Here is a 72089-nt window from a genome sequence, read left to right on the forward strand (position 1 = left end):
TGTCCACATAGCAATCTTCTTGCTGCAAAGAAAAGTCGCTCCACTAAAAACAGCAGTCGTTCCTTGGAATCTAGTCGTCAGAAGGTTTCATGCTTTCAAGAAAAACAACCACTAATGTTATACCAAGTCCACATAGATGACAAGAATTCCGAAATTCAAGTTTTGCCGCTCATGCAGAAGTCAATTGCTCTCCTAGAGGACATTTATATTTCCCAAATTTCGAATGCATTGTCACGGCAATCAACTGGGTGCCCACAACATAGAATTGAGGGGGAATGAAGAAAGACAGGAATTTTCCCTGAAATGTACAATTTGAAAAGAAAACATTGATGTGGCTGATGTGATGTATCACATGAAGCCACAACATCGCTTCGAGGCGCAGATTCCCTCCCTTTTGTCAACACCCTTTTCGCTTCTGTCAAAGCTTTGTGCATAATTTTGACAAACATTTGCCAGATATTCCGAATAAACTGACGTTTTTTCAATCGCATTTAGTTTGCAGTGCTCTTTGGGTTTCGCAAACTCTGTCAATTGCACCTTCTAGTCATCAGGTTTCTAGTGAGCTCCAAGATCCTCAACAAAGCTGGGAGTCTTCTGACAGTAAAATTGATGCCGTGTTAGAACTTCAGAGTCCATCATCCCTTAATAAAAGACAGCTTTCGAAAGTAGCAGTACCTTCGGTATCAGACAAAAGGATCCTAAATGAAATACAAAAAACACTAACTGAAAGAAAAAGTGTCCAGTCTGTGCAGACAAAACAATTGTTTTGTAATCACAAAAAGCTTGCAGCAGTTTTTGATGCAGCTTTCCCCTAGACCACTGTTTTGATAAGAAATTCTTCTGTCTTTTCCGTCCTCGTTTTTTTCCTCGCCTAAGTGCCTTCGAATACATATTGTTCGAAGTCATTCATCAGAAACATCGGCTTATGATGTTGAGGGACAAATGTATCCATATGTTAGTGTCAATAAATAACATCGCTTATTTAAATGCGTGTGACAGTTTTTTTGCTTCTAGGGCCTATTTTTCCAGCCGCCGCTTAAACTTGCAGATGCGATATCAGGTCCTGAATCAGGCATCTTCGGGTAAAATGTACGTAACATGCGCATGAAAGAGAAAGAGAATTTACCTCCTTCCGTTGAATCTAACGATGACATAGGCAATAAACATGTTTTCCTTTGGTTTTACTTGAGAAGTCTCTTACCCCAAAATTCTTGGTTTTTAGTTGCTAAAGACAGCCAGCCAAACGTTCGTAAGAGAAAGCACTCATCGGGCAGTCGGGTAATGAAAACTGCTGACCTTTCAGAACTTAAGAGACTTTTCTCGAAGACCGATCAGTTCAGTGAAAACATACGTGCATTGAACGCAAAAAAGGCCGTCGTTATCACCAAGTACTGCTCGGTCATTGGATTGTCCTTTAATGACATGCTACACGTTGGTTAATTTTCTTTAGAAAATTTTGTGGAGAGAGGGTTCTTTTTGTTTTTTGCTAAGGTTGACCTTGATTATAAACGGTGGACGAAAAAAGAGCTTGAGAAACCATTCGAAATCCTCTTCATGAAGAGCGAGCAAAAAATTTGTTCATGGCAGAGCAAGATGAGGAGTTTCCAACCAAAGCTGAGGACATCTTGCAAGGTGTGAAAATTTGCATTCGATTCTTAAGCAGGGAATGGCTGCTCCAAATTTTTTACTGGAAAGCAATTCAACCGTCAAGGAATTACTTCTTCTGCCTCATTTTGCTCCCCAAGAGAGTCAGTACTAGATCAACTAGATCAACTTATTGAAAACTAGCACATAATACAAAAGTAAGTTCAAACAAGTCTGTTCACTGATAAGGACAGTTTAATTTGGTTCACCGCAAAAATCAGGTCCAATTCATATAATTGAGGTTTCTGGCTCCATCGAAACTAAAGCAAAATGACAATATCTAAGCTTTATTTGCAAGTTCTCGTCATGAAATCTGCAGGTGATTATTATGGCCCTGCTACTAATATCTGAATTACTTTGAAAAACAGAAGCTTTGTTACGACCAGTTTAGGAGGAGAAAAAGAACAGATCAAGCCGAACTGAAAAAATACTGATATACAAGATCCAATTCATAAGTGAAAGAAAACTCAAATAAACTCATCAAAAGAAAACGCAGCGACTATCACAAATTGAATAGATGTCTTGATTAATAAGTGAGAGAAAATATAAGACAGACTAAAGCTTTCGAGTGATAGTTTTTCTTCTTCAGTCCGTGCAAAAACCTGAGTGCCCTTTTCAGTTTTTGATTACAAGTCTAAATCCAGTGTTTTAACGTTAACAAAAATGTTTCGGAGCCGGGTTCATTATTCATCGAAAGAAGCACAGCAGTTTCAGAGTATTCAACGTGAAGGTCAATAATATGGCTGTTCACTTTTAAAGTTGAATTTTGTTGGCCCAAACAAGTCAGAGCTTTCTATTGAAATCCCCCAACGCGGGTACTGTTTTTGGAACCGGCTTCTTCCAAACAAACTTGTACAAAAATGACCAGATAACAGATACTGAATTTGGTTACCTGAGTTTGAGACAAGGGAAGTACTTGTGACTCAACTCAATTGCATCAACTAATGCCGGGAGCTCTTCTAACTCGCGTAAGCCTACAAAGGAGTTTGGTTATATCAAGTAAGATTCAAAAGGGAAAAATTAAACATTGTATAAAATACCTTGATAGATCTTTGCAGAATGGCTCCATTGCAAAGATTCCACTTATCCGCAAACTCATCAATATTGTGTTGGTCCTAAAAACATTCTTTAGCTCTTTTAACCGATATTTAATGAGCTAGAATTATTTTACACTTGTTTGACTGAAAAATTCATTCTGCAACTTCATTCTGCATCTCGACGCAGTACAATTTTTAACTTTTCCCTTTTGAATCTTACTTGATATAACCAAACTCTTTTGTAGGCTTACGCGAGTTAGAAGAGCTCCCGGCATTAGTTGATGCAATTGAGTTGAGTCACAAGTACTTCCCTTGACTCAAACTCAGGTAACCAAATTCAGTATCTGTTATCTGGTCATTTTTGTACAAGTTTGTTTGGAAGAAGCCAGTTCCAAAAACAGTAGCCGCATTGGGGGATTTCAATAGAAAGCTCTACCTTGTTTGGGCCAACAAAATTCAACTTTAAAAGTGAACAGCCATATTATTGACCTTCACGTTGAATACTCTGAAACTGCTGTGCTTCTTTCGGTGAATAAATAACCCGGCTCCGAAACATTTTTGTTAACGTTAAAACGCTGGATTTAGACTTGTAATCAAAAACTGAAAAGGGCACTCAGGTTTTTGCACGGACTGAAGAAGAAAAACTATCACTCGAAAGCTTTAGTCTGTCTTATATTTTCTCTCACTTATTAATCAAGACATCTACTCAATTTGTGATAGTCGCTGCGTTTTCTTTTGATGAGTTCATTTAAGTTTTCTTTCACTTATGAATTTGATCTTGTATATCAGTATTTTTTCAGTTCGGCTTGATCTGTTCTTTTTCTCCTCCTAAACTGGTCGTAACCAAGCTTCTGTTTTTCAAAGTAATTCAGATATTAGTAGCACGGCCATAATAATCACCTGCAGATTTCATGACGAGAACTTGCAATTAAAGCTTAGATATTGTCATTTTGCTTTAGTTTCGATGGAGCCAGAAACCTCAATTATATGAATTGGACCTGATTTTTGCGGTGAACCAAATTAAACTGTCCTTATCAGTGAACAGACTTGTTTGAACTTACTTTTGTATTATGTGCTAGTTTTCAATAAGTTGATCTAGTTTTGAAAAAAGAATGATAAAATGTACATTTCTTCTATGATTACTTTTTTGCTGCTCGGAGACAGGGCTATAATAATGACCAGCAAGTTTTTAAAGTTTTTTCTTCGCCAAGCGTATCGTCTCATGGTTGCATCAAAGATTCTTGGTTCGCTCTGTTTTAGAAGTTTTGATATCTTGAGTGAATTTTGAAACTAGGAGAAAATTTTGGTTTCGGCTCAAAAAGGTCCAAAATAGTGACCTTTAAAGTGTGAAGAAGTTTTCCTTAAAATGTCGGCGGCCGAAATTACAGCCCGAGTTGAGTCAACTGTCCATAATTACAAACTACTGGCGTAAATTGACTTTCATCTGACTGAATGACTAAGTGACAGAGATTGAGTAAGAAGTAACAAAACTAATGCTGCAGAAAATGTCATCAATTTTTCCAACCAAGATAGCCTATATCGTTTTCTTGTGGAAAGTTAAATAACTTCCGTTCAAGCTGTAGACTATAAGTCATCTTTCAATGAGTTCCTGAGTGATTGTGACCGCGATTTTTGCAGTTTCTCAGTAATTGCAAAAAAAGGATTTAAAAAGCTGTAGTTGTTTCTGCATTAGTAGGGGTTGTTGGAAATTTGTCGGAAGCTCTAGACTTTGTGTTTTGTTTTCCAACATTTGTTTGCCAATACGCTCATCAAAGTCGAATAATGCTGGGACCAATCTCTTTTGTTAATCATTCTTGTCGTCCCAATAATGCCTTCAAAATACAAAAATCAAAAATGGGAATAGTGCGTATGGTGACCGTTAGCGACGTAGCTCAAGGAGAACAAATCTGCGTCAGTTACGTTGCAAAATACTTTTTACATTGAGATATCAACACATGCCAGTGTCCACACAGCGATCTTCTTTCTGCAAAGAAAATTCGCTTCAGAACAAACAGCAGTCGTCCCTTGGAATCCAGTCGTCAGAAGGCTTCATGCTCTAAAGAAAAACAACCACTAATGTCAGACCAAGTCCACATAGATGACAAAAATTCAGAAATTGAAGTTTTGCCGCTTGTGGAGAAGTCAATTGCTCTCGTAGAGGACATTTCTTTCTCTCAAAATTCGAATGCATTGTCCCGGCAATCAACTGGGTGCCCACAACATAGAATTGAGGGGGGAATGAACAAAGACAGGAATTTTCCCTAAAATGTACAATTTGAAAAGAAAACATTGATGTGGCTGATGTGATGTATCACATGAAGCCACAACATCGCTTCGCGGCGCAGATTCCCTCCCTTTTGTCAACACCCTTTTCGCTTCTGTCAAAACTTTGTGCGTCATTTTGACAAACATTTGCCAGATATTCCGAATAAACTGATGATTTTTCAATCGCATTTCGTTTGCAGTGCTCTTTTGGATTCGCAAACTCTGTCAATTGCACCTTCTAGTCATCAGGTTTCTAGTGAGCTCCAAGATTTTCAACAAATCTGGGAATCTTGTGACAGTAAAATTGATGCGGTGTTGGAACTTCAGAGTCCATCTTTCCTCAATAAAAGACAGTTTTCGAATTAGCAGTACCTTCGGTATCAAACAAAAGGATCCTAAATGAAATAAAGAAAACACTAACTGAAAAAGGGTCCAGCCTGTTGTTTTTTTCCTCCTCTAAGTGCCTTCGGATAGATATTGTTCGAAGTCATTCATCAGAAACGAAACAATCCGATGAGTTCTTGCAGGAGAACATAATTTACGTTTCAGAGTCAGAAACTCCCAATGAAACAGAAGAAACTTTTGAAAAACATTTTTAAATTTTCTCAAAAATTGCCCGAGGTGAAGCGGGCGATGAACTTCTGTTACGTGTATCATCATCTTCCTCAATAACTTTAAGCAACGCGTTCAACTTCCCTGATCAGATTGGGAGCTACTTCAACCTTTTGTTCGAGTCAATCTTTCAAATTTCTGAAAATTCCTTAGCGATTCCATCTGAACTTTGATTGAAAAACTTCGAGATTCTATGTAGTGTCATTAGCAACAGTAAAATTTGTACTATAAAAAAAAGCACTGCCATCCAAAAAGTTTTGCGGAAACAAGGCAACTACGTATCTGAAGAGGAAGTGATTCTCGGCACGAGGCAGGAAACCAGACTCAAGTTTGGCTGCCCAATGCAAGTCTGTGTAAAACAAGTCTGCTATTTTGTCCACTTTGAAAAAATTTGAAAAATATGCTCCTGAAAAATGACAAAGTCGTGGATCAGATTTTTAATTACAACAAAATTTTGCGAAAATATCTGACCAAGGTCTTTTAATCGACATTCAGCAAGCTAAGTCGTTTGGAAACATTGGAACTCTATTTGATCTGCCTCTACCTGAAGGTGTGGAGATGCCCCTGACTCATTTAAGCTGAGCTTACAATTGTACTCAGATGATTTTGAGCCAGCTAACCAAATTGAGTCACGCAGAACCATACACAAGGTTACTTGTTTTTATTGGATTCTAAAAAATCGTCCTCCGTGGTTAACTCATCAAGCGCATGCAGTAAACGTTGCTGCGGTCTGAAACATCTTTGTTTTGCAACGCTAGGGTTACAAGATGATCCTTTCTAGAATCAATAAAGATTTGGAGAGCTTAAAAGATCCATTCAATGTCGTAACTGATGAGGTTACGAAAAATACAATCAATGGAGCTCAATTGTCGTTTTGTAGCTGATAATGCTGAGTATCATTCGGCGCTAGGTTTTGTAAAGAGCTTCTCAAAAGCATTTTGCTGCGAAGGATATCTGACATTTGTTGACAATTTGAATAAGCAATTTGACCAATCAAAATGTTTGTTGCGTAGTTTCCAAAGTTTTACGAAAATTTGAAAACGTTGAATTAAATCGCTAACCGTCAGAAGGTGTTCGAGCAAAGTCCCACCTAGAAACGAAGTACTTTAGTGCATACCGCAATTTGATAGCTGACATTCAACACGATTTATTTGAAGATGGATTTCAATATACTTTGAACCTAGTGATTTACATCCTGATAGTCAGTCTCAAAGTTATCTCAATTGATGTTCTTAATTACAGGCTAGAGTCTTTTGCCAAAGGTTGAGAGATTAACGGCAAACCAACAGAAATTGACATCAATCGGTAAAAACTTTTTTTTTGATTTTGTCAGGCTATCTAAAGGCTGTAACTCATTTCTTTAAGTTCAGAGAAAAAATGAACTAACAAATCATCTCGAATAAACTGAATTATTTTCTCAAAAAATGTCTCAAATTTTTTACAGAACTAAAAGTGGGGTGGTTGATTTTCGTAAGCTCAGAGATTTGAAATACCACAGTTTACGGGGCAAAACGGAACAAATCTTTACGCAAAAATTCAAAAAGCTGTTTCCTGATCAACCAGTTATCTTCAAACAGCATTGTCTAAATATTACCCAATTGTTTTACAGCAATCTGGATCTTTCATCAACCAGTGTGTGCCAAAATATGAAAGAAAGCACCAGTTTTTTTAATGTGTCGCACATCAAGAGTGCAATTTTAAAAATACTTGCAAGACTATGGTCAACACGGCAAATTTTCTTGCAGAAATCTTTGACCTGGAGGAAAACGTTGTATACGAATGCAAGCGAGAAAAAAAATTGGAATATGGTTTGAACTTTTTGATGTTTTTATTATCAAATACACTCCTAACACTGATATGCCAGTATTAGTGAAAATTGAAAAAAAATTGCGAGTGGCGAACCAATTGGTTTTCTTTGGATATACCCTTGAAATAATCAAATATTCAACTACTTTCAGAAGTTATCTGACAACCGAAACCCCAGTAACCAGTTTTTTGTCATACAATTCTCTGTTCGACTTTTACTGCTATTCCATACATCGATGCTTCGATCAGAAATGCATTAAAGGTCATATCATTTTGCGAAGTAATCTCCTCATCAGTAATTTTGCGAGCTTGCTGACAAATGCATAAAAACTTCCTGTAACGAGCTATTATTCTAGAAACAAATTCTTTGAAGATGCTGATGTATTGTAATTTTGTCTGAAATTATTTTTTCCAAACTATTGTCGTGAAATTGTAATTTTTTCTATTGTTGTTGGTGTCATTTAATTATAAAACTCTCCAAGATATCTTGTCTTTCTAATCAGCGCGCTACGGCTTATAAGAGAAAATAACAAATTTTGAAAACGCTTCAGATAATGCTAAACAACACAAAAGTGAGCAAAACAATCACAATCGTCACTGTTGCTCACTGATGGTAAATTCACATATACAAAGGTATCAAGCAAAAAGTGGAGCTTAATATCAACCCGGAATCCATGATAGCTTCTTGTTTAGCTAAATTCTTTTACCTGGCGTAAAGCTCGAAAACTACTGAAACTTGAGAAATCAGGCTCTAAAACTACAAGTAACTTTCAAGGTTATTTCCCTGTTTGCTTTGGTTTTTTCTTCTTTCCGTGTCTTGGCAGGGGAATGGGCCATAATAATGTTGATTTGAGGCACACTGTTTGTAGTTTCTGGAGAGTTTTCTGCAGTTGGGCAATAATTTTGACCAACCTGAGACATGTTATGCCACTATTTGTTTCTACTCCCAGTTCTACAACTGAAGCTTTAGTACGTATTAAGATTGAAACACTGTCACAATTTTTGGTGTTTTTGACTAACCGTCATTTAATTCCAATGCTTGCTAAGCCTCTGAATCGCGATTAATGAATGCCAATAAAGTCCTCATTTAGATTAGCTAGGGATTTTCCGAGCAACTCGAGGCATTCAGTCCCAAGTTTTTTTAAATCAATTTCTTCTGCTAATGTGTTTAAATCAGCATCAGATTAATGTTCAGTGATCAATTTTCCCAGGAAGTTGCAGTTGAGACAACAGTAACGTAAGATTTTCACGACGTCATTTCTACAGTTCAACCTCGTTTAGTTTCTGCTAAAAGTTACAAATAATTTTCAATTTCCATTGCCTAGACTTTTCTTCTTTCGTGTTTTGGTATGAAAACTGGGCCATATTAACGACCAGTTGAGATAGACTTTTTGTAATTTTTAGAGAATTTTTGTGAGCAGTTGGGCCATAATTTTGACCAACCCGAGGCTTTTCGTGCGAATAATTGTTTCTACTTCCAGTTCTACAACTGAAGCCCTAATTTGTATTTAAAATGAACCACTGTCTCTAATTTCTGGTGATTTCTAAACCAATTTTCGGTTGCTGAACCGAAAAAATAATATTACATGAGAAATCATGTGAAGTTTGCCAAAAAATTTGTGTATTTTTACCCGATTTCTCGCGTAAAAGGAATCACACTATAAAAGGTCGATTTACACGAGATATCGTGTAAGTTTACACGATTCTTTCTTGCTTAACCTCTGCATTTTTCGTGTGATTCACACGATTAATCATGTAATTTTCATGCAATTTTTTGGGTGTTTCCGACCAATGTTTCATGTGTTTTCACACGAAAAATCATGTGGTTTTCACTTGAAAGTTTGGTTGAGAACACACGACAAATCGTTTGAATTTTAAATGATTTATCGTGTGAATCACACGAGAAATCCTGAGATTAACCCCGAGAGAATCGTGTGAATTTACATGATTTCTCGTGTAAATCGACATTTTATCGTGTAATTCCTTTTACGCGAGAAATCGGGTAAAAATACACGATTTTTTGTTGAATTCACACGATAAATTCTTAGAAAGTAACTCAAATAATACGGTAGGAAACAAGTTTTTCTTCAAATATTAGTATTTATTTCAAATAAGAATTATTTATCGGTAAAGCAAATAAAAACATGCAATTGGGGTTCAGAACCAATACCAAAGCATGAATGAGGCGATTTGAACTCGCAAAAGAAAACAAAGGGAAACAAATATTTGGTCAGAACGATATGTTTCCAATTCAGAAGTTGTGTATTGTTCATTTGTTGTATCAATTCATCTCTCCATCTCTGAATACTCCAATTCATCTTCCTCACATTTGAGTACAACTGCAGTTCTCTCTTCTTTATCGCTTCCAGACTATCTATTACCTCATTCATTTTCTTCTTTTCTTCATCTGTTGCTTTTCTTAACTTATTGTGGTAGTGTGACTTGAGTGCCCTCCATATGTACAGAGTACACAGACACTCTCTTCCTGATTGATCTTTTGCCTGGATATTTATCCACGTCCCCTCCTCCTCCCACCCCCTCTCCTCTGCCTCTCTCCCTCCATTACTCATTGCACTGTACAAATCAGCATTTCTACCAAGTCTACGATATTGTTCAAATACAAAAACACTCCACTGACTGTCGGGGTGCTCTCTGTTCAACATATCATAAGTTGCATCGCACTTATGTCCATAATTTCCTTCTGTTTTGTTGAATATCTCAAGAGCCACTTTCCTCCATCCATCTACAACAACAAACAAACAATCCAAGTAAAATTAGCGAAATACTTTAGAAGGTAAATGGAAAATCAAATAAAAAATCATGGATAGTTGGTTTTTAGCATTTTCTCCACATTTAGAATAGAATCTTGCTACTGAGGTTCTCATGTGAATTATCACATTTCTATATAGTTCGAAAGTATTCTTTGATAGTTCTACTAACAATTTTCAGTTTTTGTGTTGCGTTGTAAGTTCTGCATAACATTCAACAATTTTTAACGCATATTCTACTTGACCAAATTAAGGCTCTTTTCTGTTATTGCCCCCCACGTCCATTTGTAACCCCCACTTATACATGTTATAGCATATTGGTCGCATTTCATACACTTGTATATATAATTATATACAAAAGACTTTTTACAATTTAATTATGCAGTGGAGTTTTGAAATTAAGACGTATACGGTAAATGGACTTTGCTTATAATGTAAGCAGACAGAGAATAATTCGAGTTTTTAATATTCTGGCGCTGTTTTAATAGGTGAGGTGGCTGAGCTTACTAACTCAACAAGCAAGTGCAATAGCGTGAAGTTAGAATAGTGAAGTTAAAGCAGTGAAATTAGAATAGCATGACAAGCGAAATTTAAAGCTGCATTCTATTGAAGCCATATTGATTTGTTCACTTTCGCCAATATTTGTATTTAGTAACCTTTATTACTGCGCAATGGTCATATATGAAATAAAACTCAAACTCGAACTATCTCAACACACAGCAAAACAATTTTACGACTTCACACTTTTGCGTCAGATTCTTCGCAAATGGTTTGAGAATCAAACCGGGCTTGATAAAGAATATTCGACATAAATTCTACATAGTTAACAAACTTCTCATGACATCAAGTTTACACTTAAAAAGTGACGTTATGGAAAAGTCGACATTCTGTAGACATTCTTTTTTACAGCCAATCAGAGACGCAATGTTGACACGTAAAATCACGTATTTATTAGCATAAAACGAGATCGAATAACTACCAAAACAGTGAAACTCGTTACATTTGCCTGATTACACTAACATGCAGTTCGTATAGACGCAAATTCTTTGAACGGTAAACTACTTTTTATCGTGTCTTGTTTCTGTAGATCATTTTAGTTATTTCAGAGTTTTAAGTTAACTTTGATTTGTTGAAAAAAGAATTGACTTGATGTTCTCAATCTTTTCTTTCCAAGGAACGAAGTTCCTAAGTAGGAGATACATTGTTGCTTTCTCTTATTAGCTTTAACAAAGCCTATTCTAGTTGAATTTTGATGTTATTGAAACCAATAGAAAGACTTGCTAACATTGAGGTAAGAAAAATATTGTGGTTATGGTTACATATTGTAGTACGGCCTGTTTAACAACTGCTAACTGTAGCAGATTGAAATTTTGCATAGTGTTAAACAAGTTATAGTTGTACAATTTGTAGGAGCGGGAATTCCTATATCTGATTTATGTACTGAGTTGTGAAAAAACTCAACAAAAATTTGATTTTTTCAATTGGATTTGTTTTGTTATTCTGAGCGAAACAAACTAGCTAAACAGCAAAGCTGAACAATACGTTATTCAGACTAACTGAGCATCAAATAATGCAATGGTGAACTATAGCATAGCGGATAATATAATCCAGATAAACTAACGGCAAAACACAACATCCCGACAGATTTGAAGTAGCAGAAACGAACTGGGCGTTGAAAAATTTTCCTCATCTTTGATAGGAGAGCAGTCATTACACTTGGTCCGCCGACCGAACAGTGGAAGGCAAACTGCTGTCAAATTTGATAGAGCGGTTGTCAAAGGCGTCCCAAAATAAAATCAAACGAATCAACAACGCAACGCCAGTGAGGCAGAGCGAAGTGTGCGAGTAAAATTCACAAAAGAGTTCGAAGATCCAACCTCGTTTAAAAGGAATCAGCCAAGCAAACATCATCCAGGCAATTCAATCACAGCCAGAAGAAAACAGCTACAGTTAACAGCTCCCAAGCAATTTCAAGATTAAGTGGATGAAGTTAACACTTAACGAAGGCTTGGCTGCAAAATAATTGAAGATTCAAAACGACCCAAGAAGCTAAAAATCCTCTACCAACAGACTGTTCACCTTCTAGAAGAGTAAATACTCAAGCAACTTCGGCGTGGAAACAAGCTTGTGCCCTATCAGGAGAACTCTGTCGAGGAATATCTAAAAGAAGCAAGGAAGTGCAAAGCAAGTTTTGACTACCATTGGCTTGCATATATAAGCAGAGGCAAGCAACCAGCAATGAAAGCAGAGCAAAGAAACGCAGCTCAAGCAGTGAACGACTATAACGGTAACAAAATCTAGCCATCAAAAAACCCAGTTGCTGAAACGAGGCAAAATGGTGCAACAGCAAGCGGCCAGGATACGGAGAATGTTTCGGAACGATCTTTAGCAAAGCAATGGCGTGAATAACGGATGATGGAAGTCAATGTTGCATTCAAACCCAAGTTGCGACCAGAACATGCGCGGTCCGAACGGAACAAGAGCTGGAGATACAAATGAAAGAACTTGAAAACAAGCATCAACTACTGGATGAAGAGCGTGAGCTAGAGCGCAAAGTGAAGAGAACAGCCTTAGAGAATGTCTATGTTCGTTCCCAAGCAACTAGTGCTCGAGAGAATTCACCCTTCAACTGGACCTCAAAAAAGTGAGATGTCTCAGACTGGGTCAATAGAAACCACAACCTTCTAACACCAAATCACTCATTAGCTCGCTTCGAAGCAGCCCCTGAAGTGAACACGCATAGTCACTTCTCACTATGTCACGCAAGGGTTCATCAAGTGTTGAAGATCGGGATGTTTCCCCCAGAGCTGGTCTACAATACAGCATTGATTGATTTTTCAGGTAGCGGTGATCTGCAAAGTTTGATAAACTACTTCAAGTTTTCAAAGAGAAGTGGTGACTCTACGTTGATGATAAAGATGAAGACTGGCCTGATCTGATTTTGTTTTAAAAATGGCAACCTAGGATGGCGTTCGTGCACGAAGGGTTTTCATATTTCAAGTGACAACCAAGGGAGAAAAACCGAAGAGGGACAAACAGAGACAAACTGTTATCGAAGAAATCGAACTTCAGTTCTAACAGGAACGTTAAAGAAACGAACAACTGCAAAGTGATCACTGCCCGCAAGTTGATGTCACCTATCAGATTTGGAACTGTCCGCCATTCAGGAACGTCATAGTGAATGATCGGTACGCAGCAGTGAGCAAGCAACGCTTATGTTACGGATGTCTAGACAACGGACATGCAATCAAAGATTGTAGAGTCAAAGCGTGCAGTATCAATGGACGCAACAAGAAGCACAACCGATTGCTTCACTCAGAAAACCAAATGGACGATGGCAGTCTTGCAGTCAACGTAAGCGTAGCAACAATCAAAGAGAGTAACGAAGTTACAAACTTTCTTCAGATAGTTCCTGTCTCAATACAGAGTGATGGCAACAGGATGAACACATATGCTTTACTCGATAGTGGGCTGAACGCATATGTTTTTCTCATTGATTTCATTCATCGATAAAAGTGCGCAAGAAAAATTATGGGGCCAACACACCAATGTGACTCTCGACATAGCTGGAACACACAAAACACAGGATCTGCGGACAGAAAACGTGCCTTTCAAAATGAAAAGTCTAAATCTAAATGAGCACTCAATCGCGTTTGCACACTCGTCGATTTCCCTGGGAAAACAACAACTACAGCAAGCTGAAGCAAAGCGTTAATCATTTGCGTGTTCTACCCAACAAAAGCTTCAACTTGATATTAGTTAGCATCATACTTGGTCAAAATGTTTAAGAGCTACAACGCCCATTGGACTACAAGATAAGAACACGAATGAACAAAGTGAAGTCTAACCGAGCTGAGATGGGTAGCCAGTGGACCCACGACGGGCAAAAGAAGACAACATTTTGGTCATTTCGCCTTCACTGAAGATTTGAAAGTGGCTGAGAATATCCGAACCTGATGGTACATAAAAGCTGATGCTTCCATAATCATCGTGCTCAGTCAGTCGAAGAAAGAACTGCAGGCACAAAAGATGCTAGAGAGTATGACGAAAATCACAGGCCACCGGTTCAAAGTGCGCATGCTGTGGAATGAAGGCAAGCCAAACATACGGAACAACTAGAGCTCAGCTTTGATTCAGCTTCACTTATTGGAATGAAGACCCAAAAGAGACCCAAACCTGAAGAGTTTGTATCGACTGTCAATAGATACAGATGTTGAAAACGGATTTGTAAAGATATTGGACGAAAGGCGCGTTCGCAAAATAATGGTATTTGACTCACCATCCAGTACTAAATCCAAACAAACCTGACAAATAAGACCTGTTTCCAATGCTGCATCGAAGTACAAAGAATTATGACTAGGTGACAAGCTACTGGCAGGACCGGATCTGCTACACGAGTTCAGTTGAACTATTTTCAGATTTTGTGAAGGACCAATAGCCCTGACAGCTAACATCGAATCGATTTTTCTACAACAGTGCAGGTTTCCCAACAGGATAGAAGTTGCTTGAGGTTTCTATGACGTTCTACTATCGAACCTGTTCAGATATACAAAAATCAGCATCATGTATTTGGAGTTAAAACCGTTCTCCAATTTAAGCTCACGAGCGAATGGGGCTAGACAAAGAAGAAGAGTATCAAGTTGCAGCAAAAGTAATACAAAACAAATTCTATGTACACGATTTCATCAAAATCTGTAGGAACACCTGCAGAAGCAATTGTTTTCAACTATAACTTCTGCTCTCACAACGTGGATTTAGGATGAAGAAGTGGCTAAGCACAGCAATGCGGTTAATGAAGCAACCCCAGAAGACTTGAACTCAATCAGCAACACGAAACAACTTGAAAAGGAACCCAATAGAGAGGTATCTTCAGCGCTAGGACTACAATGGACCTTTACCGAATATAGCACTCAAGTGTAAAGAGGTACAGACAAGGAAATTGAAGCACCTGTATCCAAGAGGAAGATTCGGTCACTAGTTTCTTCACTGTTAGACCCAATCAGATTGTTTGCTCCGTTCAGTGTCCACTTGAGACGACACCTCAAAAGCATGCGGAATAAGAATGGACATCAATGGGACATCGAAGTGGAGCCTGATGACGAAGCCGATTTCCTGAGATGAAGAGAACAACTGCCAATTGTAGCTGAAAGAAGCACCGATAGAAGACAGTACAGCGAGGGATAAAACCGATTTTCATGGGTTTACTGACGCATCTGAATACACGATTTTTGCAGTGTCCTATCTACATTCCCAATCGAAAGAATATTCAATTGACCTAAAATTTGTCATTGGTAAATGCAAAGTTGCCCCGATGAGACATCTTTCAAAACCACGATTGGAAATACAAGCGGCAGTCAAGACAGTGAGGTTGAAAGAACACATTGTCAAGGGACATGAAATGAAGATACAATATTGCAGCTTTTGGTCAGACTCAACTATGGCATTGCAGTGGATACTCTGTTCCCATTGTAAACAACAAGTGTTTGTTGTCAATCGAGTAGCTGAGATACCAGATACAACTGTTGTTTCAAAGTGGAATCTTGTGAGGGGTAGCAAAAACCAAGCGGACGTTGGCACCAGAGCAAACAAAAGTGAAGAACTTGTAAAAAGTGAGTAGCTCACTGCGCCAGCCTTGATGAAACGACCAGAAATTGAATGGCCACAGCGAGTGAACCTAATCATTGCCTTATATGAAGAGAATAAATTTTCATCAGTCTTCATGATACAGACTGAAGTGAAGAAAGCTGTTGTTCAGTGGGAAGGATTCAGTAACTTAAACAGACTAGTGAATACAGTGGCATACGTAAAACGAGCTTTGAGCAAACAGAAATTAGCAACACATGTAGTAAGCGTTGAGAAAAGGGAAAAGGCAAAAGCAGTCATGGTGAAGTCACTACAGCACGGTGAACAGTTTGGTGAAGAGATGAAACCACTAAAAACCGAAACATAATCTCCAAAACGCAGCAAAATCATACAATTCTCACCCTTCATTGATGAAGAAGGACTTATTCGAGCCAAAGACAAATTAGGCAAGAGTAAATTGGACTTCAATGCAAAGAATCCAATATTGGTACCGTGTAAACATCATGCGATTGAATTATTCTTGCAAAACGAGCGCAAGGACAATGAAGAAGAGAGAACTGAGCGTAAAAGAAATATTGTTCAGCAGAAGAAAAGGATCACAGGCATACGGAACGCCTTAAGACCAATCAAGAACAAGTGTGTTGTCTGCTAAAAAGGCAGAGCAAAAACGATAGCACAAGTATTGGCTGATCTACCCGAGGAGCAATTAGATGCTTCAACAGCGTTTACAAACGTTGGAGTTGACTACTTTGGCACTTTAATTGTAAAGATTGGGCAGAGGAACGAGAAGCGATGATGTTGTGTGTTCACATGTCTAACTATGAGAGCGGTGCATGTAGAAGTAATACCCAAGTTAGACAAAGATAGTTGTCTCTACGCGATTTATTGCACGAAAAGGCAAACCGAACACAATAATCAGCGACAACGCCACAAACTTTGTTAGAGCTAAACAAGAAATTGCAGAGTATGTTGCGGCATGGAACAAAGAAGGAATCGAAGAACATCTAATTCAATGAGGAATCAGTTTTAAAATCAACCCACCCGCAGCACCTCACTTTGGAGGAATATAGGAATGGTTGGTGAGAAGTTGCAAGAAAGCAAAGTATGCATTGTTCGGTAAAGGAAAAGATCAGTCACCGAACGTTCTTTCAACAACGATATGCTTGGCAACAGGAACTTTTGTTTATTTTGTCTATCATGCGCAGAAGAATTCGTTGATCCATTATAGCGTACTATTATTAGTACGCAATCGTCGTACATGAAATGAAACTCAAACTCATACCATCTCAACACCCAGCAAATCAATATTACGACTTCACATTATTGCATCAGATTCCTTGAGATCGGTTTTGAATCAACCTGTTACTGATACAGAACATTCGACAAAATTTCTACATGGTTAACAAACTTCTCCCGTGACATCAAGTTTATACTGAAGAGGCGACGATATGGTAAAATGCATTCTGTCAACATTCTGATCTACAACCAATCAGAGATTTAATTTTAACATTTAAAACCACGTGACTTTCAGCATAAAAGACGCCTGGAAAACTACCCACCATCAGTGAAATTTGTTACATTTGTCTTATTAAACTGACATAGATTGCGTATTAAAGCACATTCCATGAGCGGCGAATTATTTGTTATCATGTCTTGTTTCTATAGATCATATTAGCGATTGTACAATGTTTATTTACCTTTGACTTGTTGAAAAGAGAATTGACTTCGATTTTCTCACTCCTTCCTTCTGAGGAACGAAGTTCCTAATTAGGAGAAACTTTGTGCAAAGCATATAGTTAATTTCTCTTAATGGCTTTAACGGAGTCTGCTCTAGTCCAATATTAGTGTTATTGAAACGAATAGAGAGACTTGCTATATTGAAGTTATAAAAAATGTTGCTGTTGCGGTTACATATTGTAAGACGGCTTGTTTAACAACTGCTAAATGTAGCAGATTAAAATTAGCCAAGTTATAGGGCTACAATTCGCAGGAACCGAAATTACTAAATTCGATTTATTTATTGAGTTGTTAATAAAACTCAACAAGAATTTGAGTGTTCAATTTGAATTATTTTGTTATTCTCAGCGAAACAAGTTTGCTATATAGCAACCTTGAACAATTAGTTATTGAGATTAATTGAGCAACGAGTAATACAACGGTAATCTACAGTAAAGCGAATAATACAGTTCACAAAAGTTAACTTCAAAAGCACAATATGCGGGCAGATTTGAAACCACTGAAGCGAACTGAGCGGTGTAAAGTTTTCCTTGCCTTTGATAGGAGAGTAGCCGTTACAACAGGAACAGCTTTATGGCACTAATTTTTTTAACATGCGGAAACAAAATTTGATCCATTCGTCTACCGTACAGGCAATTTATTATGTCTAAAATAAGGGCCTTCTAAGAAACCAAAAGTATTTATTTGGGGTTGGAAAGAGACTGGCTATATAAGACAGGGGGCAGCAGAAAAGAACCCGAATTAATACCAATTGAATAAAAATGTTTATTTGATTTTTGATTTTGGAGATGACATGTTTTACTGGTCATTCCCATCATACCCCACCCATGCCTTCTAAAAGGGGGTATAGTGGTAAAGACGCCCATAAAATTGAAAACCAACGAGCTCGGTGAAAAAATAAAGGTATGAAAATGAACAAAAAGTGTAAATAAAATTTGAAATAATTCTTGGTGATTACAATCATCATCAAATTATTGAGAATTTTTGATGTTCGGATGCAACAAATTAGGCATGTAAATAAACACTTGAAAACAAAATATGTGCAACAATTGTGTGTAAATTTCAGAAATTTTGCTGACGTTTAATTATCAACGGTTCATATGTTTTCTGTGCTTACTTTCTGTGCTTATAGCTGCCATTGACTTACCATCTTTTGTTGGTTTTACCGTGATAGTTGTGATTTTGTTTAATTGCTGTGCCAAATCGTTCAGCTGCTTTGCCCTCAATTCAACCTCTGTTTGGGTTTTCATCTTCTCCAAATCAGCTTGAAGTTGCTTGTTCTTCTGCTCAAATTCGTCAGACATTTTCTTCTTCTCTTTTTCAAAAGCATTGCTTCTTGCCTCGTTATCAGCTTCAACTTTTCGCTTCTCTTCATCATGTTTATTTTTTAAACTTTGCTGTTGTGTTTCGAGAGTTTTAACCTGTTGGTGAAGTTTCTGATCAGTTTGTCCTTGTTGTTGGAATTTCTGTAGCAGTGATTCTTGTTGATCTTTCAAATTTTTTAGCTCACTTTCAAAAATCTTCTGTTTTTCCTCGCTCTGTTTATCCATTGTTTGTTTCAATTGGTCTTGTTCGCGCTGTTTTTGAGCCATTTTGAGGTCAAGTTGCAATCGCAGATCCGACTGTTCCTTCTGGTAGTTTGTCTCCATACTTTGGTGCATTGTCAGAAGATGTGCTAGTTGATCTAGATGTCGTTTTTCCATTTGTTCCCGTCCTCTCATTCGTTCTTTCCTTTCTTCTTCTCGTTCTCGTTCTAACTTCTGTTTATACTCGTCGAAATCTTTTTTCATTCGTTCATAGTCTTTCGCCCTTTAAAAAAGTGACAAAGAAGCAACATTTTTGCGACAGTGTTATCCTCATTAAGCATTTTTCATTTAAATGTTTTTGTGTTGTTTTTTTTTCAGAGATAATCAGATAATCAAATTATTGAAAAAAAAATCGCTGGTTTTTGGAGTTTAAAACGATAACTAAATAGCAATATTTTTTTGAACTCAACTTCAATACCGGTTCAGAAAGTTTTCGGAAACTTCGATTATTTTTACTTTTCAAAAAGTTCTAAAAAATGCTAAAAACGCTTGGAAGTGATTCATCGAGAGCGGACAAATGTAAACAGAAAATGAGGAAAATGAGCAACAAACTAAATTTGGTTCAAGTATTGAAAAGTTCTCAGAATAAGTTGTTCCTCAAAAATTAATTGATGACTACTGCCAACTAATTTTCTTTAAAACAAAATGACAATAAAAAGCTTGATACCACTTGCCAGTTATGCACTTGCTGTGAAGCAAAGTAATTTGACAGCATCAACTTTATGGCTTTTTGATGGTTTTAAAAAATATGAAGAACATGGTTGCAATTATGGAGGTTATAGATAAAAAGTTATTTTGTCTGGTTTCCAATTTTAGTTATTTGTTATGCCGCAAACCGACAATCAAAACCAGGTTTTATTAGCGGATATGAAAGATCCAAAGTTTTGAAGACTGAGAGACCCCATTTTGTACAGAAACTTTACTTTTTAACCAAATGAAATCAGCAAACGTGTGTCGTAGCGTTCCAACGGAACAATTAGTTGATCTAATTAAACGAATTCAGCGAGAAGATTCCTCTATCAAAACACTGAGTATGTTGTGATTTCCTTCAAAATGTGCCATAGGCTTCAAAAAACCACTACTGAGAGGACCCAAAAAGCCACTACTACCCTATAGCATTGAAGACATGACACAAACTGTTTATAAAATGTACGATCCTAACTTTGGAAGCAAAAATTTTGAAACAAGACACTTGGGAACAGTCCAGAAACACGATTAACGACTGCCCTCGAACTTCGCAAACCTTTGCTGGAGTGGATTGTTGGATTTGAATATTGCAATCAGAAACCAGTACCGAGCAATCAGAAACCAGTACATGAAACCTGAAAGGGTATTTATTCTAGTGGGTAGACAGTACTGCTGTGATTCAGTGGATAGCAAGGCCAAAATTTCTCAAAAAAGAGAGCAATTGTGGCCACACACTCCTCGTAAAATCATTGTACCAGCATTCGCCGCGTAAGTGAAAAATAAACGGTTAGAGAGACTAGTCAAAATTACAGTGGCGTCTGGGACAAGTTCCTGACAGAAAACCATAGAATTGTAATTTCCTTATAGTGTTTTTTTTTTCGAAAAATCAGAAGAGCTTTAAATGAAAAGCTCCATCCTTAAAAACTTTTAATGGAAGCTTGAAATTAATTTTCAGTAGCCTCACAAAGTCTAAGCTTTGAGTATGAAATATAATGTGTATCGAGAGCACAAAACATTCATGGTAGAAGTTGTATCATCTCTTGCAACCCTGTAAAATTTAGAGAGGGATATCTAAGACCCAATTGTTGCCTGCCAAAAACCCCAGTATCTGTTAGTATCAGAAACTCTATGATTTTGAACGCAAAGAACGGGATTGTTCTCTCATAAGTCCGATACTCGCGCTCAAAAAACCATCACACAGTAGTGTTGCATCTGAAAAATATCATTCAGCCACATTTGTTTTTCGCAAAAGTCACTCACGTTCTAAAAAAAATAAACGTTCAGAACTCTTTTGCCGACTATAAGATCGATTGAACTGTCAGTTAAAATAGGAAAATTTACCAAGAAAACTTTTTCCACAGTACAGGTGGCTTTTGGAATCGTTGTGTTGGATTTCTTTGGCCTCTCCTTGACACAACAACAAAAGAACCGCAGTTTTTTCTTTACACTTCGATTGTAGTGCTAGCAGTACACTTTGAGGTATATATTAGTCAATCAACTGCATCTAAAATGTTTGCATTCCAATGCTTCCGCTCACGTGGATGAATCCCTCAAAACATTTTATGCGATCAAAAAAAAACATGTAGCACGAACCGAAGATTTCCCAACAGAAAATCCAGAGACTCATTTGGTCGAGAAAGTAGCACAAAAAATAACAATTTAATTCACCATTTTATCCTAATTTGGAGTTGTATGGGAACGAATGGTTGGCATCGCCAAATCTTTAATTCACTAGATTGCAATGAATTGCAATCTCAAATACAAAGTGTTTTTTGCGCAGGATTTTGAGGTGGCAACTATTTTGAGTACTCGTCCACTGAGAGCTGTATCCAATGATGCATTGGATAATGAAGCGTTGATAACGAGTCATTCCCTTCTATCTAACATTTTAAAGATTCAATTGTTTAGTTCCCCACCAGCCACAGAACACCTAATCCATGAGAAAGGAAAAAACGAAAGCAATCAAATTAACGAATAAAAAAGGTGTATAGAATGTGCAAGCAAAAACATCAATGGATCAAGGGTCTTTGGAAAGGGTTGTCAGAAAAACCCAGGGAATGGTCAAAGCGTTTGCAGGGTTTGGGGGTAAAGATTTTCCTTCCTGTCAATTTTTGTCTATTAGAAATGACTGTATATCCAAAAATCAACAGCAACATAATTTGACAAATTCAATTCCAATCAATCAAATCAGACGATGGTACAACGGAAGATGAGAGAGATACCAACATAAAGTTGACCAGTCGAAAGTGGGGTCGGAGAACGTCCCGAAAAGAAAAAATTGGGCACGTGGCAATTGAAAGAAGGCATGAAACCAGTATAATCTTAATTTCATTTCTTAAGCAATCGGTTTCAACAGTCCATTACAGATTTCGGTTTCTGATGCACATAATAGCTTCAGGGTAAAGAACACATAGTAACTCATGGCATGGAGACTGACACTAGGATATAGTGATTTTTATCGAAAAAGGAGAGCTTGGTCCTTACAAAATTTTAACGGACGCTAAAAATTAATTTCAAGTAGCCTCCAAAAATCTAAGTTTTGAGTTCGAAATATGATGTGTTTCTATAGCACAAAACATTCCTGGTAGAAGTTGTGTCATCTTTGAAACCCTGTTTTTTGCAAAGAGGGATATCTAAGACCCAACAGTTGCCTGCCAAAAACCCCAGTATCTGTTAGTATCAAAAACTCTATGATTTTGAACGCAAAGAAGGGGATTGTTCTCTTTCAGTTTCAATATCCGCGTTCTAGAAACCACCACACAGTAGTGTTGCATCTGAAAAATATCATTCAGTCACATTTGTGTTTCGCAAAAGTCACTCACGTTCTAAAAAAAATAAACGTTCAGAACTCTTTTGCCGACTATAAGATCGATTGAACTGTCAGTTAAAATAGGAAAATTTACCAAGACAACTTTTTCCACAGTACAGGTGGCTTTTGGAATCGTTGTGTTGGATTTCTTTGGCCTCTCCTTGACACAACAACAAAAGAACCGCAGTTTTTTCTTTACACTTCGATTGTAGTGCTAGCAGTACACTTTGAGGTATATATTAGTCAATCAACTGCATCTAAAATGTTTGCATTCCAATGCTTCCGCTCACGTGGATGAATCCCTCAAAACATTTTATGCGATCAAGAAAAAAACATGTAGCAGGAACCGAAGATTTCCCAACAGAAAATCCAGAGACTCATTTGGTCGAGAAAGTAGCCAAAAAATAACAATTTAATTCACCATTTTACCTTAATTTGGAGTTGTATCGGAACGAATGGTTGGCATTGCCAAATCTTTAATTCACTAGATTGCAATGAATTGCAATCTCAAATACAAAGTTTTTTTGCGCAGGATTTTGAGGCGGCAACTATTTTGATTACCCGTCCTCTGAGAGCTGTATACAATGATGCATTGGATAATGAAGCGTTGACAACGAGTCATTCCCTTCTATCTAACTTTTTAAAGATTCAATTGTTTAGTTCCCCACCAGCCACAGAAGACCTAATCTATGAGATAGGAAAAAACGAAAGCAATCAAATTAACGAAAAAAAAAGATGTATAGAATTTGCAAGCAAAGAAATCAATGGATCAAGGGTCTTTGGAAAGGGTTGTCAGAAAAACCCAGGGAATGGTCAATGCGTTTACAGTGTTTGGAAGTAAAAATTTTCCTTCCTGTCAATTTTTGTCTATTAGAATTGACTGTATATCCAAAAATCAACAGCAACCAAATTTGACAAATTCTAATTCCAATCAATCAAATCAGATGATGGTACAACGGAAGATGAGAGAGATGCCAACATAAAGTTGACCAGTCGAAACTGGGGTCGGAGAATGTCCCGAAAAGAAAAAATTGGGCACGTGGCAATTGAAAGAAGGCATGAAACCAGTATAATCTTAATTTCATTTCTTAAGCAATCGGTTTCAACAGTCCATTACAGATTTCGGTTCCTGATGCACATAATAGCTTCAGGGTAAAGAACACATAGTAACTCATGGTATGGAGGCTGACACTAGGATATAGTGATTTTTAACGAAAAAGCAGAGCTTTAAAGGAAAAGCTTGGTCCTTACAAAATTTTAATGGAAGCTAAAAATTAATTTCAAGTAGCCTCCAAAAACCTAAGTTTTGAGTTCGAAGAATAATGTGTTTCGGTAGCACAAAAAATTCCTGGTAGAAATTTTATCATCTTTGAAACCCTGTTTTTTGCAAAGAGGGATATCTAAGACCCAACAGTTGCCTGCCAAAAAAAAACCCCAGTATCTGTTAGTATCAAAAACTCTATGATTTTGAACGCAAAGAAGGGGATTGTTCTCTCATAAATTTGATAATCGCGTTCTAGAAACCATCACACAGTGGTGTTGCATCTGAAAAATATCAGTCAGCCACATTTGTGTTTCAAAAAAGTCAATCACTTTTTAAAAAAATAAACGTTCAGGACTTTTTTGCCGACAACAAGATCGATTGAGCAGTCAGTAAAAATTGGAAAATTTACCAAGAAAACTTTTTCCGCAGTACTGGCGGCTTTTCAAAACGTGTTGGATTTCTTTGGCCTTTCCTTGACTCAAGGACAACAAAAGGACCGCAGTTTTTTCTTTAAACTTCGTTTTTAGTGCCAGCAGTACACATTGAGGTATATAATACTCAAACAACTGCATCTACATCGTTTGCAATCCAACACTTCTGCTACCCTTGTCAAATCCCTCAACTTTTATCTGGCACAGCAAAAAAATATGTAGCAGCAACCGAAGACTTCCCAACAGATTATCCAGAGTCTCATTTTGTCGAGAAAGCAGCCGAACAAAAAAATGACAATTTAGTCCACCATTGTAACCTCATTTTGGAGTTGTATGGGAACGAATGGTTGGCATCGCCAAATCTTCAATTCGCTAGATTGCAATGAAATGCAATCTCACATACGAAAATTTCTTTACGCAGGTTCTGGAGGCGGCAACTGTTTTGAGTACTCGTCCACTGACAGCTGTATCCAATGATGTATTGGATATTGAAGCGTTGACAACGAGTCATTCCCTTCTATCTAACATTTTAGAGATTCAATTGTTCAGTTCCCCACCAGCCACAGAAGACCTATTCTATGAGAAAGGTAAAAAACGACAGCAATCAAATGAACAAAAAAAATTGATGCTGTATAGAATCTGCAAGCAAAGACATCAATGGATCAAGGGTCTTTGTAAAGAGTTTTCAGGAAAACCCAAGGAATGGTCAAAGCGTTTGCAGTGTTTGGGGGTGAAAAGGTTCTTTACTGCAGTCAAATTTTGCCAATTAGAATTGACTGTATTTTGAAAATCAACAGCAAGATAATTTGACAATTCTAATTCCAATCAATCAAATCAGATGATGGTTTTGTAGAAGAAGATAGAGATGCCAACATAAATTTCAACAGTCAAAAGTGGGGTCGGAGAATGTCCAGAAAAGAAATAGTGGGCACGTGGCAATTGGCCAAAGGCAGGAAACCAGTATAACCTTAACTTTAGTTCGTAAGCTATTGGTTTCAGCAGCTCAGAACAGGTTTCGATTCATGCAGAGTATAATAGCTTCAGGGTAAAGAACACATAGTAATAAACCGTATCGAACCTGACTCTAGGATATAGTGTCTTTTATCGAAAAATCAGGAGAGCTTTCAAGGAAAGGCTTGGTCCTTACGAACGGTTAATTGACGCTAAAAATTAATTTTAGGTAGCCTCCGAAAGTCTAAGTTTTGAGTTTGAAATATAATGGGTTTCGAGAGCACAAAATTTTCCTGCTAGAAGTTGTATCATCTCTTGCAACCCTGTTTTGTGCAAAGAAGGATATCTAAGACCCAATAGTTGCCTGTCGAAAACCCCAGTATCTGTTAGAACAAGAAACTCTATAATTTTGAACGCAAAGAACGGGATTGTTCTCTCATAGGTCCGATAATCGCGTTCTGAAGACCATCACACAGTAGTGTTGCATCTGAAAGATATCATTCAGGCACATTTGAGTTCCGCAAAAGTCTATCATGTTCTAAAAAAAATAAACGTTCAGAACTCTTTTGCCGACTATAAGATCGATTGAACTGTCAGTTAAAATAGGAAAATTTACCAAGAAAAAATTGATGTTGTATAGAATTTGCAAGCAAAGACATCAATGGATCAAGGGTCTTTGTAAAGAGTTGTCAGGAAAACCCAAGGAATGGTCAAAGCGTTTGCAGGGTTAGGAGGTAAAAAGTTCTTTCCTGCAGTCAAATTTTGCCAATTAGAATTGACTGTATTTTGAAAAATCAACACCAAGATAATTTGACAAATCTAATTCCAATCAATCAAATCAGATGATGGTACTGTAGAAGAAGATAGAGATGCCAACATAAATTTCAACAGTCAAAAGTGGGGTCGGAGAATGTCCACAAAAGAAATAGTGGGCACGTGGCAATTGAGCAAAGGCAGGAAACCAGTATAATCTTAACTTTAGTTCGTAAGCTATTGGTTTCAGCAGCTCAGAACAGGTTTCGATTCATGCAGCATATAATAGCTTCAGGGTAAAGAACACATAGTAATAAACCGTATCGAACCTGACTCTAGGATATAGTGTCTTTTATCGAAAAATCAGGAGAGCTTTCAAGGAAAGGCTTGGTCCTTACGAACGGTTATTGACGCTAAAAATTAATTTTAGGTAGCCTCCAAAAGTCTAAGTTTTGAGCTTGAAATATAATGGGTTTCGAGAGCACAAAATTTTCCTGCTTGAAGTTGTATCATCTCTTGCAACCCTGTTTTGTGCAAAGAAGGATATCTAAGACCCAACAGTTGCCTGTCGAAAACCCCAGTATCTGTTAGTACAAGAAACTCTATAATTTTGAACGCAAAGAACGGGATTGTTCTCTCATAGGTCCGATAATCGGGTTCTGAAGACCATCACACAGTAGTGTTGCATCTGAAAGATATCATTCAGGCACATTTGTGTTCCGCAAAAGTCACTCATGTTCTAAAAAAAATAAACGTTCAGGACTCTTTTGCCGACAATAAGATCGATTGAACTGTCAATAAAAATTGGAAGATTTACCAAAAAAACTTTTTTTGCAGTACTGGCGGTTTTTCGAAACGTGTTGGATTTTTTTTGGCCTTTCCTTGACACAACGACAACAAAAGTACTGCAGTTTTTTCTTTAAATTTCGTTTTTAGTGCCAGCAGTACACATTGAGGTTTATAATAGTCAAACAACTGCATCTACAACGTTTGAAATCCAACACTTCTGCTCTCTTTGGCGAATCCCTCACAAAATTTTATCCGGCGCAGCAAAAAATATGTAGCATCAACCGAAGACTTCCCAACAGATTATCCAGAGTCTCATTTGGTCGAGAAAGCAGCCGAACAAAAAAATGACAATTTAGCCCACCATTGTAACCTCATTTTGGAGTTGTATGGGAACGAATGGTTGGCATCGCCAAATCTTCAATTCGCTAGATTGCAATGAATTGCAATCTCATATACAAAAATTTCTTTACGCAGGTTTTTGAGGCGGCAGCTGTTTTGAGTACTCGTCCACTGACAGCTGTATCCAATGATGTATTGGATATTGAAGCGTTGACAACGAGTCATTCCCTTCTATCTAACATGTTAGAGATTCAATTGTTCAGTTCCCCACCAGCCACAGAAGACCTATTCGATGAGAAAGGAAAAAAAATGACAGCAATCAAAAGAACGATAAAAATTGATGTTGTATAGAATTTGCAAGCAAAGACATCAATGGAACGAGGGTCTTTGTAAAGGGTTGTCAGGAAAACCCAGGGAATGGTCAAAGCGTTTGCAGTGTTTGGGGGTGAAAAGGTTCTTTACTGCAGTCAAATTTTGCCAATTAGAATTGACTGTATTTTGAAAATCAACAGCAAGATAATTTGACAATTCTAATTCCAATCAATCAAATCAGATGATGGTACTGTAGAAGAAGATAGAGATGCCAACATAAATTTGACCAGTCGAAAGTGGGGTCCGAGAATGTCCAGAAAAGAGATAGTGGGCACGTGTCAATTGACCAAATGCCGGAAACCAGTATAATCCTAATTTCAGTTCATAATGGATTGGTTTCAACAGCATATTACAGATTTCTGTTCCTGCAGCACAGAATAGCTTCATGGTAAAGAGCACATAGGAATTCATCGTATCGAACCAGACGCTAGGATCAAATTTAGTACACATCGTCAATTTTTGAACACACAAAAAGTCTGGACATAGGTATTTTGAACGCACGAAAGTCTGGACATAAAGCCCTTTGAACGCACGATAGTCTGGACATGAACGCACAAATTATTAATTTTGGAGCGCAAGAATTTTCTTTTGGAACGCACGAAAGTCTGGACATAGGCACTTTCCGTCTGGGAGGGTCTGGACATAGACACTTTCCGTCTGGGATGGTCTGGACATATTGACTTTCGGTCTGGCACCTCAACCTGGGAAATGACATTCGAATCTTTCTTTCAGCTTATCAGTGAATGCTACGTTGGGTATAGGTTTAGAGCGCAACACCAGCGTACCAAACATTAGTTATTTTCAGGGGAACATACGACGGCCCTCATATGCACCCACCAACCTATATTATTAGAAAGCACGAACGTTTTGTTATATGATTTACACAACTGTAGACTTATAATCATGAGTTTTAGTGCAACATGAGTTTATTCATCACACATCAGAGTTTAATTAGCTGACAGACTGAATTGGTTTGAAATAGGAAAAACTAGTTAAAATTTTCCGAATGGTTGGGGACATGGTACAAAAAAGGCACGCTGGGTTGTGAGAGAAAAGATTATGTCCGACTGTAAACAAGTTAGTCGTTCGACTGCTGTTTCTTCCTCCTTGCGTTTGACTTCTCCTTGAAAACTCATTAAATTTAGCTACTGATAGTCTTCTTCCGACAACTGTAACAGGAGCGGTTAAAAATGCACAAAAATTTTTTTATCGCTAATTCGTTGTTTTCTTAAAAAGATTGGAAAAAAGAAATTGATCAGAGGCAATGACATACCTTTCGTCCTTATCTTGCTGCCTCAATTTTTCTATCTCCAGCAACTGCTTGTCTTTCTCAGCAATTGTCTTTTTAAGCTTGGCGTGTTCTGTTTCAACTTTCTGAACCAATTCTGTCTCTAATTTATCTGCATTACATAGCATATCATACAAATCGGACATAGCGTTATCAAAACAATCTATCTCGTGTTGATCAAAGTCTTGATGCCATGCGTCGAGGTGAAGATATCGCAACCCTTTGCCTTTCGGAAACTTTTTTCCAACCGTTTCAATATACTTTTTTGCTTGTTCCTTGTCGGTTGAGCTTGATGTCTTCAACCGAACAGTTTTGGAACGGTCGTCCATGGGCAAGCGAGAAAAAATGATAACAGCTTGTTTCCAGAATTTGTCACCAAACATCCCTTCAAAAATACGGATCATTCCGACTAGAGATCCATCGAGGCGAGGGTTTTGACCATTAACCACAATGGCAAATAAATTGACGTAGTCGCATTTGGTACGAAGTTTAACTACTAAATCGGATATGACGTGAGCATCTTCGTCGTTGTCTGGGTCACTGAACCCTATCGTATCAATCAAACTGATTGGATGTTCTTTATCTCCGTTGAAACGGATGTTACCAAACTGAGTTGTTTGTGTACATGCAGTAGCCTCGCTAGAAACTGGGAATGCGTCACAATTGGCATCTAATCCAGCGACAACATTGCAAAGGGTGCTTTTCCCAGTTCCAGTTTTGCCGATTACTAGAAGTTTTTTCCGACCATTTCCGTAAACGTTGTCAACAAGTTCAAATCCCTTTGGGCCTGTCTTTAGCGTAACCTGATCTCCGCGAATCCTAGGGGGTGGCTCTGAAATTAGTGGAAAGATAATTACATGTTATAGGTGGCATCGATGATACAGAAAATATATCTTTTCCGTTAGTTCTCATACGTTTTGTCCCCAGTTACGGGTGGGCTTCGGTTGTCATGGGTGCCCCATTACGATGCAGAGGTATACCCAAAACGTCACGGGCAGATATGCCCGATGCGTGCATCTCGTGTTCGTTTTTACTATGTTAATACATTGAAAGTGGAACAATATTGTGGAAAATAGCTACTTTAGCAGAAACCGGCAAAATGGAAGGGAATATCGTATCCTATGTTCGCAAAAGTGTCCTAATTTTAGCCGCGAAATACAAGTACAAACTTAATAACCTATTCTTTGCGCGAGTTGTATCACGCATCCGCTCCAATTATTTACCGATCTTTCGCACGCAATGTGTCTCGATTTCGCATATAATCCGCAATAAAGCCTAACTTAATAACTACTTATTTAATAAAACCTAACTTATTACTACTAGTAGTACTTTATTACAACTTTAATATTTCTTATAGCACTTTATTACTATTTATTTCTACTTATTAGTACTATTTATTACTACTTATTAAAATTGGCCAATCCCACATTGATATACAAAGTCTTTGATGTGCGAGGGATTTTTCGGGAAAAAAATCAGTTTTTGTTGTTGCTTGTATTTAAAGCACTGAAGCTTTGAAGGCTTTAATTAAATCTTTATTAAAGTGCTTATTGCATGCTCAAAATGCGCGCGAATAATAGATAACTAAATTGAGCGGAAACGTGCTACAAGATTTGTTACCTAATTTTCGCACCGAATGTTCTTGTATTTCGCAAAATTGGCGGAACCCCTTTTGCGAAAAGTAAGATACAAATGATGTCACCTAATTTCGTTAATTGTATGTAACTAATTTTCGAGCCATTTTTACTAGGGCGGAAATTTTGGGGTATACCTCTGCATCGTAATGCCAAATAATATGAACCCACTAACAATGAGAGTTCAATATCATACACGTGATCACACCAGAAAGCAAGTGGGAAGGTCTCATTAAGTTACTTTCTGGAGTACTGGAAAGTTAAACGAGCGCACTTTGACTTTAATTGGCTCTATCTGAACTGGCGAGCCAATGTCTTATCTTAACTGTACATAGCTTAACGGCTGAAGCGAGAGTGTGAGAGGCCTCCTTAATGCCTACTTGAAATCTAATCACGACTAATAAGTTTTAACTAACTTTTGCATATAGCCTTTTTCGAACTTCTTTCAGGTTTTTGCAGTAACCGGATTAAAAGCTGCCCTGTTGAATATCGGTGTTTTGTTGCTCTGTTTAGTTTTGTTTGAAGGCTTCCAGCCGGGGACTGGCTAGCGCCCAAAACGTTATGAAAGTTCAAAAATATTTGCTCGGTGGCTTATCTGTTGGTTGGGAATGTGCTGTTTTGTCCCCCAGTAACTTGCTCTTTCGGCTGCTTTAAAGATTCAATTCGGATGAAAGATTTAGAATTAGTAAACAAATAAGTTAGTAATCGACTAATTCCTCTATCAGTATTAGAAATCAACCAAATACCCTCTTAACCAGTTTTGCCGCCCATAAAACTGCCACTCACTTGTTCTCAAAACCAACTTCTTGTTAAATCTGCAGTTCGGTCAGTGTAACTAGACAAGTGTGTTCTTTTTTTTTCAATGAACTCACTAAGTTGGTTCAACAGTTTCTCAATGAGGACCAAATTTTCTGCTCAAGTTTTTGATCTCTCAAATTTATCAGTTTTATCGGTCATAAGTAACGTTTGGTTGTCCTTTCTCCTGGAAATTTCGACCTAACGATTAAAAGCAGAAGTGGGCGAAAAAGAACATTCACCAGTTATAGCGTATCTGAAATAAATGTTTGCACTAGAAGACCGTCATTCCCTGGACAACTTGGTTTGGTAAATTCAAGATTCAGAAAATTCATAATTTTTTGTAGTTCATCATTCTTATGCATGTACGTGCATGCTTTTTGCCAGAAAACATTGTCTCATTAATCCTGTTTTTATATCTGCTTAACCGCAGGTTTGAGTAATTTTCAGTCTGAAACACTTTTAGGTTAATTTTTTCTAAAGACATTGATAGGGAAAATCTGACAAAGCGTTAGATACTTTTAGAGGGTTTTATTCATCGTTAAAAATCGATAGTAAAAGGCTGCTCCTCGATAACGTTTCTTAAAAGGATTGTGCAATGTTCCATAAAACCTTTTGATTCTTTTTTGAAAATGAAAAAGATGTCTTCTGTTGTATTTCCTTCGTTTGTATTTAAAACAAGATGAGCAGCCTTCCACTACCAGAAAAACGCTGTTCTTTGAACTGAGCATAAAATTGATCGGTTTAACATCACGTCAGTTTTGATTCGAACGAATTTTTACAAACGAATTTTTGATTCGAACGAACTTCGGTTGTCGTGGGTGCCCCATTACGATGCAGAGGTATACCCAAATCGACACGGGCAGATATGCCCGATGCGTGCATCTCGTGTTTGTTTTTAATATGTTAATACATTGAAAGTGGAACAATATTGTGGAAAATAGCTACTTTAGCAGAAACCGGCAAAATGGAAGGGGATATCGTATCCTATGTTCGCAAAAGTGTCCTAATTTTAGCCGCGAAATACAAGTACAAACTTAATAACCTATTCTTCGCGCGAGTTGTATCACGCATCCGCTCCAATTATGTACCAATTTTTCGCACGCAATGTGGCTCGATTTTGCATATAATCCGCAAGTAAGCCTAATTTAATTACTACTTATTTAATAAAACCTAACTTATTACTACTAGTAGTACTTTATTACAACTTTAATATTTCTTATAGCACTTTATTACTACTTATTTCTACTTATTAGTACTGTTTATTACTACTTATTAAAATGGCCAATCCCACATTGATATACAAAATCTTTGATGTGCGAAGGATTTTTTGGAAAAAAAATCAGTTTTTGTGGTTGCTTGTATTTAAAGCACTTTAAAGCTTTGAAGGCTTCAATTAAATCTTTATTAAAGTGCTTATTGCATGCTCAAAATGCGCGCGAATAATAGATAACTAAATTGAGCGGAAACGTGCTACAAGATTTGTTACCTAATTTTCGCACCGAATGTTCTTATATTTCGCAAAATTGGCGGAACTCCTTTTGCGAAAAGTAAGATACAAATGATGTCACCTAATTTCGTTCATTGTATGTAACTAATTTTCGAGCCAATTTTACTAGGCGGAAATTTTGGGGTATACCTCTGCATCGTAATTCCAAATAATATGAACCCACTAACAATGAGAGTTCAATATCATACACGTGATCACACCAGAAAGCAAGTGGGAAGGTCTCATTAAGTTACTTTCTGGAGTACTGGAAAGTTAAACGAGCGCACTTTGACTTTAATTGGCTCTATCTGAACTGGCGAGCCAATGTCTTATCTTAACTGTACATAGCTTAACGGCTGAAGCGAGAGTGTGAGAGGCCTCCTTAATGCCTACTTGAAATCTAATCACGACTAATAAGTTTTAACTAACTTTTGCATATAGCCTTTTTCGAACTTCTTTCAGGTTTTTGCAGTAACCGGATTAAAAGCTGCCCTGTTGAATATCGGTGTTTTGTTGCTCTGTTTAGTTTTGTTTGAAGGCTTCCAGCCGGGGACTGGCTAGCGCCCAAAACGTTATGAAAGTTCAAAAATATTTGCTCGGTGGCTTATCTGTTGGTTGGGAATGTGCTGTTTTGTCCCCCAGTAACTTGCTCTTTCGGCTGCTTTAAAGATTCAATTCGGATGAAAGATTTAGAATTAGTAATCAAATAATTTAGTAATCGACTAATTCCTCTATCAGTATTAGAAATCAACCAAATACCCTCTTAAACAGTTTTGCCGCCCATAAAACTGCCACTCACTTGTTCTCAAAACCAACTTCTTGTTAAATCTGCAGTTCGGTCAGTGTAACTAGACAAGTGTGTTCTTTTTTTTCAATGAACTCACTAAGTTGGTTCAACAGTTTCTCAATGAGGACCAAATTTTCTGCTCAAGTTTTTCATCTCTCAAATTTATCAGTTTTATCGGTCATAAGTAACGTTTGGTTGTCCTTTCTCCTGGAAATTTTGACCTAACGATTAAAAGCAAAAGTGGGCGAAAAAGAACAGTCACCAGTTATAGCGTATCTGAAATAAATGTTTGCTCTAGAAGACCGGACCGTCATTCCCTGGACAACTTGGTTTGGTAAATTCAAGATTCAGCAAAAAGAATTTTTTGTAGTTCACCATTCTTATGCATGTACGTGCATGCTTTTTGCCAGAAAACATTGTCTCATTAATCCTGTTTTTATATCTGCTTAACCGCAGGTTTGAGTAATTTTCAGTCTGTAACACTTTTAGGTTAATTACTTCTAAAGACATTGATAGGGAAAATCTGACAAAGCGTTAGATACTTTTAGAGGGTTTTATTCATCGTTAAAAATCGATAGTAAAAGGCTGCTCCTCGATAACGTTTCTTAAAAGGATTGTGCAATGTTCCATAAAAAGTTTTGATTCTTTTTTGAAAATGAAAAAGATGTCTTCTGTTGTATTTCCTTCGTTTGTATTTAAAACAAGATGAGCAGCCTTCCACTACCAGAAAAACGCTGTTCTTTCAACTGAGCATAAAATTGATCGGTTTAACATCACGTCAGTTTTGATTCGAACGAATTTTTATAAATGTCATTGAACCGGAGCCTAAAGAGATTTTCCTTCAATAAACTTTTCCTTTTAATTGTCTCAGTAATCGAATTTATTTCATAACTGATTTTTTTCCGCTCAAAACTGTGATCTGAAAAACTTCGTCTGACTGGAATTACAATAAATGTAACGCTACATCTCATTAAGAAGCTTATTTCTCTTCTCTATATTTCGTTACAATATAAGAGCTGCAAAAGCGCCAGATAGTGTAAAACTTCACGGTTTATATTTGTGGCTTTGACAAATTTCAAATTTTATCTAATCCAATTGTCTCGAGTGATGCAAAAAAAACAAGAGAAATGGAACAATTTTTTTATTTTCAAAAAATACCCCTATTCTTTTACGATCGCAAAGTTACTTCCCAAATATTTCACATAATGATTTCCTAATAACTGCGTACGGAGTTTTGATCCAAAGGCGTGCTATAATAACAAAAAACAGAACGCATGGCAAAAAATGACGGTTTTTAAATTTGATCAGTTTTTGTGTTTATAGCAAAGAATAAAGTTACGGCAATAACATTGATGAATTTGGCAACCAAAGTTGCTATCATATATGTGTGTATGAATCATTTCCCAATTTATCTGAATATGGGCAATCGAGATAGTAAAAAAATTTTCGTTTCTTGACATGTTTCAGGCTGCATAATTTATTAAATACAGAAAAACCAAGCATTCTGAGTGCCCTTAATTTTTCTAGTTTCATAAAGTAAGTTCACTAAGTTGGAAAAAATGTTGATTGCTCATCTGTTCTTGAGAAATGTTTTGTTTTCAATTTGTGCCCTTCCGAACCTCCTGTTCCTCAAGTAGTTCACGTTTTCACTAGTGTATTATAAAGCTGATTCATTGCAACCTTCCGAGAAGCAAATTGTGATTTTGCGGATTTTGCATTGATCAGGAGGATAAAGACATGCAGAATTTAAATATCGCATTAACATAAATAATAATACATGCTTATTATTTATTTTTTTATTTTGCTATTTTTGCTAAAATGAGTTAATCTCTTTCTGCGCTGCCAATTTTATGTTTTTGCCTTTTTTGATGTCTGCTCAAGAGATAATATCAAGCGAAAAAAGCTTCTATTACGGCTTTCTGAAGATGCATACTGTATTTTTTTAAAGCAGTTCCGATGTGGAAATTACGATTGGTAATTAATACCTTCATGTTATTCGAAACATGTTGACACCTGCATTGAGATTGACTTCACGTTCAATAAAAACTCTGCAAACGAATTTGTTTTGTGCTCCTAACTTATTGTCTGTGAAGATTGCCTGAAGATTAAATTTTTTTTGTACTTTGAGATTAAAAAAATTGCCAGCAAAAACAGAAGTTTTTTCATGCCCTTCAAAACAACGAAAATGGTTAAAATTTTGTTGTTGCATTTTTAATAAATTTTTTGCTGACTAACGATATCTTTTTAGTAGATTTTAGACTGTATAACAACTTCAAAGAAACATAAGGCCAATTGAAACTCGAATTGTGACAATATCTAGCCAGTTGAAATTAATTCTCTCCTCTTGAAAATACAAGTAAGTCTTACTCATTCAATATAGTAAAAATCTCTGAGTAGAACCAAAACGCATCATGCAACATTAAAGACACGATTAAAAATTTTTGTCACCTTTTTGTTAAAATTTTTTACCTATCGTTGACTTGAGATAATTTTCAAAAAATCTGCAATTAGTTGCGGTTGCAATTTCTGCAATAGAGAGGCCAGTGTTTGATGAGCTTTTAACGTTTCAAATTACATTTTCAACACTCCCAGAACTACAACATCAACTAATTGGGAAAATTTTTATTTACATAAGTTTGAAAACTCCTCGAATTTCTATTACTGGCTTGACAAAAAGTAGCACAAAGAAAATTTTTGATTAGTATTTTTTTTGTCTTGAACGAACAGTTTGCCGTAAACAAGTCTAAACAAACTAAGAGGTGTTTTTGCACTAAATGAGGTTTTTTGAACCTAGATTAGTTATTAAAAGAGCATCACGGAGGTTGGTGTTAGAGCAAACAGGCGCTGAATCAGTCTGGAAAGATTCTGTTTTTTAGGATGGCCAGTACTCTGTCCAAGTCACAATTTGCAGTGATTTAAAGTTTACTGAACAAGGTTTGCTGCATAAGAGATTCGAACTTACGCGTGAGTACTGGTAACGTTTAATTTCCATCTCAAGTGCGCTTTGTAGTGATTGCCTACAAACTACCTTTTGCATATATAGTGCGTATATTAAAATAGTAATTACTGGTTTTCAGATAATTACGTAATTTCGGGGTACGAGTATTCTTTGGACTATACAGGATAAGTTTAACCAGGGTCAACTCTATGTTTTCAATATAATCATAATGAAAAAAATTGCGCATAAAGAAACTTAGAGTGTTCTGGTGATGCAATGTTTCAGAACTGATTCAACTTTTTACTCTTGAAATGTGCTGGTTCAGCACTGAAAAACTCTGAGACTCAAGGTCGGGAAGTGTTTTTGTTAATATGTATGATTTCAATTAAACATGGTTATAATTTAGCTCAAACCCCGGAAAAAATTCCTTTTTTGAAAACAAAAATAGAAGCAAAGTGTCATTTTGCGCTCTAATTCTCCCTCATTGTCATCTGAAATTTGTTTTCCTAGTGCTTTGGTTTCTTTTCAATTTATGTTAATGTTTTTTTCTCTTTCTTCCATTAATGTTTAGTATGCTATAGAATAAAAAATTGAAAAAGTAGAAGACAATTTTGTGGGGTCTTTCATAGATACTTTAATTCACCGTGAAATTTTACCACCAACTTTTTTCCTACACAAGTTTAATACTTGTAACACTACCAAGAACCGGTCAGAACAAAAAATGAGAGCATCAGTTGTATCACAAAATTTTGATTTAAATATCAGAAGCCAGATATTCTATGTAGTTCAAAATTGAGCTACAAAGCAAGAATTTAAACTTCACATTTTATTTCGGTTCAAATTAATAACCTGTCTCTAAATTAAACATAGTCGACAGGTTGCCGGAAAATAGCCGCGATAGATTCTGTTGGCCTCTATTTTAGTTGAGAGGTTAGCAAATTGTGATCCGCAGAGATTCTCATTCGAAAAAATGAAAAATAGCAGAGCCTTTTGCAGTTTTTGCAGGGAACAAAATTGGATACAAAAAAAAGTTACAGACCTCATTACACCATAACTATTCTGAAGGTTAAGTTAATAACAAAAACATTTTCGAAGAAATTCGAGGGCTGCATATATACTGTATATATTTAGGGTTTTTAACGAAAAAGGCCCTGAAAAAAGGATAAATAATAAAGGTGAGATAATGGTAACATAACAAATTACGCTTGCAATTGGCAAGAAAGAGTTGGGTAAAACAGCGTTCAAAACACAGTTGAATTCAAACCATTAAAATGCGTGTGACAAGTACGTTGATAAGAATAAATGAACGAAACAACATTGGAACAAACTGTACTCATTGAGTTTGAAGAGGCTTGAAACAATAGTAAAAAAGTTAAAACCTGAATTGGATTGTGTGAAAAAACGAAAACGCGGGAAGACAAAACAAAATTCTGTCAGACGAAGTAAAAAAACATAGCAGGACAAGTCCTGACGTACAATTGAAAGAGTTGTCATTCACTAGATCTAGTAGGGACTATAAGAGAACTGGGAAGATCATTTCAAAAAAATCAGATAAAAAAATTTGAAAAAAAAAATCAAAGATAAAATGCACCATGCGAACAAAAAATCATGAGCGAAAAAATGAAATTTGGTTTAAACAAATAAACTAGGCCTAGAATGAACTATGAATGGATTGGGAAAACTATTAAGGAAAAACTCCGACCCAAAAAGTCAAAAAACAGTAAAAACAAAAGTGAAATGGCCGCATGTGAACATAAAATCACCAGCGAGAAAGCAATTTTTGTTCAAACACCTTTTTCTCACAATACTTTAAACTTAGTGTTAAAACATTTCAACCCGCAAAACCACTCGCGTTTTCGCTACACTTCTTCTTTCGGCGCGACCAAAATCACTACTCCAATTTGAGTTCAACGGTCATGACAAAATGTGAACAGATCTTACAAAAAATACAGCGCCTCAGTACAATTCAAATTTTTGAATTGTAAAAAAAATAGGAGCGCAATAATAGCCGCCTGCAATTGCTGACGCGGCTATTAATAAAAACGACTTTTAAGTTTATGCTGCCACATTGTAGAAAATGTGTGCTTTGGTGTTTCATTTGTCTTCAGAAATGGCTGTAGGCTAATTCCCTAAAGAAATAAAAAAATCTCGGTTAAGTGTGAGGCAGGAAAAAATCTTAGCACCTCCTATTTTCGCAAAGTAAAGATTCAAGGTTTGAGGCCATATACTGAACGGCGAAATTAAGTTAGCTTTCCTATTTTTTTTAATGTATAGATTCAAAATTTGAGGCAAAACTGCAGCAATTGAATGAATACAATACAATAGTCCTCGCGCCTGCCAATGAATTTCAGATAAAACGCAGCGGTTACTCACCAGAAACCAATTGTAGAGTTGGAAATCTTCACCAAAATTGCACCGTGCAAAGAAAGTTGTTACATGATGCGATATGTTTTCAAGATTGTTCAACTATTGCTGAGTTCGCGTTGTATTAAATATTAAAGAGAGAGATGTGAATAAATAGTACTCTTGTGACAACTGTCTTTTTAACTGTGAAACTTTGGTGAAGTTTACATTGGGATTCAGGTCAGAGACCATTTCGTTTTATTTGAATATCCTAGGTATGCGAGAGGAGTAGTTTAGTGGATCAACGGTGTAAAAATTGTTTTCAAAATGTCCTTCTAATTTGAATTTTTCTTGTCTCAAAATTGAATTCTTACCTCATGAAAATAGGGGATGCTAACTTACCTTTCGCCGCTTTGCCGTTCAGTATATTACTCCAACTTGTTACCAGATTTTGAAAACAATTTTTACGCCATTGATCTCCTACATTAGTCTTTGCGCCTGACTATGAAAATCAGATAAAACGCAACGTTCACTTTCCAGAAATCCGAATGTTAAGTTGATGAACTCCATCCAAGTTTCACAGTTAAAACAAACTTGTCACAAAATGTAATGTGTTTTAAAGTTTTTTAAACTATGATTGATTTTACATTTGCGTTTAACATTAGAGAGAGAGAGAGAAATTATGAATAAAAAGTGATTTCGTGAAAAATTGCTTTTTCTTGTGAGACGTGAATAGAATTGATCAGTTTTGCTTTACTTTGGGCATCTGGTTAATTATATTTACGCATTATCTGAATTTCATAAGTACACAAGACCACTAGCCAATGTGATCAATAGTGAAAAAAAATCTCCGAAATTTGACTTCAGGTTGGAGTGTTATTGAGTCGAAAATGGAAGTTTAAGTTCGTAAAAATAGGGCTGCCAACTTACTTTTACCGTTCAGTATAATTAAAACTATACCTTTCGAAGTAGATGGAGCACTTTCATCAGGTCCCCTGTCGTCCATGTCCAGCTGAAAAGCGACATCATACTCTGAAGCCTCATTCGTATCGACTGATTTGAAATCTTTTCTTCCAGGGTTCTCGGGAAGTTTGAATCCACAACTTGCGACGGGACAAATTTTGTTTTCGAGAACTTTTTCGGCACATTTGTGTTTCGAATTGGGACCGCATACTTTGTGCCCGCAACCCAGCTTAACTGGTTGGTCAAAGGGACCTTTGCAACCACTACACCAAAGCTGCTTCTCGTTTGTAAAAACATGGGTTTGGTGTTTCGATTGGGCTCCACCTCCCATTTTGAAAAAAATGGGAAGTTTTTCGTTTTACAGTTTTTCGGCTTTGCAGAACGCTGTACAATAGTTTCTGTTCAAAAGCAATTTTACATTTGTTCAAAAAGTCCGTTCGAATAAAATTTTTAAACGTGCTTAACACACGAAAAATGTTAATTCAGCTCAATTTATCGATAAAAACTTTCACTTTTGTGTTGAACAATTACGCGATTACAATATTTATACGTGATACCCTTTCGACTGAAAAACTATTTTGCATATCAAAATTTGATCACGAGTTTGTAACCATAGTGAACAGCATACATTGTTTTAACTAAGATAAAAATTATTATTCAATGAAGCAATACGTCGAAGCTTTTTGAGCTTGTGTTTTTTTGACACAATAGCTGAAGAGATAAGAAATGCATGTATTTTGCATGAGTTGAAGTAATTTTACTCTCGCATTTTTTCAAACATATGTCATTTTTGTTCCAATCTTCCTTGAAAGGAGGGACGGAAACTGAACGTCAGTCAGGCGATTTTGTTGGACTTGAATCAATCGATCAAGAACCATTTTTTAAAAAAATTTTCAAGGAACAGTCCATTATTGCTCGTTGTATTACAAATCGGCAACGAATCATACCATCTAAAGGTCCAATAACCAATTAAACTCTACAAAGCGTGGTAAAGAATGTAATAAGGGCCATTTAGAAATTTAGAATGATTTGACTCCAGGCCATCATTTGATCGCCAAATTTCACAAAATGGCAAATTAGGCCTTATTGGAAATGGGCAGCTAACTTTTTCATTTAGATTCCACAGCAAAAAGTTATACTACTCCGCTATTGAGGGATTTTTATCCCATATCCAAATTCCCTTACAATCCAACATTAACAGGACCTATTCTCATTCGAGTGTGTAATTTGTTTTTGAGCTAATGAAGCTATAATTTGTTTCGTTTTGGTAATTAACCCGACCTCAAATATCCCGTAGAATTTTGTATTTTTATCAATAGAATGCTTTTATCTGGGGACTAACTAGCGCTGAAAACCATATCAAAATTCCGAAAAACTTGTTTGGTGGTTCTTCTTGTTGTTGGGAGTGTAATTTGTTGTCCCTAGAAGTGCTGCTCACTTGGCTGTTGGAAAACTTCACTTCGGGCAATTGTATTTTCTATCAAAACTAACTAATGGCCCACACTAAATCAACCAGTTCAACCATTTTATCCACAGTTATCCGAAACTCATGAAATTTACTTCCTAATCGAAATACCTATAATAATTTCTGCCTCCCAGTAGCTAATTTACTGACCATAAACATAGTATCTTCTCAACAAACAATCTCGAATAACTTTGCAGTCTCACTCACTGCAACTTAACAAACTATGTTTTTTCACAAAGGACTCGCCAAAAAAATACAATTCTTCTCTCGCCCGTGACCAAATGCTCCGCTTGAGCGTTCTGTTGATCTCAAAGTTGACGGACGAATCATTGTTGTTCAGAATTGCCAGTCCTTCTCTCTTCTGATTGTTTTTCGTGTGCTTTAGAGTACTCAACCTTGTCAGTCTTTATCAGCCATTAGTAAACGTTCATTTCATTTAGAACATTTTTACCTAACAAGTAGGTGCAATAACGGGCGTAGAAAGTCAGTCACAAGATTCATTTTATAAAAATTGTTTGCTTAAGTTGAACGGAAATCCCTGGTTTACTTGGTTGGCTAAGGTCAAAGCTCAACTGAACTTATGTCTCATGCTGATTAATGCGTATACGAGTTAAGGCATGCTGGTTTTCCTAGGAACGGATACGTATCCGATTTAACCTATGAGTTTCTCTGCTTTAAACTTAGGATGTAGCAATGTTTGTTTTTTTAAAAAAAAATAACCATTGCTTTTGATAATAATAGTATTAAAAAATCAGGTATAACTTGTCTCATTCTGCCCCCTTTTTGTATAATAATTTTCAGCGTTATACTTTGAGATTGAGAGATGATTTACTCCATTGAAGAAGATTTCGGTGACACTTGTTAAAAAAGTTAATTCTTTCATAGAAGCACACAAAAAATCAATTATCCTCTTTTTTGTTTGTTTTTAAAAAGCAAAACGAACTGATTTGGGTGACGGAAAAAGCCCGTTGTTATTCTCATTGCGTAAGCAGTTGTCCCAGGAGTCACCTGTTAAAAAATAGGATCGGGCTTGAGGAGGTAGGATTTTGAGGACTAGCGGGCGGTGGTAAAATTCAGGACGATTGATTTTGTTACATTTGAGCTTCTTTCTCTCAGAATTTCTTTCATGCAGCCCTTGTGTTCTTCTGTTCATTTCATTCGATTCTTAGCAAGAGTTGTTTTAAGTAATTTGCCCTTTCCTTCTACATAAATTACTAAACTTAGTTCATAGATCATTAATTCTACTAAAAATTCCGCTTTCAATATTTTTGATCTTATGAACTACCAGAAGATTTATACCAAATTTCTCCTACAAACACGAATTACATTCTGGAATATTACTCAATAAAGTTCTCTTAAGGGAGCACGAGTTTGGATCCAAATAGCTATTGCTAAAAAATGCGAAGCCTTTTTCAAATAATTTTTTCATCATTTCATTTTTTGATGCATCTTCCTTCAACCACTCTTTTGTTCTGCTTAATTTTGTTAAAGAACCTAACCCGTTTGATTGTTTTCCATAAAAGCCAAACATTTGTTGAATTAAGTCATTAAAAAATCAGTTTTTATTGATTAAAAATCTTTGCTCCTACCATGCGCAAAATAAAAATTTTGCTAATTTTTTTTCACATACAATTTGCTTTAATTTGTCAAAATAAGATTCGTCACAAAACTTTTATCTCTTTTTCTTTATTTTTTTTTTTGTTTCCCATGCTGTGGGTAATAAATAGGGAGAGCAAATATTGTTTTTCGTGGAAAAATGCAGGAAAAGGGCCAGACAAAATTCGTTGAGAGCACATTTTTTCGTTTTCTTTTCCTCTTTTATGCAGTAACTTTTCCAGTTAACGTACCCATTGTATCTTTCGTGAAAACAATGAAAAGAAACCCCATACCTGTAGTTGATTATAAGGAATACGCACTCATTCTTATTATATAAAATTGCTTTTAGGGGTGCAATTTTGTGGTTTGAGGGAATTCATAATAAAAGATCATTACTTTTCCCAAGCTCTTCCATTCCTTTGTTTTGCTGTAATCATTCTTGTTTCCTTTTATTCAATGAGCTATGAGTTTTTTTCGACTGTTTCTGTTTGATCACTTTGTGAAGCTAGTCTCTCTTTTGTTTACATAACAATTAAAGCTACATTCCACTCCAACTTACGTCGCTCAAGTTCGTTCCTTTTCCTTACCTTCTCAAATATCAGCAAAATAATGTCAATTAATATTAACAATTTTCCAAAATTTTAAATTCTTCCGAAAAACAAAAAAAAATCTGAAAAATTTAAAACCAATTTACTGGAGTTTTATTTTATTTCAAAATAATTTTGCTGCGTAGATAGTTGAACTGAAGAACAAAACAACAAAAACAAACAAAAAATTGATTAAAATCTGATTTACAAGTGTCTGTGGACTATAAATTTTCAGGAACAAAAGTTTATGGTTATGTTTGGCTTTTTAAATCTAAATTAATACTCAATGTATTCAATTTGAATAGGAAAATGTTTAAAATTCAGATAGGCTTTTGATTAATTTAAAGTATCATTTACCGCTCTAATATGCTTTGAGGTGAGATTCCCAAGCGGCACTGCCGGCTAATTTCACAAAATTCGAAAACAAAAAAGTAACAAAACATGCTCAAAACCTTTAATCGAGCAGAGTCAAGCCACTTTAATTGTTGAATTGGATGTAAAAGCATTGATTCCAAATTTTACAGCACAAGAACACTTTATTCCATGAAATGCGGAAGATATGTTTTGTGTAATCGGTTGACCCAGAATGAGTTAACCCTTATTTTTCAAAATTGAGCAATTGCTATATTTTTCCTGACAAACGGAGCAATTGGTATATTTTTCACTGGTTTGGGGCAACGCAATTATAACTCAGTTATCTTTGAACCTAATGTATGGCGGAATGTTTAAAATAGGGAGTTCCAAGGAAACAAAACACATTCAATTTTTGTACAGCAAAATAACGGAACGTTTAAAATTAAACAATTAAAACTATTTTGTTTTGATTTCCATTTTCCGGTTGTTTTCTTTAGCGGAACTGCATGTGTTCTTTAGAAAGAACAAGAATGGAATAAAATGTACATAAATCAATTGTCGGCTTAAGGAAATAATTAGAAATGACGATTTTGGAATTAAAATGGTCACAGAATGAGTTAATTTTCAGAAAAGTTTCAACAATAGACACGATTTTAAAAAATCCATTGTTCATGCTTCTATTGATCATGTCCCTGACTGGTTTTACCGGTACTTACTAATTACAAAAACACCGTTCATAAATGACCTTTTTGCGCTTGACGGTTATTCTGTCTGCTCATTAAGTGTTTATTTAACATTTTAAAAGCAGATGATATTAGATGGTTAACATTTGACATGCAGAACAGGCACAAATACAAAAATAAAAAGAACAAGTAAGGCCCTTTGATTTGAATACCATAGCTTGTCAACTCAATTGCCGATTTTATTAGGAAGACAGTTTTGATTGAAAACCTTACATGGGAATTTGCAGTTAGTTTAAGCTGTTTCTGAGTTCCAAATGATTTTCAAATTTGACAAAGTATTTGACATAGAAAACGATGAAGCATGCGTTTTTCATCCAATAATCATTCTATTCATTTGCCTGATGCAAGGAGTTTCTTTTTACTCTCCCGAACTTGAGTCTCAGAGCATTTCAGCGCTGAACCAGCACATTTCAAGTGTAAAAACTTAATTCAGTTCTGAAACATTGTATCTCCTGCTGATCTTTGTATTCAAAATTTTCGCTTGACCGTCTTGACATTTTGAGTGACTTATGTGCCCTTAATTTCTTCGTTTTGCAATCTAATTTTCGCTCTCATTCAAAATAGTCAGCAGCTGAACTCTATTTTTGGCAGTTTACTACTAAAAGTCAAAGAAAAAGTACTCCAAAATTAGTGTTCATTTTTTCACTATGAATTTTATTTTTAGTGGTTAGAGTGGTATACAATAACCTCCAATGGCGTCATTTGAAGCCCCTAAGCCCCCCGCCCCCAGTGAAGCAGGCTGCAATACATTTGAGCAATTCTCCCAACGTCAGTCGGTTATGTTTAAAAAAATTGTAATTATTATATTTAAAAAATGGAATTCAGTTTTGATTAAAGCTTCAACAACGTTTTTCCCTCGTTTTCTACGCCTGCGTCCTTCATTTTGTTCCTGCAACGCTTGGTTTTCCTTTTTTCAATGCAAAACATCAAGATTTACAGTACTAATTCAAAGATTCTTTCAAACTTTTTATATTCTAAGTATTCTTAATTAGGATTGGAAGGAAATAAAAAGATACAGCCCAGAAGTCGTACCCAGAACTGAATGATGTTCGCTACTAAAAAATGCAAAACACCTCTGAACGACAAAATGTTTCCAATTTTTTCAGTTCTTGCGTTCTGTCCATGTGTTGTGCTATTTCATCTCTCCACCTCTCATAACTCAAAAGTTTTTTTTCTGCACTCCAGTCGATGGCGTTTGCGTCTTTTTCTTTTCTTCTTCAGTAAATGAGCTTTCGAAATTAATGTAAATCCCGCTGAGAAAAAGGAGCTCAACTTTTGAATTATAGTCCCAATTTGAACACCGTTTGTGCCCCCCCCCCCCCCCCAGTACGTTATGCGCCCCCCAGTAACAGAACACGTGTCATTACATTGTAAATCATTATAGAAAAATATGGCACGTGCGTCTGGGGGTGCAAATAATATGCGCCCACTAAGCTGGAAGGGGGGGCACAAACGGAAAAGATCCGAACACACTGAATAAAACTGAGGTACCTCGAAAAAAAATTAACTCACCTTGACTTTCAAGGTAAATGCGCTTTTCTTTAACTTACAATAACTTAAATCTACATCGGCTTTGCTTTAAAAATTAAGTCCTCGACACATTCAATAAAGCCCACCTAAATTTACAATTACCTTAACGGTTGAGGTAAAATATCTTGCTTTACCATAATTTCTCTTTAACTCTTTATGTTATTCTACCGTAGCCGTTATGGTAAATTTATACGCTAATAGTTAAATTTATATTTTACATGAAGTTACGAAAAGTTGAGGCGAAGTTAATTAAATTAAATTTTATTTAGTGTGAATCATATGAATTATAACTATAGTTATTTTTGATTGGGTCAATATGTTGTCCAAATGGAGCTAAACTTGTTATCGAGTATCCCCTGTGTAACCAGAGAGTAGGAAAAAAAGAGTTTTTGCTATAGCTTGTCTAGGAAAAAAGTTGGTATTTCATACGGAAGTTTTCGATTATTTCGAATATTTAATTTTTAAATATAGCATTTTTCATCGGATCAAGGTGTTCAAATCAAACGAAACTCGGCATGGAGTATCTCAAGTGTATCTAGAGTGTAAAACAGAAAGAATTTTTTGTATAGCTTGTGTAGGAAAAAAGTTAGTATTTCATACGGAAATTTGCGAATGTTTCAATTAAGTAATTTGAAAAATAGGTATTTTTTTTATCGGATCAAGGAGTTGTTCAAATCGAACCAAAGTCGGCATGGAGTATCTCATATGTACCTAGAGAGTAAAACAAGAAGAATTTTTGCTATAGCCTGTCTTGGAAAAAAGTTAGTTTTTCATACGGAAGTTTGCGATTATTACGAATAAGTAATTTGAAAAATAGATCTTGTTGATAGGGCCAAAGAGTTGTCCAAAGTGAACCAAACTTCGTATGGAGTATCCCATGTGTACCTAAAGTGGAAAAAAAGAATGTTTGCTATAGCTTATACAGGAAAAAGTTAGTATTTCATACGGAAGTTTGCGACTATTTCAAATAAGTAATTTGAAAAATAGGTCTTTTTTTATCGGGTCAAGGTGTTGTTCAAATCGAACCAAACTCGGTCTGGAGTATCTCACGTGTATCCAGAGGTTAAAACAAAATTTCACTGATTAACTGTCAACTGTCCAGTCACCTTTCAGTGATCGAGGGTAGGGCTGCAAATACACTCCAATGACTGACAGGGTACTCTCTATTCAGAAAATCAACAGTTGCATTACATTTGCTCCGAAATTCACCTTCTGTTTTTGTGATTGTCTCATAAGCTGTTCTCTTCCAATCCTCTGCAAATATAGTGATTACGTCAGAAGATACAACAAAAACTAGTTTTCAAACTGAATTGTTGATGATTTGGTTTGGTCATTTTATGTCTCATTATATAATATGACATAACTGACTGACCCAGCGACTGTTTTCAAATTCAAAGCCTCGATCCGAAAAATAGCGCCTATAGGACTGGCGCCTATATATAATATAGTTAGATTTATGTTCATGTAGCTATAATGTGCTTTTTGGTATTTTGCCGTTAAGGAGTAGCTAGCGTGTAGCTGAGGACTGGCTAGAGCCCAAGACTCAATAAAAATTGAGAGGAATCGATACCGAAAAATAAGTTTGTCTGATACTTAAGCTCAAACTGTTCTCCACGATGCTCTTTCACAAATGTACAAAAAACGAAAGTTAAACGCATCGTTAAACTTGATTTGAGTAATTAGAGAATTTTAATTTGCAGTCCATTCTCTTCCCGTAAAACTTCCCGTAAAACTCTTCCCGTATGAAAATTTGGATTTGTTTTTGGGTTACTTGCCACCCCAGCTTATCAGCTGCACATCATTTGCAACCACAAGCGTACGTCCCATATTTTAACGATTTTTTTCGATGATTAACTGTCCCTAAAGATGTACTATGTAACGGCACGTGCTCTGTATCTGGAGGGGAGGGGGTGCACCATACTGGGGTTGGTACACAACCGGAAAATAATCCAAAGGATATTTGATGTACACAATAGTTAATTTCTATCTCAAACTCACAACGTAACTTCTAAAGGGAATAACTAGATAACAAAAAACTTAATATGTGTAATTTTTTAAACCAAAGAACTTTGTCTGAAAGTTATCTTGGAACATCTGCTTGAGATGCAGATAAAAAAGAAAAGCAAGCAACAATTATTCTGTTTTTCAAAAAATATTTTTGAAAAAAGAAATATAACTTAGAAGATTTTGCAAAAACACCAATAGCAACAGTCACAAAAACCTTTCCACACATCTCATAGCACAAAATTTAACTAGAAAAAAAATCACGTCTTAAACTCCTTTTTACAGTTATCACAAATCTAATTGAGCAACCGCTATTGTTCCGAACCGCATATTGTTCTCTGAGTATGTTTCTTGTGCCTAAGAGAACTTGGCCATATTAATCTTTATCACCGAGAGTTAACATGTTAATCAAATAAAATTTTTGACCTGAAGAAAAACAGTAAAAAGAGCGTAGTTGATCAATCACATGATGCAATTAATCTTAGAGAATAGTTGCTAAAATTGAACTAGAACATCCAGCCAATTTGGTTTGGTTGTTTTGGAGCGCAGCAATACTAAGGTTTCATGCTCATAACCACTACTCAAATACATGCAGAATGGATTTTTTGGTTATGACTGTTTGACCAATTATTCTGTAGGTACCTTCGCTTTGCCATAAAAGGTAGGAGGATCTTCTACCTTGTGGGATATTTGTCAATGTTAAAATTTTCAAACTGAATAGAAACTCAATTCGAAGTTTTCACGTCCGGTTGAAATTTTCGTGAGGCAACAAGACCATGCCCCGGTAAGTCTGTTGTTTCTTCTGAAGAAATTTTATTTAACGCTTTTTCTTTGTACTATTTTCTGGAAAATAAGAATGTCGCAATGCTGAAAAGTTTTTGCAGATCCCAGTGTTGTGTAGACACTTTTTCGACGCATCAGCACTTCAAAATAGTTGCCAATCAGATTCAATGAAATACCACTTTACAAAGATGAGGTGAGGGGGAGGACTGAATTTACCGATATCAAAAAATTATCACCATTTTTGATCTTACTTCAGCTAAAAAGAGACGCAAAATTTGCTGTATTAGGAGTGGTTGTTATCGATCTGAGTGTGTAAGCTTTTGTTTTTTTTGATAAACGGAAACGAGCTTCAGTGGTTTTTTTAGTTGTCGTCATCGCAAGTCACCTTTAAGTAACAATTTTTCTTTCAAAATCCCTAGAGCTATGGACTTTAACATTTTTCAATCAAAATTGTCTTTCTATAGACATTGACATATCTGAGAAAAATACAATTTAATTTATCACACTCGCCGTTATTTCCTGTCTTAAATTTGCTAATCCGAAAGCAATTATATTGAACAGGAAATCTGGACATTAGGTTATGTATTGCAGAAATGCAAAGTTAATAATAGATAACCTCCAACAAAGGCACAATCGCTTTTCTAAAGCGTGAATCGAGCAGATTGCTTATTTTTCCTGCGATGGGCTCGGCGTACTCTTCCATTTTTGAGAATTTCTTCAAAGATTTCGTTTTTGCATTGAGCAAGTTTTGCATCACCGTTCCTGTGGGCCATTACTTCATGCCTTGTGTACATCCCTCGTTTCAATTTGCAATGAATTAGGGCTTCGTTTTAAAGAGAGACGTTTAGCTAACAATAGTTGCTGCAAAAGTGCCCTTTCTTTATAACCAACATTGTTTTTCCGTAAAACTGTTGATAACGTTAATCACAATTGCGTTTGCTTGTGCGCTGTTTTGAGAACGATTTTTACCAGCGACCCTAATCAGGACGGAAAGACAGTAAAATGTGAGACAGTAAAATGAGTAGTTGGCGTGTGGCTGAGGACTGGCTAGAGTCCAAGACTCAAAAAAAAAATGAGAGGAATCGTTACCAAAAAATAAGTTTGTCTGATACTTAAGCTCAAACTGTTCTCCACGATGCTCTTTCACAAATGTACAAAAAACGCAGGTTAAACGCATCTTCGAACTTGAATTGAGAAAATAATAGAATTTTAATTTGCAACCCATTCTCTTCCCGTAAAACTTCCCGTAAAACTCTTCCCATATTTGGATTTGTTTTTGGTTTACTTGCCACCCCCAGCTTAGTAGCTGCACATCATTTGCACTCACAAGTGTACGTCCCATAAATTAACAATTTTTTTATGATTAACTATCCCATAAAGATGTAATATGTATCGGCACGTGCTCTGTATCTGGAGGGGAGGGGACGCACCATACTGGTGTGGTACACTAACAAAAAACAATCAAAAGGATATTTGATGTATACAATACTTAATTTCTATCTCAAATTCACAGGTAAATTTTAAAGAGAGTAATAACAAAGTTTAAAATGTGCAATTTTTTTAAACTAAAGAACTTTGTCTTCAAGTTATCTTGGAAGTTATTGAGACGCAGATAAAAAAAGCAAGCAACAATTATTCTGTTTTTCAAAAATTGTTTTTGAAAAAAGAAATATAACTTAGAACATTTCGCAAAAACACCAATAGCAACTGTCACAAAAACTTTTCCACTCATCTCATAGCACAAATTTTAACTAGAAAAAAAATCACGTCTTGATCTCCTTTTTAAAGTTATCACAAATCTAATTGAGCAACCGCTACTCTTCCAAACCACATATTGTTCTCTGAGTATGTTTCTTGTGCCTAAGAGAAATCGGCCATATTAGTGCCTATCACCGAGAGTTAACATGTTAATAATTTAAAATTTTTGACCTGAAGAAAAACAGTAAAAGGAGCGTAGTTGGTCAATCACACGATGCAATTAATCTTACATAATAATTGCTAAAATTGAACGAGGGCATCCAGCCAATTTGGTTCAGTTGTTTTGGTGCGCAGCAATACTAAGGTTTCATGCTCAATAACCACTACTTAAATACATGCAGAAGGGATTTTTTTGGTTATGACTGTTTGACCAATTATTCTGTAGGTACCTTCGCTTTGCCATAAAAGGTAGGAGGTTCTTTCTGCTCTTCTACCTTGTAGGATATTTGTCAGTGTTTAAACTTTCAAATTGAAAAGAAACCAAATTCAAATTTTTCACGTCCGGTTGAAATCTTCGCGAGGCAACAGGACCATGTCCCGGTAGATCTGTTGCTTTTGAAGAATTTTTATTTATCGCTTTTTTGTTTGTACACTTTTTCGGGAAATAAGAACGTCGCAAAGCTGAAAAATTTTTGCAGATCCCAGTGTTTTGTAGACACTTGTTCGACGCATCAGCACGTCAAAATAGTTGCCAATCAGATTTAATGAAAAACCACTTTACAAAGATGTGGTGAGGGGGAGGACTGAATTTACCGATATCAAAAAATTATCACAATTTTAATCTTACTTCAGCTAAACGAAACGCAAAATTTGCTGTATTAGGAGTGAGTTGTTATTCATCCGAGTGTTTAAGCTTTTGTTTTTTTTGTTAAACGGAAACGAGCTTCAGTGGTTTTTTAGTTGTTCTCATAGCAAGTCATCTTTTAGTAACAATTTTTCTTTCAAAATACCTAGAGCTATGGATTTTAACATTTTTCACTCAAAATTGTCTTTCTATAGACATTGAAATATCTGAGAAAACTACAATTTAATTTAGCACAATCGTCGCTAAATCTTGTCTTAGATTTGCTAATCCGAAAGTAATTTTTTTTGAACAGGATATCTGGACATTACGTTATGTATTGCAGTAATGCAAAGTTAATAATAAATAACCTCCATCAAAGGCACAATCTGTTTTCTGAAGCGTGAATCGAGCAGATTGTTAAATTTTCCTGCACTGTGCTCGGCGTACGCTTCCATTGTTGAGAATTTCTTCATAGATTTTGCGTTTGCATTGAGCAAGTTTTGCATCACCGTTCCTGTTGATCATTACCTCATGCCCTGTGTACATCCCTCGTTTCAATTTGCAATGAATTAGGGCTTCGTTTTAAAGAGATACGTTTAGCTAGTAATAGTTGCTGCAAAAGAGCCCTTTCCTTATACCCCACATTGTTTTTCCCTAAAACTGTTGATAACGTTAATCACAATTGCGTTTGCTTGTGCGCTGTTTTCAGAATGATTTTTACTAGCAACCGTAATCGGGACGGAAACACAGTAAAATATGAGACAGTAAAATGAGTAGTTAGCGTGTAGCTGAGGACTGGCTAGAGTCCAAGGCTCAATAAAAATTGAGATGAATCGTTAACGAAAAGTGAGTTCGTCTGATACTTAAGCTCAATTTTCTCTCCACGATGCTTTTTCACAGCTGTACAAAAAACGAATTTTAAATGCATAGTTGAACTTGAATTGAATAAAAAAAGAATTTTAATTTGCAGTCCATTCTCTTCCCGTAAAACTTCCCGTAAAACTCTTCCCTTATGAAAATTTGGATTTGTTTTTGGGTTAGATGCCAACCCCAGCTTTGTAGCTGCACATCATTTGCACTCACAAGCGTACGTCCCATAAATTAACAATTTTTTTATGATAAACTATCCCATAAAGATATAATATGTATCGGCTCGTGCTATGCATCTGGAGGGGAGGGGGCGCACCATACTGGTGTTGTACACAAACGAAAAATAATCAAAAGGATATTTGATGTAAACAATAGTTAATTTCTATCTCAAATTCACAAGGTAAGTTTTAAAGTGATTAATTAGATAACAAAGCTTAGAATGTGCAATTTTTTTAAATTAAAAAACTTTGTCTGAAAGTTATCTTGGAAGTTATTGAAATGCAGTTAAAAAAAGCAAGCAACAATTATTTTGTTTTTCAAAAAATATTTTTGAAAAAAGAAATATAACTTAGAAAATTTCGCAAAAACACCAATAGCAACAGTCACAAAAACCTTTCCACTCATCTCATAGCACAAATTTCAACTAAACAAGTTAAAATCACGTCTTAACCTCCTTTTTAAAGTTATCACAAATCTAATTGAGCAACCGATATTCTTCCGAACCGCATACTGTTTTCTGAGTATATTTTTTGTGCCTAAGGTAACTAAACCAAATCATTCTCTATCACCGAAAGGTTATTCATCTAAAATTTTTGATCTGAAGAAAAACAGTAAAAAGTGCGTAGTTGGTCAATCACACGATGCAATTAATCTTAGAGATTAGTTGCTAAAAATGGACGAGGACATCTGGCCAATTTGGTTTGGTTGTTTTGGTGCGCAGCAAAACTAAGGTTTCAAGCTCAACAACCACTACTTAAATACATGCAGAAGGGATTTTTTTTTGGTTATGACTGTTTGACCAATTATTCTGTAGGTACCTTCGCTTTGCCATAAAAAGTAGGAGGATCTTTCTGCTCTTCTACCTTGTAGGATGTTTGTCAGTGTTAAAACTTTCAAATTGAAAAGAAACTAAATTCGAATTTTCACGTCCGGTTGAAGTCTTTGTGAGGCAACAAGACCATGCCTAAGTAAATCTGTTGTTTCTTCTGAAAAAATTTTATTTTACACTTTTTTGTTTGTACTCTTTTTTGGGAAATAAGAACGTTACAGTGCTGAAAAATTTTTGCAGATCCCAGTGTTGTGTAGACACATGTTCGAAGCAACAGCACTTCAAAATAGTTGCCAATCAGATTTAATGGAATACCACTTTACAAAGATGAGGTGAGGGCGAGGACTGAATTAACCGATATCAAAAAATTATCACCATTTCAATCTTACTTCAGCTAAACGAAACGCAAAATTTGCTGTATTAGGAGTGGGTTGTTATTCATCCGAGTGTGTAAGCTATTGTTTTCATTTATTAGTTTTTTAGTTTTTCTCGCCGCAAGTCACCTATTGGTAAAACGTTTTTTTCATATTCCCTAAAGCTATGGACTTTAATATTTTTCAATCAAAAATGTCTTTCTTTAAGCATTGAAATATCTGAGAAAACTACAATTTAATTTATCACACTCGTCACCAATTCTTGTCATAGATTTGCTAATCCGAAGATAATTTCATTGAACAGGAAATCTGGACATAAGTTTATGTATTGCAGAAATGCAAAGTTAATCATATATAGCCTCCATCAAAGGCACAATCACTTTTCTAAAGCGTGAATCGAGCAGATTGTTAAATTTGCTTGCGATGGGCTCGGTGTACGCTTCCATTTTTGAGAATTTCTGCAAAATTTTCGTTTTTGCATTGAGCAAGTTTTGCATCACCGTTCCTGTGGGCCATTACTTAATGCCTTGTGTACATCCCTCGTTTCAATTTGCAATGAATTAGGGTTTCGTTTTAAAGAGAGACGTTTAGCTAATAATAGTTGCTGCAAAAGTGCCCTTTCTTTATACCCAACATTGTTTTTCCCAAAAACTGTTGATAACGTTAATCACAATTGCATTTGCTTGTGCGCTGTTTTGAGAACGATTTTTACTAGTGACCCTAATCAGGACGGAAAGACAGTTAAATGTGAGTCTGCAAAATGAGTAGCTAGCGTGTAGCTGCGGACTGGCTAGAGTCCAAGGCTCAATAAAAATTGAGAGGAAACGTTAACAAAAAAAGAGTTCGTCTGATACTTAAACTCAAACTTTTCTCCACGATGCTCTTTCACGGCTGTACAAAAAAGGAATCTTAAACGCATTGTTGAACTTGAATTGAATAATTAAAGAATTTTAATTTGCAGTCCATTCTTTTCCCGTAAAACTTTCCGTAAAACTCTTCACTTACGAAAATTTGGATTTGTTTTTTGATTACTTGCCAACCCCAGCTTATTAGCTGCACATCATTTGCTTTCACGAGCGTATGTCCCACATTTTAACAAATGTTTTGATGAATAACTATCCCATGAAGATGAATTATGTACCGGTACGTGCCCTGTATCTGGAGGAGATGGGCGCACCATACTGGGGTGTTACGCAAACAGAAAATAATCCATAAGATATTTGATTTAAACAATAGTTAATTTCTATCTCAAACTCACAAGGTAAATTTTAAAGGAGTAACCAGATAACACAGCTTAAAATGTGTAATTGTTTTAAATCAAAGAACTTTGTCTAAAAGTTATCTTGGAAGTTATTGAGATGCAGAGAAACAAAAGCAAGCAAGAATTACTCCGTTTTTCAAAACATAGTTTTGAAAAAAAATATAACTTAGAAGATTTCGCAAAAACACCAATAGCAACAGTCACAAAAACCATTCCACTCATGTCATAGCGCAAATTTTAACTAAACAAGTTAAAATCACGTCTTAACTTCTTTTTTACAGTTTTCACAAACCTAATAGAGCAACCGCTATTTATCAATCGCTATTCTTCAACCGCGGTTCTGAGAAAACTACAATTTAATTTATCAAACTCGTCGCCAATTCTTGTCTTATATTTGCTAATCCAAAAGTAATTTTATTGAACAGGAAATCTGACATTAGGTTATGTATTGCAGAAATGCAAAGTTAATAATAAATAACCTCCATCAAAGGCACAATCACTTTTCTGAAGCGTGAATCGAGCAGATTGTTAAATTTTCCTGCGATGGGCTCGGCGTACGCTTCCATTTTTGAGAATTTCTGCAAAGTTTTTGTTTTTGCATTGAGCAAGTTTTGCATCACCGTTCCTGTGGGCAATTACTTAATGCCTTGTGTACATCCCTCGTTTCAATTTCCAATGAATTAGGGCTTCGTTTTAAAGAGAGACGTTTAGCTAATAATAGTTGCTGCAAAAAGCCCTCTTTTTATATCCAACATTGTTTTTCCCTGAAACTGTTGATAACGTTAATGACAATTGCATTTGCTTGTGCGTTGTTTTGAGAACGAGTTTTACTAGCGACCCTAATCAAGACGGAAAGACAGTGAGATATGAGACAGTAAAATGAGTAGTTAGCGTGTAGCTGAGGACTGGCTAGAGTCCAAGGCTCAAAAAAAATTGTTAGGAATCTTTAACGAAAAGAGAGTTCGTCTGATACTTAAGCTCAAACTTTTCTCCACGATGCTCTTTCACAGCTGTACAAAAAACAAATGTTAAACGCATTGTTGAACTTGAATTGAATAATTAAAGAATTTTAATTTGCAGTCCATTCTCTTCCAGTGAAACTTCCCGTAAACCTCTTTCCTTATGAAAATTTGGATTTGTTTTTGGATTACTTGCCACCCCAGCTTATTAGCTGCACATCATTTGCTTTCACGAGCGTACGTCCCACATTTTAACAATTGTTTTGATGATTAACTATCCTATAAAGATGTACTATGTAACGGCACGTGCTCTGTATCTGGAGGGGAGGGAGCGCACCATACTGGGTGTTCCAAAAACAAAAAATAATCCATAGGATATTTGATGTACACAATAGTTAATTTCTATCTCAAATTCACAAGGTAACTTTTAAAGGAGTAACTAGATAACACAGCCTAAAATGTGTAATTTTTTAAATCATAGAACTTTATCTAAAAGTATCTTGGAAGTTATTGAGATGCAGAGAAAAAAGCAAGCAAGAATTACTCCGTTTTTCAAACATATTTTTGAAAAAAGAAATTTAACTTAGTAGATTTTGCAAAAACACCAATAGCCCAATAGCAAGTCACAAAAACCTTTCCACTCATCTCATAGCACAAATGTTAACTAGACAAGTTAAAATCACGTCTTAACCTCTTTTTTACAGATATCATAAATCTAATTGAGCGATTGCTATTCTTCTGAACCGCATATTCTTTTCTGAGTATGTTTCTTGTACCTAAAGGAACTAGGCCCAATCATTCTCTATCACCGAGAGTTAACATGTTATTCATTTAAAATTTTTGACCTGAAGAAAAACAGTAAAAAGGGCATAGTTGGTCAATCACACGATGCAATTAACCTTACAGAATAAGTGCTAAAGTTTTATGCTCAAAACCCCTGCTCAAATACATGCTGAACGGATGTTTTTGATTATGACTGTTTGACCAATTATTCTGTAGGTACCTTTGCTTTGCCATAAAAGGTAGGAAGGTCTTTCTGCTCTTCTGACTTGTAGGATGTTTGTCAGCGTTAAAAATTTCAAATTGAAAAGAAACTCAATTCGAATTTTTCACGTCCGGTTGAATTCTTTGTGAGGCAACAAGACCATGCCCAGGTAAATTTGTTGTTTCTTCTGAAAAAAGTTTTATTTTACACTTTTTTGTTTGTACTCTTTTTTGGGAAATAAGAACGTTACAGTGCTGAAAAATTTTTGCAGATACCAGTGTTGTGTAGACACATGTTCGAAGCAACAGCACTTCAAAATAGTTGCCAATCAGATTTAATGGAATACCACTTTACAAAGATGAGGTGAGGGGGAGGACTGAATTTACCGATATCAAAAAATTATCACCATTTCAATCTTACTTCAGCTAAAAAAGAGCAAAATTTGCTGTATTAGGACTGGGTTGTTATTCATTCGAGTGTGTAAGCTATTGTTTTCATTTATTAAACGGAAACGAGCTTCAGTGGTTTTTTAGTTTTTCTCGCCGCAAGTCACCTATTAGTAAAACGTTTTTTTCATATTCCCTAAAGCTATGGACTTTAATATTTTTCAATCAAAAATGTCTTTCTTTAAGCATTGAAATATCTGAGAAAACTACAATTTAATTTATCACACTCGTCACCAATTCTCGTCATAGATTTGCTAATCCGAAGATAATTTTATTGAACAGGAAATCTGGACATAAGTTTATGTATTGCAGAAATGCAAAGTTAATAATAATTAACATCCATCAAAGGCACAATCACTTTTCTAAAGCGTGACTCGAGCAGATTGTTAAATTTTCGTGCGATGTGCTCGGAGTACGCTCCCATTTTTGAGAATTTTTTCAAAACTTTCGTTTTTGCATTGAGCAAGTTTTGCAACGCCGTTCCTGTGGGCCATTACTTCATGCCTTGTGTACATCCCTCGTTTCAATTTGCAATGAATTAAGGCTTCGTTTTAAAGAGAGACGTTCAGCTATTAATAGTTGCTGCAAAAGTGACCCTTCTTTATACCCGACATTGTTTTTCCCTAAAAATTTTGATAATGTTGATCACAATTGCATTTGCTTGTGCGCTTTTTTGAAAACGATTTTCACTAGCGACCCTAATCAGGACGGAAAGTCAGTAAAATATCTCACATTTATTCTTGAGGTTGGCCGTCATTGTCATCATGTTTTAATGAAAGGCACTTCCGGACCTAATTATGGCGTTGTGATTCTATTTTCATCGCCACAACTAATGTAAGAATGCTACACTGCGCCTTTTGTATCAATATTTTTGTATTTCACGCTGCCGACAATCTAGAACCAGTGCATTGGAATTGGTACGCAGGATATAAAAAGGTCCTAACAGAAGTGACGCATCTACTTAAGGCTCGCATAAACAGTGCATTGTTTGAAAGTTACCTACCCATATTGAACCAAAAACGAAAATGAGAGATTAATTTTTAGTTTTAGTATTTTACAAAGGAGACAAATTTAATACACATTTGACAATGATCTAAATGAAATTAGTAGTAACTTTGCTGTGCTTGGGCTCGCTCATTTTTCAGTTTCTAATCTTGTTTAATGCCTCTATTTCTGCCTTCTTTCCCTCGGAAAAAATGATATCGAGTTCCTGTTCTGATTGTTCTTGTAGTTTTTGTTGTTGTTGACTTGGCTTGTTGACTTGGAAGCGAGAGACTTCTTGAGCGTGCTTCGTTTACTTTTTTGTTTCCTTCTATTTGCATTAGACCACTCCAGATGAATTTAACATTCACTGCGTTTCTCAAATTATGTCTTGTATGCTTTTTTATGCCTTATAGAATCTTCGAGAACGTTTTGTTTTGACTGATACCTTTTTTGCAAATCATGCCAAGAGCTCTACTTGATTTATGTGCTTCGGAAAAAGCGACGTATGGTCTATATGATAAGAAAAATGAGTAGTGGATAAAATAAGGAACCAATCACCAGTAAAATTTGACCCTTTCTCCTAACGCTAATTGCGCATATCGAATCGGGCCAAAATTTACTGCTTGTTGGTTTCCTTGTTTTGTCCACTACTACATATTCACTCTAAGTCTAACATTAAATTATGAAATGGCCTAATTCTAGAAAATAATAATAAGCTCGTTTGCAAATTCACCACTTTTTCGTTTTTTCGCAATTTTATGTTAAATCTTTCAGCATATTCCTCGAATCCATCTTTGGTATGTGTACATCTATATCTATTAAAATAAACACATAATCTTTAAAAAATTTTAAATCTAAATCCGCTGATGTGTTGATTTTCATTACACATAATACAAGTTATATATAGACTAGGATCATTATAATGTATATTCATATGATTAATATAATCTCTTTTCTTAAAGTAACCCTTACAGATATAACATTCAAATAAACTATCTAAACATTTATCACAACATTTTCTCCATGATTTATCTTTACAACCACTACATTTTACAGATGTAGACATTTTTAATTTGTATGTTTTCAAAAACGAATTTTTTGTCTAAAAAAATAAAAATGTCTAAAGTAGAAAACGTAAACTTTTGTTATGTTTGTGATTTGGCCTTTGAAACAAGGAAACAATTTTTCAAACATAATTTAAGTGATGAACACATAAACAGGGCGAAAAAGGAGTATGAGGATGATGTGGAAGATGAAACTAGGGAAAGGGTGTATAATTCAGATGAAGATGACTACGTTCTCAGACCTAAAGATAATTCTAAGGATATTATTAAAACTAAAACTGAAACTGAAACTAAAGCTAAAACTAAACCTAAAACAAAAGATTGGCCGGAGGCCATGCTACCCCATACTATCTACACCAGAATTAAGTATGAGTGTAAAGAATGTGATAAAGAATTTAGGAATAAAATAGCGCTAACTACTCATTCATATAGTCATAATCGCAAGTATCTAGAAAACACAGAATACTTTGATATAAACTCTAGCCAGAACATGAGAGATTTTTATATTATTGATAAAGCTGGAAATTACATTGAATACATAGACGAAGCCATTAATAACTCTTCAGAAGAAATTAAAAACTGTTACCAGTATAGAAAAGTTAAAACCAAGAAGAAGTTAAAACTACTCAAATATTTTTCAACACTGACTATATTATTAATAACGCAATATATGAAAATGGAGACTTCACTCAATGGTTAAACTTTGAAAAGGAAATATATAAAGGTTATGGATATTACTTTGAGTTTCTCGGATTAAGAAGTATTCAGATAAATATTGAACAAAATAAAGCATCTATTGGTAGTTATTTAGACTTACTCCCTATCTCAAAAACTCTAAATCAATATTGAATATACGCAATTCCAAATATAACTGCTTGCAACTAGCTATTACTGCTTGGCTATATCCTGCTATCGATCTGCGAAGTGGCTTTCTCAATAATGCAACACGCTAGAGTAAATATGTAAATAATCTAATTGAAGCACGACAACGAGATGAAGATGATTTTGCTTATATAATGAGAAAACAGAAATTATACAACATTAACATTTGGTTATACGCATCTTGTGGTGGGGGCAAAGTAGAATTGTTTAAACCAGTGGATGATTTTGATAAAAATAGAAAAGATGTCAGAATATTGGTTTGGGGGAATGGGCTAACAAAACACCGTGCTCTAATTAAAAACATAGAAACCTTGTTAGATCGACCAAATAAAAATAACATTAAATACTATTATTGTGATAGATGTACATATAGGTTTGATTCACAAATTAAATACAACAAACATGAATGTAACAACTCTTTCAAACCCCGGGTTTTTTGTCCTAAGAAAAAGAAAATTACTTTTATAATTGAACACAAACGTCAGAAAATAAAAAATATTATAACTGCTGATATAGAATGTTGCATTAAAGAAGTCGCGACTAATGGCTGTAAGTATGTAATAGCTGAACACATACCAATAAGTGTGGGTTACATCTGTCAGTGTAATTTCAAATACTCTTTCGGTCTTGATTGTACCAACAGATTTGCTAGTGATCTATTAGAAATATAAACTGAGAATAACTTCAAGCGCAACAAACAAATGATATTTAAAGAAGAAGATAAATTATATCATGAAACTAATAACACTTGTCATATCTGCAGTAAAACATGTATTAATAAAGTAACAGATAATTGTCATGAAACGGTAAATATAGAGGACCAGCTTGTAGAATATGTAATCTGAGGTCCAAACAACAAAACTTCATTCCTGTAATATTCCACAATGGCTCTGTTTATGATTTCAATCTACTATATGGGGAACTCTTTAAACAGAATAATGATTAAAGAAAAATAGATTACATACCACGAGCTGCTGCTAAGTCTAAGATGTTTAGCGTTGGTTGTCTTAAATTCTCAGATAGTTTTAACTTCTTAGCTATGCCTCTAGATCAAATGGCGAAGATATACGGATTTAAAACTAAAACATTATACCCATGTGAATACTTTGGATTGGAAGCGTATGATGAAGTTATAGGTAATCTAAAAAGAGAAATCTTCAAATCTTCTCTCTCAAATAAATTACCAACACAAGAGGAAGTCGATATCTTTAATAAAGGCAACAGTCACAAAACTAGTAAAGATCTAACTAGAGAGTATTTACAAAATGATGTGGAAATATTAGACTACTGCATGAATAAATTTGTTCATCTAAGTATGAAAGAATTCAAGCTAAATCCCCTACACTATATAAGTCTCCCAGGCTATAGTTTTGATTGTTGGTTAATGTCAAGCGGTGTTACTTTAGATACATTACAAGATAAACAAATGCTAGATGATTTCGTTGAGGCAAAAAAAGGTGGTATATGTGGTAAAATGGGTGATAGGATAGTCAACAATGGTGAAACAGGGATGAAGTTCCATAACAGAAATATCTGGTATATTGATGCAAACAACCTATACGGCTATGCAATGATGCAAAAGCTACCTTATAAGGACTTCCAGTTTACTACTACATCTCTAGATTATATATTAAATACTCCAGATGATACTCCAGAACGGTTACCATATAGTTTGTGATTTTGATTATACTAATAGTTGTAAAGATAGAACAGAGCAACTAGCTTTTATGCCCGATAAGAGAAAGATAAATGATAAGGGATTGGGACACCGAGAAAGAGAGAAAAGCAAAACAAAAACAGAGAAATTTATCTTAGACCAAAACAACAAATAAGAATACATGGTTCATTATAGGATGTTAAAGTTCTATGTTAGGATGGGTGTAAAAGTAACTAAAATACATAGAGTAATTAAATTTAAACAAGATTATATATGTAGAGATTATATACAAAACAATACTAACAAAAGAGCAACAGCTAAAACTTAAGCGGAAAAGGATGTAAGGAAATTAATGAACAATTCACTATATGGAAGAATGTGCATGAATCCCCTACACTTCCTTCAAAGTAAATTCTTACATGATGAAGAAAAGATAATAAAAATAATTAAAACGAACATTTGAGAATATAACTAGATAAAAGGTTTATAGCCAAATTGAATATATAAAGAAAAAAATAGAATATGATTCTCCAGTATATTTAGGTGTTACTATCTTAGAATTAATTAAATTGCACATGTATGATGTATTCTATAATATTCTTCAACCATCTCTCAAAGATCTAAAACTCCATTGTACGGATACTGATAGTTTTGTATTAAGTTTTAGCGAGGGTAATGTCGACAATGAACACATGGACCTATCCAATCTCGAACCTCCAATTAAAACTAATAATATAGTCCCTGGTAAATTCAAACATGAAATGGGAAGTAGAATAATAGAAGACTTTGTGGCACTAACACCAAAGACATATAGCTTTAAAGATTACCCCAATAAAACTAAAGAGAAAGGAATAAAGAATTGTACTAATGATAAACATGAAGAATATTATAATTCACTAATGTATAACACAGACAGAACTGTAGATGAATGTAGAATACAAAAAGTTGGTGATATCATGACAACAACAAAAACAAGTAAAATTAGTCTAAACACATTTGTTGATAAAAGATTTTATGTTAATAACATTAAAAGCTATCCTCTTGATGGGAATCTATATCTATTCAAAAGAGATCTTGTAAATAAAATCTGCGAAGCGGGTTCCCCGATTAAGGATGCATCAGTGGAACTTCTACGCAGATCATTAGATGGAGACAAAGACCTACTTATAAATATTATTAAAGAGCTAAACATTAATGATGATAGAAAGTTAATCCTTGCTGCAATTACACTATATAATGATTTATTATAATTAAAAAAAAGGACTAAACTAGAAACACTTATAAAATTAAATGATCTAGAAAAACAAAAACGAAGAAATAGATTAGAAGAAAAATTAAGACAACAAGAATATTATGGTGACATGGAAGATTTATTTGATCCTTTAGCTAAAACATTAAATACAAACAGCGAAGCATGGCAGACTCTTCAAAACCAAACATTAGAAGCATTAATTTATAACAAAAATGTTTTAAAAGTTTGAGACCCCCCACAACAAAGCAACTCTCTTGATGATCGAGCTGTAACATTAAAAGATGATAGAGGTAAAACATTTACTGTAGACAATGATATGATTGCTATTTTAATAGAAATGGTAAACAAACAAATAAACAATTCGAATCAATATCAGTTGATCCAAATTCAAACAAATTTAAATTAAATTGTGCAGATGTATCCCTAGTCCCTGATGATATAAAAATGAAAGGTAAAGTCTATGATTTTTCTAAGGGTTTTGCTCTATTTATTACTAATAAAGATGTAACCGAAAGAGATAAAAAGGGTGATGAAAACAAAATGAAACAATTTCTAAGAGATATCGGTTATAAACAAAGAGGAGATACTAAAAGTAAAAGATCGAAAGTTATAAGAAGAATGCTTGCTAAAATCGGCAAAGCTACTTCTCATGTTATATCAATACCAACCTCCAGTGAAGATGAAATATATCGTCGTGATACTAGTGATTATGAACAAGGGATAGCAGTAGAAGAAGAAGAAGAAGAAGAAGAAGAAGAAGAAGAAGAAACTGATTATGAGACTGATAAACAAATAGAAGCTAGTGGTCTTAGCAAAGCCGACCCAAATAACTTAATAGAAAGATTAGAATTATTAATACTGGAAACAAAAGCTGGTCATGATGGATTATATGATGAAATGCTAGATATATCTAAGCAACTTTTATCTAATGAATATTATTAATCAAGAGCAACTAGATGATTTTCTTTTTAACTATGGTAAAAAAAACAATGATGGAAAAACAACAACAACAACAACAACAACAACAACAACTATTAGCTAAAGAACTATTCAGTCCTTTAATAACAAAGTTTAAAAGAGAAAGAATAATACCATTATATAAAGATGAAACATGGTCAGCTGATTTAATTGATAAGTCAGCTTTAAGCAAATACAATAATAATTATAAGTTTATATTAACAGTTATAGATATATTCACAAAATATGTATGGGCTGTTCCATTAAAGAATAAATCTGGTTTATCTATAACTATTGGTTTTAAAATAGTATTAAGTGAAAATCCACAGGCTGGCTCTGAAAGTCGAAAACCGGAAAAGTTATGGGTAGATAGAGGTCGAGAGTTTACAATAAAACATTTAAGTCTTTACTTAAAGAATATGAAACAAAACTATATTCTACTTATGGTGGTTTAAGGGCTGTGTTTATAGAGAGATTTAATCGAACCTTATTACATATAATTAATGAACCCATCTTCATCAATGGTGATGGCAATTGGGTAAATATACTAAATGATGCAGTCATAACATATAACAATAACATTCATTCAACAATTAATATGACACCAGTTGATGTTTCTAATTTTCCTGATAAAGTTAAATAATATGTTAAATCTACCAAAGCAACACCAAAACTTAAAATTGGTGATTATGTTATAAATGCAGATAAACGTAATATCTTTTCTATAGGTTACACTTCTAATTGGAATAGAGAACTATTTAAAGTTAATGAAGTTTTGAACACACAACCACTAACATATAAGATAGAAGTGAATAATTGTGAGATAATAGAAGGTAAACATTACGGACAGGAATCATTAAAATCCGAGTTTGACTTTGAATCTTATAGTAAAGTTTTAGAATCATTAAACATATTTTTTAATATGAATAATGACAAGAAACAGATTTTACCAAGCGAAACCATTTAATCAATGGCGAAGCATGATTGGAGGTCCATCGGGGAACCCGCTTCTCGGATCAACATCAACAAACAACTTAACACTAAGTAAGGCTCGTGGCTTATTCCTAGAAGATAATGATAATATTGATATGAAGGATACCTATAAAATTACAAATGTACATCCTCCGATAGTTGAAAAAGATGTTAACGAAAAGTATTGTGACAATAACTTATTATCTTCTATTAGTAAAATAGACATTTTAAGCAAAAACATAACTGAGCTAAGGAAAAGTGAATTTGATAAAGTCACAACTAAAACATTACAACTAAATGAAACACAAGTTAATGATGAACTAATTAATTAGTTGATTGATTCAGCAAATGAAGTCACAAATACTGTTAAGTTTTGTAATAAAGTTGCTGCTGATACTATCTCTAGATATAATCAATTAGAACAAGAATTTGATAATAATATGTATAATCAAAATTTTACTACGATACATTTAGAAGATATGTTTACTAACGGTCTAAGAGAAATGAAAGAATACAATAAATCTCTTAGAAAAGTTATAGTACATTATATAATTGCTATACTTTTACAAAGTAAGTTAGTTGATAATAAAGAGAAAGCAAGACTTGAGATGCATTATGGTTTTAAAATGGAGTCCTTGACCAATCCAACAGCACCGAGTGAGAGATTACTATATCCAGATCTGTCTTCAGTATCAGAGCGGCTTATAAACGAAAAGACTCAAGCTAATAATAAATTTAACAACAATATTAACGTTATAAAAGATATTAGAAATTATTATGAAACTGAAACTAATAACTCTAATAAGAAGTTAAGTATATATAAAAATTATTTTAACGTAGCTGAGATAACAGAAATACTATTATCATCAATAGCAACAATGGCAACAACAACATCAGTTGCATTAACAGATATAGGTTTACCTTATTCTATGGCAACAGCTTTTGCTACAGCAACTGTTTGTGGTTCATTATTAAAAACAATTAATACTAAAATAAGAAATAAAAATATAAAGTATTCACAGATGTATATTTTAACTAAAAAATTTAGCGACAAGTTTAATAAACTACATACTAAATCAATGAATGATAAAAAAAACATAGATAATGATGAATATAATGTATTAGTCAAGGTATATGAAGAATATAAGAAGAATAGGCGAAGCCGCAACTCCGTTGATAAAAAATTAATTTAAGTGTTTTTTTAGTTAAAAGCTATTAGTGCTTAGTGATAACAATGTTTTTAGTAATAATATTATTAGTATTAATGTTTATAGCTAGATATAGAGTTTTAACTGAAACTATAGTCTTAGTCTTAGCCATAACTCATTTATCTTTTCTTTGTACCTAAGTATAACCCTCTTCCTTTTTGTACTACCTTTATACCTTCACCAGTAGTTGCAAATTTAATTACATCGGTTGTGGCTGATAAAGCAGCTCTAGGGTTTCTAGATGCAGCTGCACTTCCTATTTTACTTGCTATTTCTAATGCTCTTACAGGATTATAAGCAACTTTCTTTCCGAAGTTAACTGTAGCTTTACCAACACTTTTAACGAAATCTTTCAATCCCTCTGCCTCTATTGTTGCATCAGATACTGTCATGGATTTATTCCTTCTACATTTAGTGCAGCATCCTCTTAACATTTTAGTACCTTTTGAAGTAATAGCTCCACTTATATTATTAATACCACTATAATGTCTGCCACCAACACAATAAAAATTAGTTTTCAACTTATTTAAAAGACTCATTTCTATATATAAAAAATAATTGAATTTAAGAAATATAATCCTTTTGTTGTTATTAAACTAAGCCTAAGGCTAAACCATTACCTAAGGCTACGATTAGGCCAAAGCCTAAAACTGAACTTGAAGCTTAGGGATTGACTCTAGATAATAAAAAAAATGGATACTATTTTGCTAAAGGTTTCGTTAAGACTAGAAGGAAATAGTTTGATTATCATTGATTTAGTCATTGATTTAGTCATTGATTTGGTTATCGATTTAGTCATTCATTTAGTCATTGATTAAGTCATTAACTATAATTAAATTTATGATACAATATCAACCATCTTATTACCATCACTATTAACACTAATAACTTTTCTAGTTAATACTAATGCATGACATATAACATCTGCAACTGCAGCACAAAAATTAAAATTAAGTTGTATTGGTTGTGGACCTATATGATCACTTTGATATCTAGTATCGAATACATATATTCTATAACTACTTTTGAATGTTCTACGATTTATATATGGTTTTCTATTATGTGGAAACCCATTATAATCTTTATTAAAGCTAACAATCTCTTTAAAAGCCTCATTATAATTATTAGTACCATAATTTATATTCTTTCTATCCTCAGGATAAAACGCACTACCAATCTCACAATAACATTCAGTAACATTCATAATATGAAATGTACTTGCATCATGAGTTTGTTCATTAACGTTATTATTTTCAAAACCAATTATTTTATATTGTGGTCTTTCCATCCCCCTTTCCATACCAAGACCAAACAAGAAGTTAGAAGCATTGGGTACATTCTTATAAAAAGTTTTCTTTTCATAATAGCTAAAGTCTACATTATTCTTTTTACTTGAAACCTTTTGCACAATAATTCTATTATCATTACTAGGATCAATACTAGGTACACACCTTGATAAATCTCTAATTTTCATATTAGCATCATTAGCAACTGCACCATCATTAGCATTAATTCTTTTTAGAGCTCTATCATTATTATTTCTTTTTAATATTAGATTAAACCCTAAACCATATAAAATTTTTTCTAAATCATTTACGAAACCAAATAGATCTCTCATCTTAACCATCATATACATATGACCTCTTTCTGCAGCAACATGATCGCCTTTGAGTTGACTATTCCTATTCTCTATATTTCTAACAAACCCACTCTCATATTCATCATCAGTACTAGTTAATAACTCATATATCAATAGATTAGGATGACAATAAATCTATATATTCAATAATCCTACCACCACTAGCTTCCAGCTTAACTGAACTAAACAATGCCATCATACCATAAATAAAAAATCTGATATTAGCATCATTAGCAAATACACCAACAGCATCATCTGATACAACAAACTCTATCTCTAGATATGAATCACGCAAAATTAAATAATTCTCTTCTCTATTGAGAATGATATTAATATTAGTATTAACCGTATTCATTGTTGCTAGATTATTAGGTTTATTTTTTATAATCTTACTTTTGTGTACATCATTATTATAACCATTAGTTGTATCCAAATTAAAGTTCATTTTTATAATCCAGAAATTTAACTTTAACTATAACTATAACTATAATTATAACTATAACTACGACTATAACCAAAGCTATAATTATAACTATGGGGCTTCGCCCATGTTTCACCATAAATGAAATCTAATATTTGAATATAAAAAATGACAGATAATATAATTTTATATGAACTACAAAACATACATGAAACTTTAACTAAAACTAAAGAAGAACATACACTTAACTTTAGAATAATAAAGCCAACAGAAATATTTAACTTTAGTGAACCTATACTTAACTCATCAAAATTAGGTTTAATTAGATTGTCTGTTTAGAATTCGGTGTTTAATGTGAATAGAAGGAAAAATCAATTCTTATATGATACCCAAGGTGAAATATGTTCAGATACTCGTATTTTAGCTGTTAAACCAGGTGCATATGAATTAATCGAAACAGCAGAAATAATAAAAGTAGAAACTAATGGTAATGTTATAATAGAACCTGATAAGAATACAATGAAAAGTCTGATGGAAATAAAACAAGGTGCAATTAGCTTTGACATAGAAAATTCAATAGCCCCAACACTAGGATTTAGGAAAGCAGTTTATAAACAAAGTAAATATACATCTCATAAAATTGTTGATATTATGGGTTTTAGTACTATTAACATTCATTGTAATGTGATATCTGGTGTTAAAGATAATGGTAATAACAAAGACATACTATATACTTTTACTCTAACAGAAACACCAGGTTACTTGATAAATATTATACCAACTAATATCTTATATCAAAATGTAACTAAAGTTAGAATAGAATATATAGAGTTTTATATTAAAGATGAGCATGGAAGATCTATAGATTTTAATGGTGATGTATTAAAATTCACTTTACATCTGACGTAATCAGCTGCGCGAAGCCCCATCTGTGTTAACACAGCTGGTTGAAGACACATCAGTGAAACTGCTTCGCAGATCTGGTGTAACCAGCAACTTCGTTGATCTAGTCTAAATTATAGATCTAACTCTAGATATTGATATAAACTTAAACTAAACTACAAAACTCTCCGATCCCAATTAATTCTTAGTTTACCATTAATATTTTTTAGTTATATCAATGACAATATAATTATAAGGCTCCTTCCATACATTATTACATATATTAGCAAAATTGTTATAACTAAGTTCAGCATTATTAAAGAAATCTTGATATATAGATATGAGGACTTTACCTCTTTGTTCAAAAAAAATAAATAGATTACAATTCTCTCTAACACTCTGTCTATCTATTGTGAATAGATTTTGATTAAGATATATCATATTGCAATTATTATGTCTACCTCTACAAAAGTATTCACTAATAACTGGTTCTTTGGCTCTAACATCATCGAATATCATTAGTTTATTTAACTCTTTTGGTAGTTGATCGGGAGAGGGTAAATCTTTTATATCTTTAACAAACTCAACATCCGCTTTATCGTTTATTCTCTCTACACCTTCATATTGATCACAAGTAGGACCAATAATGTATAGCTTATCAAAGTATCTTCTAGCCAGAATTAGATTTTTTAATAAGAATGTCTTGCCGCATTCACTAGGACCAGATAATATAAATCTGAAGTTCTCTGGGAGTGTAGCTTCTGTAATTATATTATCACCATTTAGCCATGATTGTAGATCTTCATTTATGTTTACAGAGATGTTGTTATTATGAGATTCTTTGTTGTTAGGTTTACCCCTTTGATGTTTTTCATCAAATAGATATATAAAATTATCATTAACATTATCATTAACTTTAACATTATCACTATCATTAACATTATCATTATCATTAACATTATCATTATCATTATCATTAACATTATCATTAACATTATCATTATCATTAACATTATCCTTATCATTATCATTATTAGTAAAGCTACTTCGCAGAGCATTATCTTTATCACTAACATTATCTTTAACAATATCATTATCTTTATCATTATCATTACCATTAACATTATCATTAACATTATCATTATCATTATCATTATCATTAACATTATCCTTATCATTATCATTATTAGTAAAGCTACTTCGCAGAGCATTATCTTTATCACTAACATTATCTTTAACAATATCATTATCTTTATCATTATCATTACCATTAACATTATCATTAACATTATCATTATCATTATCATTATCATTAACATTATCCTTATCATTATCATTATTAGTAAAGCTACTTCGTAGGTCATTATCTTTATCATTAACATTAGCTTTAACACTATCATTATCTTTATCATTATCATTATCATTAACCTTATCATTAACATTATCATTATCATTATCATTATCATTAAAATTATCCTTATCATTATCATTATTAGTAAAGCTATTCGTAGTTCATTACCTTTATCATTAACATTATCTTTAACACTATCATTATCATTATCATTATCATTATCATTATCATTATCATTATCATTATCTTTAACACTATCATTTTTTTATCATTATCATTATTATTAACATTATCATTAACATTACCTTTATCATTATCATTATCATTAACATTATCCTTATCATTATCATTATTAGTAAAGCTATTTCGTAGATCATTATCTTTATCATTATTAAGATCATTACCTTTGAGTTGACTATTCCTATTCTCTATATTTCTTACAAACCCACTCTCATATTCATCATCATTACTTGTTAATAACTCATACATCAATAGATTAGGATGACAATAAATCTATATATTCAATAGTCCTACCACCACTCGTTTCCAGCTTAACTGAACTAAACAATGCCATCATACCATAAATAAATAATATGATATTAGCATCATTAGCAAATACGCCACCAGCATCATCTGATACAACAAACTCTATCTCTAGATATCAATCACGCAAAATTAAATGATTCTCTTCTCTATTGAGAATGATATTAATATTATTATTAACCGTATTCATTGTTGCTAGATTATTAGGTTTATATTTTATAATCGTACTTTTGTGTACATCATTATTATAACCATTAGTTGTATCCAAATTAAAGTTCATTTTTATAATCCAAAAAATTAACTTTTACTATAACTATAACTATAATTATAACTATAACTACGACTATAACCAAAGCTATAATTATAACTATGGGGCTTCGCCCATGTTTCACCATAAATGAAATCTAATATTTGAATATAAAAAATGACAGATAATATAATTTTATATGAACTACAAAACATACATGAAACTTTAACTTAAACTAAAGAAGAACATACACTTAACTTTAGAATAATAAAGCCAACAGAAAAATTTAACTTTAGTGAACCTATACTTAACTCATCAAAATTAGGTTTAATTAGAATATCTGTTTATAATTCGGTGTTTAATATAAACAGAAGGAACAATCAATTCTAATATGATACCCAAGGTGAAACATGTTCAGATACTCGTATTTTAGCTGTTATACCAGGTGCATATGAATTAATCGAAACAGCAGAAATAATAAAAAAAAATTAATGGTAATGTTATAATAGAACCTGATAAGAATACAATGAAAAGTCTGATGGAAATAAAACAAGGTGCAATTAACTTTGACATAGAAAATTCAATAGCCCCATCACTAGGTTTTAGAAAAGCAGTTTATAAACAAAGTAAATATACATCTCATAAAATTGTTGATATTATGGGTTTAAATACTATTAACATTCATTGTAATGTGATATCTGGTGTTAAAGATAAAGGTAATAACACAGACATACTATATACTTTTACTCTAACAGAAACACCAGGTTACTTGATAAATATTATACCAACTAATATCTTATATCAAAATGTATC

The 72089-nt window shown here is 34.6% G+C and overlaps 1 protein-coding gene across 1 annotated transcript; it reads right to left on the reverse strand.

Moving 5' to 3' along the window:
• Positions 1 to 2532: 2532 nt before the first annotated feature.
• On the reverse strand, positions 2533 to 40161 carry LOC142350525 (uncharacterized). Its single transcript, XM_075402376.1, has 5 exons — positions 39668 to 40161; positions 28707 to 29553; positions 18600 to 19261; positions 9673 to 10107; positions 2533 to 2618 (listed from the first exon to the last, which is right to left on the reverse strand). Exons 1-5 carry the CDS (start codon positions 39999 to 40001, stop codon positions 2533 to 2535), a joined length of 2364 nt encoding a protein of 787 aa, XP_075258491.1. The 5' UTR covers positions 40002 to 40161.
• Between the last annotated feature and the right edge of the window lie 31928 nt (positions 40162 to 72089).

Source organism: Convolutriloba macropyga, chromosome 12, assembly GCF_964194025.1.
Source record: "Convolutriloba macropyga chromosome 12, txConMacr16.3, whole genome shotgun sequence".
NCBI classification, from domain to species: domain Eukaryota; kingdom Metazoa; phylum Xenacoelomorpha; order Acoela; family Convolutidae; genus Convolutriloba; species Convolutriloba macropyga.

Coding starts and splice junctions, on each gene's coding strand:
- LOC142350525 (XM_075402376.1), bottom strand. CDS start 40,001: ATGGGAGGTGGAGCCCAATCGAAACACCAAACCCATGTTTTTACAAAC. Junction 19,262..28,706: donor CAGCAAGATAAGGACGAAAG/GTATGTCATTGC, acceptor ACTTTTTTAAAG/GGCGAAAGACTATGAACGAA. Junction 10,108..18,599: donor GGTAAAACCAACAAAAGATG/GTAAGTCAATGG, acceptor TTGTTGTTGTAG/ATGGATGGAGGAAAGTGGCT.